The 72,089-nt window shown below is 37.1% G+C and overlaps 3 protein-coding genes across 9 annotated transcripts; 1 reads left to right on the top strand and 2 right to left on the bottom strand.

Moving 5' to 3' along the window:
• Window positions 1–41,412: 41,412 nt before the first annotated feature.
• LOC143625404 (uncharacterized) lies at window positions 41,413–42,252 on the bottom strand. Its single transcript, XM_077095741.1, has one exon. It carries the CDS (start codon window positions 42,250–42,252, stop codon window positions 41,413–41,415), a length of 840 nt encoding a protein of 279 aa, XP_076951856.1.
• Window positions 42,253–45,739: 3,487 nt separating this feature from the next.
• On the top strand, window positions 45,740–47,756 carry LOC143627933 (reticulon-like protein B4). Its single transcript, XM_077097644.1, has 5 exons — window positions 45,740–46,023; window positions 46,751–46,931; window positions 47,020–47,161; window positions 47,235–47,304; window positions 47,390–47,756. The coding sequence occupies exons 1-5, from the start codon at window positions 45,783–45,785 to the stop codon at window positions 47,554–47,556; spliced, it is 801 nt and encodes a 266-aa protein (XP_076953759.1). The 5' UTR covers window positions 45,740–45,782; the 3' UTR covers window positions 47,557–47,756.
• A 1,040-nt stretch (window positions 47,757–48,796) lies between these two features.
• Window positions 48,797–56,713, bottom strand: LOC143627890 (uncharacterized). Of its 7 annotated transcripts, none has more exons than XM_077097623.1 (16): window positions 56,487–56,713; window positions 54,459–54,580; window positions 54,291–54,379; window positions 54,189–54,221; window positions 54,024–54,111; window positions 53,612–53,654; window positions 53,403–53,503; window positions 53,124–53,188; window positions 52,397–52,890; window positions 52,216–52,300; window positions 51,169–51,246; window positions 50,522–51,087; window positions 49,551–49,686; window positions 49,353–49,421; window positions 49,186–49,275; window positions 48,804–49,085 (listed from the first exon to the last, which is right to left on the bottom strand). In XM_077097623.1, exons 1-16 carry the CDS (start codon window positions 56,681–56,683, stop codon window positions 48,972–48,974), a joined length of 2,370 nt encoding a protein of 789 aa, XP_076953738.1. In that variant the 5' UTR covers window positions 56,684–56,713; the 3' UTR covers window positions 48,804–48,971. The 7 variants fall into 7 exon arrangements, 5 of the variants coding, with proteins under 5 accessions (XP_076953730.1, XP_076953723.1, XP_076953738.1 ...); XR_013152663.1 differs by having other exon boundaries at window positions 49,073–49,085; window positions 49,356–49,405; XR_013152665.1 differs by having other exon boundaries at window positions 49,073–49,085; window positions 49,356–49,402.
• Between the last annotated feature and the right edge of the window lie 15,376 nt (window positions 56,714–72,089).

The raw sequence follows: 72,089 nt of genomic DNA, 5'->3' as shown, positions 1-72,089 counted from the left end.
TTCCAAGGTATTCCTGGCGTCCATTCCCTGCGGGTACTAAATATGTGAAGGGTTTTGCCTTGACACTGTACCCGCATCCGTCTTACGGTTACTTGGTTGCCGAGGAATTCTTGGCTTCAATTCCCTGCGGGTGCTAGGTATGTGAAGGGTTTTGCCTTTACACTGTACCCGCATCCGTCTTACGGTTACTTGTTTGCCAAGGTAAGGGGTATTTTCCCGCTTACTTTTGAATATTTTTGAATTTTGAATTTCGAAATTCGAAGAGTTGGTGGAATGATAGGAACAGTCCAAACATCTGAAACGTCGTGCGACGGTTTCTTCTGACTGTGTCAGGACGTGCAGGAAGTTATGGTGACGTGACAGTACATGGTCATTCCAGACGCTTTTTCAGGCGCGTGGGCGCGATTTTTCGGGCGCGTGGCCGCGAAATTAATGGTATGCGTCCTGTCAACAGCTGTTGCCAGCTTGCTTTTTGCCACGTGTCACAGTTTCATTGCACCTTCGTTTTCTCTCTCCTCCGCATTAATTTCACCGCATTAATTGCGATTAGTATATAAAGGGGAAGAGGGTTCTTTGTAATCCACACTTTCAATCTTCTCTTCATCTTTTAAGCGATTTCCGGCGAATACTCATCCTTTTCAGGCAAGCATTCTCCCGAAATCGTTTTCTTCTTTTCTTCACAAGATGTCGTCTTGAGAAGTTGAATCTACAGCCGATGATAAGAGTACTGCTGGCGAGTGCCAGTGTGCTCTGCCTGGCGATCTGTACCGGTATGTCGTCAGGAAGTTCATGCTCGAGTCTCTCGAGCCTGAGTTTCCTGAACCCCATCATACCGTGTACGATGCCCCCAGAGGCAAGATCGGGGTTTATGCAGCATTCTTTGTTTATGGGAATCTTAGGTTCCCATTGACAAAGTTTGTTTACCGTGTCCTTGAGAGGCACGGTGTTCATTTGACCGAGTTGCACCCCATGGCGATCGCCAAGATTCGCCACTTCGAGTGGGTATGCCGGATACTGGGCGTTGAGCCCTATGTTGACCGCCTGATGACCTTCTATACTTGGAGGTGCATCCAGGGGTGGTACACGTTGTCAACCCGGATTAAGGGTTTAAAGATCTGTGCGACCGAGCGCAGTCTTCGCGCGTGGAAGAGGGAGTTTTTCTTCATATCCGCTCGCGCCATCCCCATTGCCATGAAATTCAAAAACGGGCAAGCACTTCCCAGCTTTCACGCCCCCAACTACCTGGAGGCGGAATGGTTTGCGAAGATATCTCGGGTCCAATCTCCGGTTTACCGGTTTGCGGAGTCCGGGATGGTGATGCTGGGGATGAGCCGCGTGTGGAAGGAGGCTGATGGGCGCAAGATTCCGATCGTCCTCGAATACGGTTCGAACTCTGTTCCTTACGGTATGCCTTTTTCCCTTTTGTTGATTTTGAATTTCTTCTAACTTCTTTCCTGTTTATTTCAGAGGGGAACGACCTGCAGTCGCTCCTAAACCCGCGGGAGGCTGACGGTCCCGCACGGATGGGTACTCGCACTCTAGATGAGAACGAGTTGCCCATCCTCGAACAAACGGCGGATCGGTTCGTGGAGGTCTATCCGCTAGGCCATGAGATCCTTAGCGCCCGTCGGCCAGGTAAAGCGCTCTTCGACCCTCGACCCCTCAATGTTGAAACCTCTGCTGGAATTCCTCTAATCGTATGTTCTGATGAGGAATCCGCAGATGGTCCTCCGTTGGTGCGGAAGAAGAAGGCTGCCGGCGGGAAGGGGAAGGAGAAGGCCTCCACTGCCGATCCAGCGCCTCGGTCTGATTCGGAGACCGAGAGCGAAGAGGTGGCGGGGAATCCCGGTGGTGATAAGACCACTGCTCCGGAGGCTGTGACTGTCACCTCCGGAGAGCCCAAGAAGATGACGGTAACCGGCGCAAAGAGGCCGGCTCCATCGGGTTCGTCCCCGCCTCTCCGTACCTTCAGGCTCAAGAAAACCCGTAAGTACAATTTTCTTTTGCTTTTATCTCCATAGCTTAATATCGTTAACACTTATCTTCTTTACGCAGGCGTGGATGTTGACGCATTCCAGGGTGGAGCGCAGAGTGGTACCTCCACGCCAATGACGGTAGGTCCGGTCAGCCTACCTGAGGCGACGACCCAGGCGGCTGCGCCTGCGCCCGCTGGTTCAGTTGCTCACTCCTTTGAGCCGACTGTTCCAGCCGAGATGACGTCACCGCCGGCCGTGAGTGCGATTTTTACAGCATCTTTTACTGAGCCGGCGGTTACGATTGCTGCGGATTCTGCGGCAGCCACCGCGTCGGCTGCTACGATGCCCCCGCCATCGGCAACGACGGCCTATCCATCAGGTACGCATGGGGGTTCTCGCATCTCTCCGCCACCTTCCCATCTGCCTGACCTCTTGGATGGATTTCCGTTGGGTTCAGGTGATGGGTTCGGCGGCTATCGGCCTGTAATTGACCCTACAGGTGCGTAGGGTTCTTTTGGCCCATTTTTTTTTTTTTTTTTTTTTTTACATATATTTTTTATCTTTTCCTAACTGCTTTTTGTTTTTTGCAGTGTCGGATTCCAATGAAGTGTATGTTCCACGATGGAACATTCGCCGAGGAACAACCCTTCGCACCCCTGTGGAGTGCGTGGAATGGGCTCGTCACGCTGCTCCTAGTGGTGCGTTGGGGGAAGCCATGGCTAGCTACCAGGAGGGTAGGCTAACCAATGAGCTTCGGGTTCTCCTTGCTCGGATGCAGCCGCGCGTCGAGCTGCTTTGTCGTGAAAACGACAAGTTAAAAGCAGCTCGCCTTAAAGAAGTTGCTCAGGCGCGGGCCATCCGGGAGGAGAACCAAAGGCTTTCCGCTATAGCTGCGGAAAAGGAGAAGGCCTTCAAGGCCCTTGAGGTTGAAGTTCAGGCACGACTCGAGGCCCGTTCCAAGGCTGCCCAAGTTGTTAATGAACAGCTTCGGCTGGCTAAGGAAACTGCGAGGAACGCAACCGAGAGGGCCACAAAGGCTGAAGCTGTTGCTGAGCCTCTGCGCGTGGAGAATGAAGAACTTAAAGCCAAATTAGAGGCTCTCCAGCAGGCTCATGATGCCTTGGCGATGGAGGATGCTAAGAAGCTTCAAGAAATCTTGGACCAGAGGGGGGTGCTTGACCATACCGAGCGTAAGCTAAAGGGCGTCGAAGAGGCTGCGGCTAAAGAAGTGTTGCTTGCCAACCTCAACAAGAATGAAGCCGAACGCGCCCGTAACGAAGCTCAAGCTGCCCTCCAAGAGGCTCTGGTTGCCAAGGAATGGCTTCTTCGAGAAGCGTTGTCTCAGGTAAGTTTTCATGTCTTTACGCTTTTCTTTGTAAATAGAAAGGTTCTGACACTTGTATTTTTTCTTTGTAGGTTGTGCATCGTGTCTTCTCAGAGACATCTTACGACGATGCTATGAGCGCAGCCCTCAACGCTTCTCACGAGGATGGGGAAAAGGCCGGCTTCCTGCTTGGTCTAGGGTTCGTTGAGAAAGGCATCCCGCCTTCCAACTTCCCTTTATTCGATGTAGATACTGAAGCCATATATGACCAAGCAGTAAATCAATACGCCGCCTTCCCGCATCCGGTGGTGGAGAAGGTAAACGAAGTTGCTGCTGCTGATGATGGGCTAGCTATCCTCAAAGCTTTCCTTGAACTGCCACGCTCTACTGATGGGGCTGGTCCAAGTGGAAGTGGCCCTGAAGCCTGATCCTGAAGATCCCTTCCCGCTGCTAGGATAGATTTAGCTTGTATAGTTTTATTTTCTTGTAGGCGGGTAGTTACCCGGCCATTCTTGTAACGAGTATTTATGAAATATAAATCTTTGTGCGGCTATTACCGCTTTTTTCATTGGATTCCTTGCTTTATAAACGTTATATGACTTGCATACTTTAGTTTAAATTAACAATTTTCCAAGTGTTTCAGAATAAGTTGAACCTTTGAACATGGTAGATAATAGGTGTGAAGTTTTGCTTCCTCTTTCGTGATTGTGCGGGTATGACCGTCACTTGCACTTAGTAGGATGGCTAAACTTTACCCATATCTGACCTGCGTGTAGGTTTTCCTCATCCTTTTTTAGGATAACCTTTGAACGTGGTAGATGATAGGTTGAAGTTTTGCTTCCTTGTTCGTGATTGTGCGGGTAAGACCGTCACTTGCACTTACAAGGATGGCTAAACTTTACTTACATCTGACCTGCGTGTTGTAACACCCCGACCAAAGGCGGATTATACATCGGGGCGCCACATATTGTTTCATTACTCGTGACACTATTGGGTGTCAATATTTAATAAATACATTCATTCGCGCATACGCAACGTAAACAAGAGAACTTGAAACAACATAAATTAATATATTATAAATCATAATATTCGAACAGCGAAAACTTGTCTTGATACATTTTAATCTAGGTCCAAAATAAAGAACTTCCTACGTGTCCTTAAGCTCCCAAAACAGCTACTGCAAACCTGAACATGTGTTAAAATAAACGTCAAACACTTGCGTGTTGGTGAGAAATCAAGTTTAATAGATAATCATAGATAATCACAGTAAATCTGCGCGCAACACGTGTATGTCTAGAGTTTAACAAGGGTGTAATCAGATTGTGATCAAGCCTAAGATAGTTCATAGATCATAGTTCAATCCATGCTCCCAATTGAGCATAAAAACGAGAAAACATCTGTGCAAGTGTAAACAAAGAAAACCGTAAACGATAGGTCTCCCGTGTTCAACTAATGGTACCAACGGAACTGCGGAATAGGCCGAACAAAGCGGTTAATGATACACACATACAAATAAACAGCCAAGTAAACGTCCTCAACACATGGGATACTGCGCGACTAAAGTTCATAAACAAGTTTAAGACTCAAGTTTTGTATGAACACATGAACATCCCAAAGCATTTAAAATAAAAAGGGATTAGATACGAGATAACTCACATGATAAACGATGCGGTGATAGATAAAGCAAGAACCAACTTTAAACAAGCACAAGTTAACCTATAAATAAGATTATTGTTTTAATGATTTGTTTTAAGTCTTGATTATAAGTTAGCATAATTAATAAGTAAACTATTATATATAATATATATTACCGGAAAAGCAGGAAGAACAAGGAGGAAGACGGAGGCAGAGAGGAAGACGGCAGAGAGAGCAAGGAGCAAGAGAACAGGAGAGATTAAGTGTTTTGTGTGTGATGTGTTAGGAAAAATAATACTATTATTTATAGAGAAACCCTAGGGAACACAATCCTAGAAAAGGGGAAAAGGTCTCAAAAAGCAAAAGATATCAAAAAGCATAAGAATCCAAAAGCAAAAGATATCAAAAGATATGGCAGCTGCAGGGGGCAAGATAAAGCTGACAGGGAACAGTAACAGGCATGGGCAGGTCAGATAAAGGTACTGGTCAAGCATGGCAAAAGCAGATCTCAAAAGATAATGTCAGTCACTTTTTCTACCAACCAATGGGGGTTGGTACGCATGCTGCGCCGAAAGTAACTATTCAGACATTAGATAGGTTAGGTCAACAGCACAGAAGATAAGACAACACAAAAGCAAACGGCTAGATTTAAACAGAAGATACAAGGGTTAAGCGCGGGAAGGCTGAGTGCGCGAGCGCGAAGGCTGGCACAACAATCCTTAGCGCACTGCGGGAAGAATCACAAATCCTTAGCGTGCTGCGTGAAGAACAAGAATTCTAAGCGCATCGCGGGAAGAACATGCATTCTTAGCGCGCTGCGAGAAGAGTTCTCTTCACGCATCGCAGGAACAAGATGTCTTCACGCAGGCTTCCATGAGTCTGGCGCGTGGAGCTGCAGACATCCTTAGGCGGAAAGAACCAAAGGACAAGAGGGAAGAGAAGGCGGAAAGAGAGAAGGAAGAGGGAGGGGACGGCGGAAAGAAAGAGGGAGAGAGGCGGGCAGGAAATATATATTATTATTAAAAATAAAATACAAGTATAAATATTAAATAATAAAAGAGAGATCGGGTCAGAGAAACGGGTACCTGGGTCGGGTCGGATCGGGGCAGATGTCACAGTCTCCCCTACTTTAAGAAATTTCGTCCCGAAATTTATCTCGAAGTAGGTTGCGCAGAGAACAGGTGCGGGTACTTGATCTTCATTTGATCTTCCCTTTCCCATGTAAACTCGGCTCCGCGCGTGGACTCCCAGCGAACTTTCACGATAGGGATACGACTGCGCTTGGTTTGCTTAACCTCGCGATCCATAATCTCAACAGGCTTCTCAATGAAATGCATGGATTCATCAACTTGAACTTCATCAAGTGGAATGTGAAGGTTCTCGTCAGCTAAACACTTCTTGAGATTGGAAACATGGAACGTTGGATGCACATTACTGAGCGCGGGCGGCAGGTCAAGTCTGTAGGCAACTTTTCCCACACGCGCGAGAATCTTGAATGGACCAACATAACGAGGAGCAAGCTTACCCTTCTTCCCAAAGCGGACAACACCTTTCCAAGGCGACACTTTGAGGAGAACAAGATCACCAACTTGAAATTCGAGAGGCTTTCGTCTACGATCTGCGTAACTCTTCTGTCGGCTTCTGGCAGTCAGCAAATGATCACGGATCTTGGCGATTTTATCGGTTGTCTCTTGAACAAGTTCGGGTCCTGTGATTTGAGTTTCACCCACTTCGCTCCAACAAATCGGGGAGCGGCACTTACGACCGTAAAGTGCTTCAAATGGGGCCATACCGATACTGGAATGATAGCTGTTATTATAAGAAAACTCGATCAAAGGCAGGTGTGAATCCCAATTACCTCCAAAATCAAGAACACAAGATCGGAGCATATCCTCAAGAGTTTGAATAGTTCGCTCAGACTGACCGTCAGTCTGAGGATGATATGCCGTACTCATGTCCAAGCGAGTTCCTAGCGCAGATTGGAGAGATTTCCAAAAGCGAGATATAAAACGGCCATCGCGATCGGATATGATGCTCAAAGGAGTACCATGGCGGCAGACGATTTCCTTGACATAAAGCTGCGCGAGATGCTCAACACGGTAGTTTTCACGAATGGGCAGAAAGTGAGCAGATTTAGTCAATCGATCCACTATTACCCAAATGCTATCATGTTTGCTTGCTGTCAAAGGTAACTTGGTAATAAAGTCCATCGCTATACCTTCCCATTTCCACGTAGGAATTTCTGGTTGTTCGAGCAAACCAGATGGGCGTTGGTGTTCAGCTTTAACTTTAGAACAAGTCAGGCACTTAGCTACGAACACAGCAATATCCTTTTTCATGCCAGGCCACCAATAAGTAATGCGCAAATCCTTGTACATCTTATCAGCGCCAGGATGAATAGAATACCGAGATTTGTGCGCTTCACTCAGGATATCAGCGCGAAGATCCTCATCACAAGGGATCCAGATGCGATTAAGATAGCAGAGAATTCCACTCAGATTAGGGACAAAGAGTGCTTCCGCGCCACACGCTAACTCGGCGCGAAGGTTACCGTTACTGATGGATGCGCGCTGCGCGTCACGAATACGCGATTCAAGGTTGCTTTGAATCGGCGCAAAGTGAAGATGCGTGCGCGGCAAGATACAGTTAAGTTGGCAGGGTTTTCGGCTGAGCGCATCGGCTACCACATTAGCCTTACCAGGATGATACCGGATCTCACAATCGTAATCGCTGATGAGTTCGTTCCATCGGCGTTGCCTCATGTTAAGTTCCTTTTGATCAAAGATATGCTGAAGGCTTTTATGGTCAGTGTAGAGGATACACTTAGTACCATAAAGGTAGTGTCTCCAGATCTTCAAGGCAAAAACAACTGCACCAAGCTCGAGGTCGTGAGTTGTATAATTCTTTTCGTGAATCTTAAGTTGCCTCGATGCATAAGCGATAACCTTGCCTCGTTGCATAAGAACACAACCGAGACCTTGGTTGGATGCGTCGCAATACACGACAAAATCATCATTACCCTCAGGTAGTGCAAGAACAGGAGCTTCACACAACAAACGCTTGAGCGTTAGAAAGGCTTCTTCTTGCTTCGAGCCCCAAATATACGGTTTACCTTTGTGCGTCAGAGCTGTTAAAGGCAAAGCGATCTTTGAGAAGTTCGAAATGAAACGCCGGTAATAACCAGCTAAGCCCAGAAAGGAACGGATCTCAGAAGGAGAGGATGGCGTAATCCAGTTCTTGATTGCTTCAATCTTGGATGGGTCGACATGAATACCCATCTTGTTTACAACATGACCAAGAAACTGTACTTCATCAGACCAAAATTCACACTTGGAAAGCTTAGCATAGAGTTGCTCGGCTCTAAGCTTTTGCAATACCAATCGGAGATGTTGCTCATGCTCGGTCTTGGTCTTAGAATACACCAGAACATCATCGATAAACACGATCACGAATTTATCCAAGAAAGGCCTACACACCCGATTCATTAGATCCATGAAAACGGCGGGTGCGTTGGTTAGACCGAAGGACATGACCAAGAATTCAAAATGGCCATAACGAGTACGAAAAGCAGTCTTCGGAACATCTTCATCGCGGATACGCAACTGATGATAACCAGAACGGAGATCGATCTTCGAGAAACAGGAGGCACCTTGGAGTTGATCAAAGAGGTCGTCAATACGCGGTAAGGGATACCGGTTTTTAATGGTGAGTTTGTTCAACTCGCGGTAATCAATACACATGCGAAACGATCCATCTTTCTTTTTAACGAACAACACCGGAGCACCCCAGGGCGAAGAGCTAGGGCGAATGAATCCTTTAGCAGTCAACTCTTGAAGTTGGCTTGCCAATTCTTGCATCTCAGCGGGTGCAAGACGATAAGGAGATTTAGCCACGGGGGAAGCACCAGGGACAAGATCAATACGGAACTCGACTTCACGAGCGGGAGGGATACCAGGAAGATCATCAGGAAAAACTTCAGGGAAATCACGCACAACAGGGATATCGCGAAGCTTCTTCTCTTCAACAGGCTTAACCACATGGGCTAGGAATGCAATATACTTCTTCCGCATGAGCCTTTGGGCTTCGGCGCAAGACATAAGTTTAAGACCACTGGAGGGTTTTTCGCCGTAAATGTAAAGATCACCATTTTCTCGAGGTAGGCGAACCAATTTCTTGGCGCAAATAACTTCGGCGCGATTATGCGAGAGCCAGTCCATACCAATGATAACATCAAAGCTTCCAAGAGGCATAGGGATGAGGTCGATCAGAAAATCGTTTTCGTTAAGGTTAAGCGTACAATCTTTAATCACTGAGTTAATTAAAATAATTTCACCATTAGCCAATTCAACTGAAAAATCTTCTTTTAAATCGTTGCGCGGTCGCGCAAGCTTCTGCTCGAAGGCGCGAGAGATAAAGCTTCGATCGGCGCCAGTATCAAAAAGTACAGAAGCATAAAATCCGTTAAGTAAAAATGTACCATTAACTACGTCATTATTCGCTTGCGCTTGGTGCGCGGTTATGTTAAAAGCTCGTCCACGCGTCACTTGGTTCGAAATCTGGTTCACCGGATTCGCTTGTGTGATTTGCACTTGTAGTCTCGGGCACGCGTTCCGGAAATGACTGGGATCACCGCAGTTATAGCACGACCTGGGTCGTGGGTTTTGGTAGGTTGGTTGTGGGTTCTGCGGGTAGACTGGTGGTGTTGGCGCAATTGGATTGGCGGGAAGGACTCTACAGTTTTCAGCAGTGTGACCAGTACGGCCACATCGGGTACAAAGTCGACACGGGGTTTGGGTTGGGTGGTGAAATCTACAGGTTGGGCAAAAGGGATGGTTTCCTGTGTAAGGTTTCTTAGGAGGCGGGGCAGGGAGTGCGGGATTGGTTATGGCATAGTTGTGGCCTATAGGAGGTGTTGGGTAGGCTGACAGAGGTTGAGGGGCGTATGCTAGAGGCTGGTAAGCGGGTTGCTGGACTACGGGCGGGTTGGTAAGCGCGTAAGCTTGTCTGCGCCTACGTTTCTGGTTATGGTTTGAGGGTTCAGGTTTGGTTTCTGCGGGTTCAGGGGCAGTTTTGGTGGGTTTGGTCTTCTCAGATCCCCGCAGGAACAGGGTTCCTGCTCTGACATGGTTGTCGCTGAGCACAGCGGCCAACTCGATGGCGTCAGAGAGGGTAACTGGGTTTCTGGCCCATACAGAATCTTGAATTTCCATGGGGAGACCCCCAAGGAATTTCTCTATGGCTCGGCGTGAAGGGGTAACAAGGTGAGGGACCAGTAAGCTTAGCTCGTGGAAGCGCGTCGCGTACTCGCGCGCTTCACCACTGTATTGCTTCAAGTTCCAGAATTCTTCCTCCAGGCGCTTAATTTCGTTGGGAGGGCAGAATTCTCGCGTAAGAATTTCCTTGAATTCCTCCCATGTCATGCTAGAAGCAGCCTCTGCGCCACGCGCATGAGCTACTCCATTCCACCATGTAAGCGCTCTGGATTCCAGGACACTGGAAGCATATAGGGTTCGTCTTTCTGAGGGGCATTGGGTATGGAGGAAAGTGTTTTCTATTTTCTCAAGCCACTGGAGCATCACGGTGGCTCCTTCAAGACCTGTGAACTTTGGAGGGTTACCCGCGTTAAAGGACTTAATGTTATAACTGGAGGTATTGGTATTGTTTTGGCTCAAAGCTTGGGCTATTGCGGCGGCCATTTCCTGGGAACGTTGCTGTCTACGCATGCGCGAGGCTTCTCTTCTCTGAAATCGGCGAGATAGCGGAGGCATTCTATAAAAGTTTTAATTTTTGTTAATATCTTGGTTTTATCGCAAAGTATAACTTTATAAAGCTTGGTTTCACGGAGTTAGATGCTATCAGAAGTTAAAGTAAAATAAATGACCCTAAATGCAGACTTAATAAAGGTAACAAATTCGAATCAGAAATCGACAATTCATGTATCACCATGACTTTCCGAATTCCCAATTTAAAATATACGAGTAAACGAGTATTGGAGATTGACGATTCATGTATCACCATGACTTTCCAATCTTCAATATAAAATATACAAGAAAATGAGTATTGGAGGTGGACAATTCATGTATCACCATGACTTTTCAAGTCTCCAACCTCAGAACATAATCGTAAATGGAAATTGAAAATCAACTATTCATGTATCACCATGACTTTTCGGATTTTCAATCCCAACAAACGAATATGTAAGTAAAATCAATAAAAATCGAAATTCACAAAAATCGAAATATCGCGGAATAAAACATAAAACCATATACTGCGCAAGCGCGAGCATATTCATAAATAACGAGTAATTAACAATAAGCGCGCAAACATGAGATTTCTCTCATGCGCGAGAAGGGACTCTTAGGTATTCTAGGCCGTTACGTCTAACCACCTATCCTAAAGTCAACGAGCTCTGATACCAATCTGTAACACCCCGACCAAAGGCGGATTATACATCGGGGCGCCACATATTGTTTCATTACTCGTGACACTATTGGGTGTCAATATTTAATAAATACATTCATTCGCGCATACGCAACGTAAACAAGAGAACTTGAAACAACATAAATTAATATATTATAAATCATAATATTCGAACAGCGAAAACTTGTCTTGATACATTTTAATCTAGGTCCAAAATAAAGAACTTCCTACGTGTCCTTAAGCTCCCAAAACAGCTACTGCAAACCTGAACATGTGTTAAAATAAACGTCAAACACTTGCGTGTTGGTGAGAAATCAAGTTTAATAGATAATCATAGATAATCACAGTAAATCTGCGCGCAACACGTGTATGTCTAGAGTTTAACAAGGGTGTAATCAGATTGTGATCAAGCCTAAGATAGTTCATAGATCATAGTTCAATCCATGCTCCCAATTGAGCATAAAAACGAGAAAACATCTGTGCAAGTGTAAACAAAGAAAAACGTAAACGATAGGTCTCCCGTGTTCAACTAATGGTACCAACGGAACTGCGGAATAGGCCGAACAAAGCGGTTAATGATACACACATACAAATAAACAGCCAAGTAAACGTCCTCAACACATGGGATACTGCGCGACTAAAGTTCATAAACAAGTTTAAGACTCAAGTTTTGTATGAACACATGAACATCCCAAAGCATTTAAAATAAAAAGGGATTAGATACGAGATAACTCACATGATAAACGATGCGGTGATAGATAAAGCAAGAACCAACTTTAAACAAGCACAAGTTAACCTATAAATAAGATTATTGTTTTAATGATTTGTTTTAAGTCTTGATTATAAGTTAGCATAATTAATAAGTAAACTATTATATATAATATATATTACCGGAAAAGCAGGAAGAACAAGGAGGAAGACGGAGGCAGAGAGGAAGACGGCAGAGAGAGCAAGGAGCAAGAGAACAGGAGAGATTAAGTGTTTTGTGTGTGATGTGTTAGGAAAAATAATACTATTATTTATAGAGAAACCCTAGGGAACACAATCCTAGAAAAGGGGAAAAGGTCTCAAAAAGCAAAAGATATCAAAAAGCATAAGAATCCAAAAGCAAAAGATATCAAAAGATATGGCAGCTGCAGGGGGCAAGATAAAGCTGACAGGGAACAGTAACAGGCATGGGCAGGTCAGATAAAGGTACTGGTCAAGCATGGCAAAAGCAGATCTCAAAAGATAATGTCAGTCACTTTTTCTACCAACCAATGGGGGTTGGTACGCATGCTGCGCCGAAAGTAACTATTCAGACATTAGATAGGTTAGGTCAACAGCACAGAAGATAAGACAACACAAAAGCAAACGGCTAGATTTAAACAGAAGATACAAGGGTTAAGCGCGGGAAGGCTGAGTGCGCGAGCGCGAAGGCTGGCACAACAATCCTTAGCGCACTGCGGGAAGAATCACAAATCCTTAGCGTGCTGCGTGAAGAACAAGAATTCTAAGCGCATCGCGGGAAGAACATGCATTCTTAGCGCGCTGCGAGAAGAGTTCTCTTCACGCATCGCAGGAACAAGATGTCTTCACGCAGGCTTCCATGAGTCTGGCGCGTGGAGCTGCAGACATCCTTAGGCGGAAAGAACCAAAGGACAAGAGGGAAGAGAAGGCGGAAAGAGAGAAGGAAGAGGGAGGGGACGGCGGAAAGAAAGAGGGAGAGAGGCGGGCAGGAAATATATATTATTATTAAAAATAAAATACAAGTATAAATATTAAATAATAAAAGAGAGATCGGGTCAGAGAAACGGGTACCTGGGTCGGGTCGGATCGGGGCAGATGTCACACGTGTAGGTTTTCCTTATTTTTAGCGTTGTGTTTATGCGGGTTTTGCCGCCTTCCACACGTAACGACTTACTTCTTCCCCATTTATGCGGTGAATACCGGCACCAGTGTGGGAAGTTCATAAGTATAAAGGTAAAGTTATCAACACATTATGAAAGGAGAATCATTTCCATTAGAAGTGGCTCTAGGCCTTTTCTTTACAAGTTTGGAATTGATCTACATATAACATTTGCGTAATTGAGCTCCATTCCATGTTCTTGGGATGGGAGTGCCATCGAGCCTTTTGAGCCGGTATGCGCCCTTTCCCAGGACTTCTTTGATAATGTATGGCCCTTCCCAGACCGGGGCCAGCTTTCCCGGGCGTTCTTGGTTTGAAGCCTCGTTGTTACGCAGTATGTAGTCTCCTGTGTTGAAGTTGCAGAGTTTTACCCGCGTGTTGTAATACTTTTGCATTTGTCGCTTGTAGTTCTCTTCACGCACTGCGGCTAAGTCTCTGCGTTCCTCGGTTAGCATAAGATCCAACCGTCTTTCCGCATCATTGTCTTCTGGCTGAATCAAGACCCTTGGTGAGGGTAAACCAATTTCAACCGGGACCATGGCTTCAGTGCCATAAGTGAGGCTGAACGGGGTTTCTCCCGTACTGGCCTTCTTCAGCGTTCTGTTTGCCCAAAGGACGTGCGGAAGCTCGTCCACCCGGTCGGATCTGTGTTCCAATAGTCTTTTCTTTATGCCTTCGACGATGCTCTTATTTGCCCTTTCCACCTCACCGTTACCTTGCGGGTGTGCCACTGAGGTAAAGGTGTGGGTGATTTGAAGCTCTTTCAGCCACTGTTGTAGCTTCTTGTCAGCAAAGTTGGTGCCGTTATCGCTCACCAAATTCTGTGGAAGTCCAAAACGACAAATAATAAATTCCCAAATAAATTTTTTGATATGTTTCGCGGTTGTTTGGGCTAAAGGTTTTGCTTCTATCCACTTGGTGAAGTAGTCGATGGCTACCACTAGGAACTGAACATTTCCTGCTGCTGTAGGAAATGGGCCTGTCACATCGATGGCCCACTTCTGAAATGGCCATGAAGAAGTGACTGGAACAAGTTCATTTTTCGGGCGGTGCGTGTTGGGTGCGTAAAGCTGGCAAGACCTGCATTTTCTGATGTATGCCAGTGCATCCGTATGCATCCCCGGCCAAAAGTATCCCGCGTTGTTTAGCTTGGCTACAACAGCGCGGGGACCTGCGTGTACTCCACAGATGCCTTCGTGTACCTCCCTTAGGAGGTAGTCAGCATCTTGGTTGTCCACGCATCTTAAGAGTGGGCCAAGAAAGTTACGTCTGTAAAGGATGTCATCGATGAGTTGATAATTTAGTGCTTTACAGCGTAGTTTCCTTGCATGTGTTTTGGACTCCGGTAGTGTACCTGTCGCAAGGTATTTTATTATTGGTGTCATCCACGTTTCCGTGCCTGTTTGGATGACACAAATTTCCTTGTGCGAGACCGATGGTGTCTCGAGGAGTTCAATGCGGATATCCTTTCCTAAGTGGGTGAAGGCTAATGATGCAAGCTTGCTTAACGCATCCGCAGATTTGTTTTCACTTCGCTTGACGTGTATGACTTTGCAGTCATTGAAATCGCGCATAAGGGATTTTGCTTGTGCGAGGTACAGGGCCATTGTGTCGTTCACGGCCGTGTACGTCCCGTTGATTTGATTGGCTACTAACATGGAATCCACGTGGGCTTCCAAGTTTTTCACTCCCATCTTACGCGCAATTCTCAGCCCAGCCAGGAATGCTTCATATTCGGCTTCGTTATTCGTACTTGGAAAATCCAGTCGAATAGCGTAAGTGTATTCTTGGCCTGCTGGGTTGGTTAGCTTTAGCCCTGCGCCTGAACCCTCGTTACTGGCTGCTCCATCAGTGTAGAGTCGCCAGACATCATTGATGTCTTGTGCTGGAGAGGGTTGAGCCTCTTCCTGGCACTCTTTTTCCCGCGATGCAGGCACTTCTGCAATAAAGTCGGCCAGAACCTGGCCTTTTATGGCTGGTCTTGGCTTATACTTTATCGCGTATTCCCCCAACTCAATTACCCATTTGGCTAGGCGTCTCGATAACTCGGGTTTGCCTAGAACGTTTGCAAGTTTGAAGTTTGAGAGAATGGTGATTGGGTGACCCTGGAAATATCGTCTTAGCCTGCGTGAAGCGTGTATTAGTGCAAAGACTAATTTTTCTAGGGTAGAGTACCGGGTTTCTACGTCTGTTAGGACACGGCTAACATAGTATATTGGCATCTGGATGCCTTTTCGTTCTACTAGCAGGACTGCCCCGGTTGCTCTATTAGTTACGGAAAGGTATAGGATTAACTCCTCTCCCGCTGTTGGTGCTGTAAGCGTTGGGAGTTCGATCAAGCGTGACCGAATCTCCTGAAAAGCTGCTTCCGCTTCTGGTGTCCAGCGGAAGTGCGTTTTCTTTAAACAGTTTCTCAATGTTGACACGAATGGAAACGACTTATCCGCGTGGTTTGCCAAAAAGCGATTAAGTGCCACTAGTCGTCCATTCAGTGTCTGAGCCTGTTTGATGGTAGTAGGTGATTCCATTTTGATAATGGCTTCGACCTTTTCAGGGTTCGCTCTGAAGCCATCTTTAGTGATGATGACCCCCAAGAACTTCCCTTCTTCCATTCCAAAGGCACACTTGCTCGGGTTGAGCTTCATGTTTATCTTCCTGAGCGTGTTGAAAGTTTCTTCGATGTCTTTCAACATCGCTTCTGGGTCAGGGCTTTTGATGACCAAGTCATCCATGTAGACTTCCAAGTTCCTCCCAATTTGGGAATGAAACTCGTTGTCCATCAGGCGTTGGTATGTGGACCCGGCATTCTTAAGTCCGAATGGCATCATTTGATAACAAAATGTGCCATCGGGCGTCCGAAAAGCGGTTTTGTCCTGATCATCAACGGCCATGTGGATTTGATGGTACCCCTTATACGCGTCCAGGAAGCATTTAAGGCGTAATGGTGCCAACGAATCCACCTTAAGATCAATTTCAGGTAACGGATAACAATCTTTGGGGCATGCTTTGTTCAAATCCTTGAAATCTATGCACATGCGCCATTGTTTGTCATTCTTCGGTACCATAACGAGATTTGCAACCCCAAGTTTGATATCTACTAACGCGTACGATGCCTGCGTCAAGGAGTTCCTTGACTTGGGTTCTACACGCGTTAGTTTGTTCTGGCCCCATTACTCTGCGCTTTTGTACGATCGGCGTGACGGCCGGATCGCATTTGAGCTTATGCTCTGCCTTACTCCGGGGTACACCAGTCATGTCAGCTGGTGTCCACGCGAAGATGTCAGCGTTCCTTTGTAATAAGCGCTTAAGTAAGGTGCGTGTGGGACCAACAATTGTTGGGCCAATGGTGACGGCCTGGTCCGGGTACTTGCCGTTGAAGGCCCATCTTTCTGGTTCGGTGATGGTTGGTTTAGCCATCTTTGGTTTGGGTTTAGATGAGACAGATGCAATGCATACCTGGGGAATGCCGGTGATCATCGCTACACCCTCAGCTGTTGGCCATCCCATCATGCCGTGGACTGAGGATACCACGGCGTTGAATCTTGCCATCCCGTCTCTCCCGAAGAGAATGTCGTACGTGTGGTGTGGCTTCCTCATCACGACAAAGTCCACATCTTCTGTGCGGGAGTGTTTCCCATCCGTAAGAGTGACGGGGAAAGATAGGATACCCAGGGGGGTGTTTGTGCTGCCATCAAACCCTTCCATCGAGGCGCAGATCGTTTCCAGGCGCTCCTTGTCTTCGTCATCTAGCTTGTCGAAGAACTGCCTGTACATCACCGTTGACGAGGCGCCGTTGTCAGCAAGAGTGCGGGAGGTGATGTAGTGCCCCAACTGGCTCTTGATGATGATAGGGCCTTCTTTGCTGGGTCCTCCTGGCACTCGCGGGAAGCGCACCTCAGCTTCCTTCCACGCACATGGTTCTATCTTTCGCCTTTTTCTTCCTCTCACGTTACCGTGAACCATGTTGATGCTGATGTCAACGGGCTTCCTTCCGTTTCCTCGGTACCGGTTGTCGTTCCGTCCTCCCTTCTTGATTGATGCCACCAGGTGTGCCAGTCTTCCATCCTTGACGAATGCTTCAACGATATCCTTCAAGGATGTACACTCTTCCGTATCATGACCTTTTGTCCCGTGGAAGTCACAGGATTTGCTCTGATCCGCATTAGGTCGCTGCCGGATCATTGGAGCTTTTGGCCACGGTAGCTTTTCAGTGGCAAATATCTCCGTGACGCTTTTGGTGAGTGGCGTCCACCGGTGCTTTTGGCTTGGAGGGTGCGTGTGATTTCTTCTGCCAACAAGAGGTTGAGAGCTGGATGAGGTGTCAAAGTTTACCCTTGACTGCTAGATACCTAGCTTCCTCTTTTTGTTCTGCCGGGCGATCCGGACATTGTTCTCTCTTGTCCTCTGCGTGTAGAGGTGTGTACTCTGGGGAAGATCCCTTCCCAGTTGCTTTTCTGTCTCGGCGAAGCGCTTTGCCGCCGTCATGATGGCATCCCATGTTGATGGCATGCCATCCTTACCCGTCAATGTGCGGATAAGCTCTGGGTATTCGGCGCCTTGGATGAAAGCGGCCCGAACCAGATCTTCACTTATGTTGCCGAGACTTAGCTTTTTGGAGTTGAAGCGGGTGATGAAGTCTAGTAAAGATTCATCCTCCTCTCTAACGCAGTTGAGGATCGTCCACTGTTCTTCAGTGTATTTCCTCTGTTGGCTGAAGTGTTGGCTGAACTTGTTCTGAAAGTCCGCCCAGTCATATATGTGGTGGACCGGTAAACGATCGAACCATGCCCTGGCCGCTCCGACCAGAGTCATCTGGAACATGTAACACCACGTGGGTTCCGTCCAGTTGCTGACGATAACCCCCGCAATGAACCTGTTCAAATGGTCATCTGGGTCGAATAGACCATCATAAGTGCCAATGTTTGACATTTGTTTGGCACTTCTCGGGGCGATTGCTTCCGCAATGTCCCTTGCGAATTTTGACTTTCCCGCGTTTGTAGCAGTTGGTCTAAAGGTTTTGGAGAAGTCACGCGGGTTTCTCTCCGCATTTGTTGGTTTAAAAGCTTCCCCAAAATTCCTTTTTGGTTGGAAGTCCGTTTCCTTACGCTTCCCTTTTGCCTTATGGCGAGGGTTTGCGTCGGTATCGGATTCTTCCCTCTCGTCGTCTGAGTACTCGCACTCACTGTTCATATTTAGGTGTTGGCGAGTACTGCCGAATTCGTCAGCCTGTTGAACTGAACGCAAGCGTTCATCCAATTCAGCTTGGAACTCTCTTTGACGTGCTTCGGCCCACGCCTTCACTTGATCTAGTGTTTGGCGAGGGACCCTTGATCGTTCTTCCAACTGGGCATCAGTGAACCCCAGTGGAATGTTTACTGCACTTGCCTCGGCTTGGGTAGCCGAGGTAGTGTTCGTAAGATTTGTATAACCGCCGGTGTTCCCAGTTACTGGGGTTGTAGTCACCGGGGTTTCTTGGTCACTTACTGGTCTTGGGACCGGAGTAACGTTAACCATTTCTTCAGAAACTTTGAAAAGACTAAGAATTAGTTCTAGCTTTTTATGCACGGATGGCGCCAATGAAGAAACACTAAGTGAACCCTGGACAGATTATAGATAATCTGGGGGTTAAGTAATGTTTCCCACGGGATGAGGTTCAGCAGAGAAGGTTGTTCTTCTGGAAACCTGCAAAACAGACACCGTAAGCTCGTCACTGAGAAGGGGGGGGGGTTCCTCCTTGTGACCACCCTCCGGCGTGAGAATCAGACTAGATTGCTCTGAATATAAGTGTATATTAAGAGATTGCTAGATAAGATTGAGATATCAGATAATGTCCTTACCATTCCAAGGTGTTGGAGTATTTATAGCCGAAGGTAGGTTTCCAAGCAGGTACAGCCGGCTGAATAGTATTCCTGTTCTACCAACAGTGGATTATGCACAGGCCATGCTGGTTGGTGGATAGGTTACGGCCAACAGTAATAAGGTCGGCTGTATACTGTTCCTTTACTGCCGGCTACGCACTGTTCCACCAACTGTAGGCTGCGCACGTCCCATCGTAAGGGTTGGTGAGTAGGCAGCGGCTAATAGTGACAAACAGTACTAGAGGGTGCTCCTCCTCGTATTGTTGTCGGTGAGCTGTCACCCTGTGATTAGTTCATGGGCTGCTCTGGTCAAACTGTCTGTTCCGCCCATACCTTAGTAGGTATAGTACGAAAGACCTTCCAGAAGCATACGGACTGGCTCATTTAGGCGGGAGTGTTCCCGCGTTGCTCATTCCTTCATGTGACTACTGAACGAATGCCTTGTGCGTGTAGCCTTGCTGTTAGTGCGGGTAGCCTTCCCTGATGGCTTGTATCCGCAGCTGCGGGAACAGGCGGGGTACTTCACCATTGGGAGGCTTTCCCTGCGTTTACAGGTGGCGTACTGCGCGTAAGGTTCTTTGAGCATGGTGGGTCCTGCTGGAGCAGTTGGTCATTGCGCAGACGTCCCTGTTCAAGGTGAGTCTTGCGGGTCCAACTGGGCTCTGCTGGGACCTACCTCTTCACTTGGCTACACCATACCGTTGCCAGTTTGGTCTAGAAATGATATTCTTATTACATATATGGGTTAGCAATAACAAAACATTAACCGAAACCGAACTAAAAACTGACGACACTGAACCACAATTAACTAAAAGTCAGTTATCGTTTTCTTTGTACCCTCGGTTAACTAAAGTTAGCCCCAACCAAACCGAACCATTCATGTTTTTACATATTTGTAGTTTTTATTAGGGATGGTCAAGGTCCGGTTTGTAACCATGAACCCGTTCAACGGTTGACTTTTCCAACTCTAGGTCAGTCGGTTTCAAAAATTCCAAACTGTAGTGAACGGTTTGGTTACGGTTAATATCGGAAACCGATCGTATAAAACCGGGCCTAACCGTAAGATTTTTCAAAACATTTATATATATATATATATATATATATATATATATATATATATATATATAAACTGGTATATAGTGTACTAAGTTATTAGCATGCTAGATTTTTCTGCTACAGTCTTTAAAAAGGTTTTTTTTTTCATTAGTAATTTATACTTTGTGGAGCTTAAGGGTTAAAAAGTAAGTCAACATCAGTAGATATTAATTATGTTATGGATAGATTGAATCCATAGATTGTGCCTCCCCATATCAATTTCATTATATGTGTAATCAATTTATAACCTATGTAGTGCAAACAACTTTATAGAAATTGTAGCCCAAGTTTGATTTTGGTAATTAACCGAACCGAACCAAATATCGATAAATTAACCAAATTACCAAAAACCTATTGGTTGATTCAGTTGAGGTTCGAACCAAATCATGCACATCCACAATTACATATAGTACATATAAAATAAATTTATTACCTGTTTTGTAGAAAACTAAATGGCCAAATATGTTCCTTTGCAAATTTGCAAGCTCGTTTGACAGCAAACACATCCAGACCATCAACCTAAACAATATCATTAAGAAATTATCAACGAACAATTAATAAACTCTAACTTCCATCAAGATATACAATGACCAAACGAACCCAATCCTGGATCATAAGTTACCAAGTTTGTAATAAACAGAACTCTTCTTCATGTATTTGGCCAATTTTGGGGGATATCGTTGTGACGAAGTTGAAACAGGAAAACTTATCATGTCAAGACATGTGGCTTTTGATGAGTTTCATTTCCCTTTTGCATCTACCATGTTTTCACCTTGACCATCATTGTGTTCACCTGCATGAGAATTATGAATGAACAAATTGATGAAAATATGAAGACAACACCAAAAACCAAAACCAAATTACATAGCAGTAACATAAAACATCTAGTCAAAAACAATAACTTATGTAGATAGTATTAAACGTACACACTTAGCCATTGAATTTGAAAATTTCAAAAGGATGAGGCAAACCTGCATACATAAATATTATGAGTTGCTCAAAAGTGATGCCTTAATTTTACTCAATTTCAAGCCAAAATTATGCGATCGTTTATAGATACAATGCTATATTCAAATAAAAATCAAGAATTTAACAAAAAAAAAAAAAAGAAAGATTAATTTACCAAATCGGCTTGACCGTCCATTGGCCCAATCAATTAGGGTTCCTCGACCTCAGGAGTCGAGGCGTTAGCAGCCACCACTAGAAATATGCCGCCTAGGGTTACGAAATGTAACCCGGTGACAGTAGCCAGAGCTGCAGATGCCGCACCATTCAACCACTGCCACCACCTCACCAACGATGGTAGAAGGTGAAGTGGAAACGATTTATTGTGTCAAGGAGAGGAAGATGGCGGTGGTGTGTGAATTGTGATGGTTGATTATGGAGATGAGTAGATAATAGCAAAGTACAATAGTGGATGAACGATGTACAATGAATGATGCACATAACACCTTTTATGCATGAGTTACAACTTTTAATGCACATGTTTAGATGAAATTGTATGTTTATAAATTTCTAGGTATGTAATAGCACATTATACGTTGCCATCGCTTGGAAGATAGATAACAAACAACTATCATACTAATCAACGTCTCTTACATAGTCCTCTACCATTCGGCTTCGTTTCTGACAAGTAAAGATCTTAAAATGTAATGCAAGAGACAGAGAGTATATGTGTGTATAGAGTGTGCATGTATATTTGTTTCATGAAGTCATATAAGTTACGCTACACTACTTTATATAAGCTAGCATGAGGCATTTACACAAGTAGTTATTAGACTCATAACTACTTACACATAGGGCTGTGCAACGGTTCAGAACCGTGAGATTTGAACCGGAACCGGAACCGAAAATGACAGAAAATTAGAACCGGACCGGAACCTCTTATAGTAAACCGGTTCGGTTCCAGAACCGTTAAAGTCGGTTCTTGCTAATCAGTTCTAGCCGGAACCGGTTCCGGTGTATATTTATCAAATGGGTTGTACAAATTTTGCAAATTACAAAACAAGTTTATATAATTGTATGTCTTATTTCACAGTTAAATTATTTTAGTTTACAACATGAACCTTTGTTATTTTTTCATTAAAACCTAATTGTTGAACTTAAACAAATCATTAGCAACGAGAGATTAAAGGAAGATTATATCATTTTACATTTAATTACCTTGATAGCTTAAATTAATCAAAACTGATCATGGTTGCTAGGTCTTTAACTTAAGGAAAGAAAATTTGAATTCAATAATGATTGAATGGATGCTGGTTAATAATTAACTCTATAAAAAAATGGACTTGGTAAATTTAGTTAAAACGTTTTTAATATTCCGGTTCTTCGGTTCCAAGTCTAGAACCACGAGTTTTATCAAGAACCGAATCGCGAACCGTTTAATGGAAATTCTGAGAACCGTATGGTAACATAGGTTAACGGTTCTGAGGCATCGGTTTGGTTCTGGCGGTTCCGAACCATTTTTTCTCACCCCTACCTACACAAGTAGTTATAGAGTCAATAGAAAAGTCAACTTGATAAAACAACATAACTCTAAATAATATACCTCTTTCAAGCTAAACGAGGGTACTAACATGAAGCTTAGCTTAAAAGGCGTCAAATCGCATAAAGGGGAACCCTTTGGTTACAAATCAATATGGTGGTCTGAAATAGACACACATTGAATGTCGAGACTCTAACATAGTCAAGTTTCACATGAAACACATGACTGATTTCTAAATATGTAGCTCGAATGTGGTCACACCACAAGATGGAGAATTTGTACGCTCGTAACCAATGTGAGCTAGTGCATTGCTCTACATCTTTTTATTTGAACTTTAAACAATAAGATTGGGTCCAAAAATACACAGTGCCATGTGGTTGAACGTTGATCATTTAGAACACATGCTCGATCATCATATAAATAGCTTAATAGTAAACACTATGTTGATTTTGTTCAACTTAGCTTATAATGAAACTTAAATTAGATAGTAGATAATGTCATTCTATGGATGAAGCATAGAAACGAAAGATCATCTTTAGATCGAGTGGTAGAAGTTGTACAAATTTAATTTTGTTAATTTTTCATTATAATGTGCTTAATTCTGTGTAAATTTGCTTGTATTTTTATCTTTTTTTCCTTGTAAGTTTGAGCTTCTTTCTACTTGAGTTGTCCCCTTTTTAGTTCCTAATATTATTGGCCTCTCAGAAGAAAACAAATAGATATTGACACTAAATATAAACATTAAAGATTATATTTTTTATATAACACTACTACAAAAAAAGGAATTTGCTACGGTTGATTTCGTAGCAAATCCGTAGCAAACACCCATTTTGCTACGAAATTGCTATGGATTTGGTTCGTAGTTAGAAGTCCCGTAGCTAACTTATTTGCTACGTATTTTAGCTATGAAATTATATTTTGCAACGCTTTTAGCTACAAAAAAGTGACGTCGCTACTTTAGTTATATTAGCTACGGATTTTGCTACCGAATTGTTTGCTACGGATTTTTAGCTACGGAAAATTGCTACGTTTTTTAGCTACCAAAACTTGCAATGGTTTTTTTGCTATGAATTTTAGCTACATATTTTGTATAATTTTTGCTACGAATGTTGCTACATATTTTGGCTTGATTTTGCTACGGATATTACAAAGTTTTTGCTACGAATTTAGCTAATTTTCATCCATAATTTAACAATACGATTTTATAAATTCTTTATTTTTGGCTATAAACATTGAATTCAAATTTTATAAATATTACATCAAAGATAAATATATAAACCAAATAAAATAAAATATTCAACTTATCAAAATGTAATACATAAGGATTTGAATCATCTCAAAGCAATACAATAATATACAATAATACAAATTTTAATGTTTAATCAATATAAACTCATATCTTAACTTGATACGAGTTTGATGAAGCCTCTCATTCATTTCATGGTATAATCTTGCATTTCTTCCATTTTCACCATCACAACATGCATCTCTATTTTATCTCGTTCCAGCATCTCTATTTTATCTCGTTCCAACTCAACAATTTTTTCCTTCAACCGTTACACCTATAATTAATAAATTCACACCATGCTTAAGAACACATCAACACTAAATACATAGAACCTGTAATTATTTTTACCAAAACTACAAGCAAATATAACTCAACTACCTATTTAAGAAAACCCTTCTAGGAAATCACATATTCATTATTAAGAACTATCAACAAATTTGCACATCAAAACAAAAATGTTAATAATCACACCTTTACCTTTGTGACTTGTGAGTGTGGCTATGCCACTCATCCTTGCAACAACTTTCCTCTCAGTTGGTACGGTAGCCACAATTAACATTCCCTACATTCATAAATCCGAATATTAGTAAACGGTAAAATAGCTTATTTAACAATATTTTTGCAAACATTGTATTTTGGACTTCAGTTGAAGGAAAAAAAAAATAAACCGTTATCTCCAGCATCCTCAAAAAGATCCAGCTTAGTGGCATCCTTTAAATCGTTGATTCAGAAAGGCTACTTACCAACAGTTTTATCATTTGATGTTCAATAGTTCACATTTGTTGATGTCATTTAACAACCAGTCTCTAGAGCAACACCTATATCATCCAAAAGAACACTAGTTTCATACACATAAATATTTATGTTATATCTATAATCTACAAATTAAATGATTAAATGACATAAATCAAACCTTGAGATTCAAAGAAGTTGTAAGTGTACTACCAGGTGCAACTGATTGCCAAAAAAACATCTATTGTATTCATCATTTGTCTATATTTCCCTGCAAGTAGAAGAGTCAAGTGGATTGCAGATCTCCCTAAAAACATCAAAAACTCAATTTCATATATCGAGCCTATCAAGTACACGGTACAAAAGGAAAACATAAGTCATTTCCATAATGGTAATAAAAAGTAACTAGAACACAATGTCACAATAAGATAGTAAATACCTCACCATTTTCAGTTTGTTTGAAGCATTTCATCGAGCACTTGGTATGCATCTTCAAACCTAACACATCTAAACATGATATAACAGCCTAAAACATATCCATAAATACACACAACCAATATATACATATAATTGATCCTAATACGCATACATACAACCATACACATCACCTTAATATAAACAAAAAAAGCACGAACAAACACGAAAAAAAAAGCCAAAACCTAATACAATTTGTGGGAGAAAGTTCGATGGTACCTTAATGGCAATCGCACCATACCAGGGGCTAAAGCAGCGTAAAGAGACCCGGTTGAGGCGCATAGTGATGCGGCGGTTGTTCATCGGCGGTAGCGGTTTCCCCGGAAACGGATACAACGAGAACGAGAGATGGAATCAGAGGGAAAATGGAAATTACCAGGCGGTAAATAGCGGCGGGAATTTCTATTTTCAAGTCAATGAATTCTTCAAATATAAACGTAAGTTATATAATAAAGAGTTGTATAAAAATATAATTTGCTTGTTAATTCTAACAAAAATTATAAATAATAAAAACTTAGTTATAAGAAGTAGGATCCGGTACAAATAAAATTAACATGTTAAACATACAAATAACTAAAGTAATAACCGTTTTAAAGTAAAACAATTATGTTATCTATATCTATATTATATATAAAGGAAGAGTGATGGACAATAGAGGTAATTTCATAATTATATGACAAGGGCAAAAGAGACATTTCATAATTTGGCATAAAAAGTAATTTGCCAACACTTGGATTCATTCATAAAGCGTATGGTGCAACTTGATAAAGCTCCATCCACTTACGAAATTACTCCTACGTCCTTTGCTTAATGAAGTTGGAGGAAGCTCAAAGGTTTACCATTAGTGGGGTTCAAGTAATTATGATAATTATTATAAGTTATTATCCACAATATTAGCATCTTAAAGTCTCATAATGTTAGCATTAGTTACTTATGTAGCATCATGATATATATATATATATACTTTTGAGGAATTCTTATCAATGTTATATGCATTTCATGGTAATTGGTTTATGTTCCTATGATGAATGGTAATTGCATTTGTTTCCCAATATATTGACGTTTTCATTCTATGAAATTAGCAGCATGAACGCCAATAATTTGTATCTCTTTGAATGTTGTTCATTTGATTTGGTATATTTTCACGCATTATAATGCATCTCCTTAGTTATACTTGTAAAATATTCTTTAGTTGTAGGAGGTATGATTTGGGAGACATTTCAATAGCGGATTTTTCATAAACATACTGGTAACCCAGATGATGATGTTATTCGTGCTCAAAATCAGGTACTTTGTTAATCTTATTTTAAATCTTATAAATGTGTCGGGTGACATGTGTAATTGTGACCTTAAAAGTTCTTTTTATTGTTGTCACAAATGGTAAATGTAGTTTGAATGCCTTTACGTATGATATGAAATTTGGAATGGCTAGAAAATACACACTTAGCTGTGATTACATGAACCTCAAGGTTTGTGATATTTTTCTTTTTGATCATGTTATGATGATCCGATTTTCATTTATTGCACTTTTGAACAAAAAGAAACAAAATAATTAAAAAAAATATATAACTTAGTGGGGTTCAAGTAATTATGATAATTATTATAAGTTATTATCCACAATACTAGCATCTTAAAGTCTCATAATGTTAGAATTAGTTTGAGGAAGCTCAAAGGTATAGCATTTAGTGGAATTCAAGTAGTTATGATAATTATTATTATCCACAATACTAGCATTTTAAAGTCTAATAATGTTAGCATTAGTTACTTATGTAGAATCATTTTATATATATATATATATGTGTGTGTGTGTGTGTGTGTGTGTGTGTGTATTTAAGGAATTTATATATATATGTTATATGCATTGCACAGTGATTGGTTTATGTTCCAAGGATGAATGGGAATTGCATTTGTTCCCAATATACTGATGTTTTCATTCTGTGAAATTAGCAGCATGAACACCTATAATTTGTATCTCTTTGAATGTTGTTCATTTGATTTGGTATATTTTCGTATATTATAATGCCTCTCTGTATTTATACTTGTAGAATATTTTAGTTGTAAGAGGTATGATTTAGGAGACATTTCAAGAGGGGATTTTTCATAAACATACTGGTAACCCAGATGATGATGTTATTCGTGCTCAAAATCAGGTACTTTGTTATTATTTTTTTTAAATCTTATAAATGTGTCAGATGACATGTGTAATTGTGACCTTAAAAGTTTTTTTATTATTGTCACAAATAGTAAATGTAATTTGGATGTTTGACAAAGCAGGTATTATCACTTAAATAATAGCCTCTACATATAATATAAAATTTGGAAGGGCTAGAAGATACACACTTAGTCGTGATTGCATGAACCTCAAGGTTTGTGATATTTTTATTTTTGGTCATGTTATGATGATCCGTTTTTCATGTATTGCACTTTTGAACAAAAAGAAGGAAAATAAAAAAAAAACTTGACCAACAGGTTTTATTTGACTCTAGATATTTAACCAACAACCAAAATACTCTAATTTTGAATAACTACATTTAAAATTTTAACATCAATTTTTGTTAAATTATCTAAAGAATCTGTTGCAGCTAAAGGGGTTTTTTACTAAGTTGATGTTGAGGAATAGACAACTGTGATATCTATGACCATAAATGTATTCCTTGATGTGAGGAGTTGTTTGAACTTTTTCATACCGGTCTTTTATATAGATTTACACGCTTCACTTATACATTTTTGTTTGAAAATTCATATTTACATGTCTTGATGCTATTACCAATTAGCCATTGAGAATTAAGCATGTGTCTCCCCGTTTAAAGTGGGTGTGCTAATTTAGAAGCTTATAGTGATTCGGGGAGTTTTATGCCTTAAAATCAAATTCAGGTGACTCTCAACCTTTTTTTAACTGTTTCGACAATTTAGAGATGATACTTAACCCAGATTGACCTATTAGGTTAAAACTGTCACCTATATTATCCAACATGGACTTTGAAATTATAATACCATCTTTGTTATTTAGTCATGGTGGTAACTGATAAGTCACATTTTTTTTGTTAATGTCTCGCCCTTGAAAAGCTCTTCATAATCATAAATTTATATTGTAATATATTGTAAATATATTTGATTTAATGTTCATTGTTACACATTTCTATGTTAAAAGTAGATAGTCCATGCAAATTAGTTTGTTTGATGTTCCTTTTATTAAATAAGAAAAGCAAATTGCATGTATTGTTCTTGATTGTATTTTTATTATAATTTAAACAAACTATTCTGATTAATGAAATGGGTATGATTAGTTTTTTTCATGTTTTTGGTAAATTATATGAATTCAGGTGTCAACTCAATAAGCCGATATTGTTCTTTATGTACATTTTTTTATCATAATTTAAACAAATTATTATGATTAATGTGACTTGAATTGGTTATGATTAGTTTTTGTGTTTTTGGTTAATTATATGATTATTCAGGTGTCAAGACATTAGTTTTTTATAACAAGAATGATTTATTTGCCCAAAACCCACGCCTAAAAGTGTTTATTTAAGAAAGTGGCAATTTCATATATACCTCTCGAATTTGCAGAACATCGTTTTTGGTCGATCAAAAAAGTTAATATCAAATATACCTGTTAAATATAATTAGAATTTTATACTTACCTTCTTTCTGTACATTTTTTTATCATAATTTAAACAAATTTTCATGATTAATGCGATTTGAAATGGTTATGATTAGTTTTTTTTATGTTTTTGGTTAATTATATGATTATTCAGGTGTCAAGTCATTAGTTTGGATAACAAGAACGATTTATTTGCCTAAAACTCACGCCTAAAAGTGTTTATTCAATAAGGTGGCAATTTCATATATACTTCTAAAAAATGCAGAACGTCATATTTGGCCAATTAAAAGAGTTAATATCAAACATTCCATCTGCCAGTCTTCTAACAACAAGTATATGTATTGGTAATCCCAATCAAGATAATATATACAACATTTTCAGGATGTTAGAAACAAAAGCGTCTTTCCTGCACTTCACGAAGAAAACAGGTACACATACCATTATTCGGGTCATGCTCTTCGATAATTTTTGACATTGTATGTGAATACCGAGTATGGTGGGTAAAATCTTAGTTTTATGCAACAATACATGGTAGTTAATGTAATCATTCTCTATACACCAATTATTGAATTTGGTTGTAACCATAACATCGATCATCACACAAATGTAACACGCTCTTAAATTACTACATGCTTTTATGTGTCACGTTACTAAAACTACATCACAACATTTCAGGAAAAAGGATATCACCGACCCAAGTCCAGGGAACAGATGAACAAACCATGCTCTCAAAAAATTAATAGCAAGCACAAAGCTTCAGTAGACACATTCATCATAAATATGTACATACACCATTTTAATTCACACATTTAACAAGGTACCAATGCCAAGAATGCCCTACGACAAAAACAAAATTCATACACCAGCAAGCAACATAAACATGAGTTCTGCTCCAATAAAGGATTCAACATCAAAACATCCAAAGGACCAGACCCTGATACACCCACAATATATTTCACTACTCATATGATTTAACTAAATTTATTTTGTTTTTTATTAACAAAAATAACATTGTTGGTTTTCAGCAATACCGACACCCACTACAAACACATCTATACTACGGTTAACGATCGGATGTCCTATCATGTTGCTAAGAAACATTGACCCATCAAACGACCTAGGCAAGGGAACAAGGCTAATATGCAAAGCGTTCAAGCGTATTGTGATTAACGCTGAGATAGCTATCGGGGAACACCAAGGAAAAAGAGTGTTTCTAACAAGGATCGCACTCACCGAATCTAAAGACGACATGTCAGGTGTAGCGTTGCTTTTAAAATAATACCGTCCATTGAGGTTATAATAATAATTGTCATGTCTTTCTATCTTACTAACTACATGTATTGTTTCACTTCTATTTTATGTTTGTTACTGGTATTTTTAATATTTACCTTATCAACCAAAACATTGGGTGCAACTTTCATAGAGTTTATATGTTAACAAGCAGTTCACATATGCTTTAAGAAAAAATTTTGATACACCATGTATTTATAATAAATTTTCAAAAATTCAAATCAGGTACACAAATTTGATGAGTAGCCGCTAATGGTGAATCACCTTTTTTTCATTTCTTTTTGCTTATAAGCCGATGTGTTATGTGTATTTATTATTCACACATTGATTATGAAAAACTTAGTTAATTTATATTGCAAGTTATTGTCAATTGCTACATTAGCTTAGCAGATACATTAAACTTAAGGTGTTTGATTGCTCGTGCATTACGCATGCACCTTTGATTATCTATGTATGACAACATGACCTGATTCGAACCCATGGTTTGTTGAATAAAAGTGATAATAATGACAACTGGCAGCACTATGATGTTTAATATTAAAAACCTGCCACCCTTTTTATTCTTTCTAACTATCAAATTATCTTACAATGTAATGATTTAAACTATTCCATGCGTCATGCAACCTTATTGTTCTTGAAAGGTTTGTACAATGCAAATAATTTACACCACATTGTAAACCCTGGGATTATGAACAACCCATTTGCCACAATTAATTTCTCAGTTACTGGTTTAGCAGTTTACCCTACCAAACTACCTTCTTCGCTCGCATAATCCATTTGTCCTGAACGGTCTTCACACTTCTGCTATCATAAGCACACGTTTCGATCCAATTCGTAGTTAATGCATCTTTCATCTTACTTCAAGTTACAATATGTTCTTCACTACAAAATAATTTCGTCTTTATCGGGATTTATATGTTTGCTATGGGTAACATCACAACCAAAGTTCCATTCTAGGTTCATTTCTCTTTATTTTTTGTTTCATAAATTGGATTTAATTTTATATGAGGTTGTTTAAATTCGCCTTCATTCATGGCTTTACCTAATTGATAAGTATCAATCATATGGTTTTTTTTTAATATTTTTAATTATTTTATGTTGAACTTAGCCAATCAGTAATTGATATATTATTTTCAGGGATTCTCAAGCCGATTTAAATATTAGTTAATATGAGTTTAATAACAGTTAATTTGTTAAAAGGATGGTAAAACTGTGTTTATATATTTGGTAACCGATTTGAGTGTAGGGTTGAATGTGTGTTAATTTGTGAGTTGATGGAATTGTCTTGCATAACTAGTCCGGTTTTATGACTATGTTAACGCCGTATCGTTTTCTTAATTCCCATCACATTTCTACTTGTTAGTTTGTAATGCCCCAAATCATAAACTTTTTTTTGTTTCTGCAAGTTAAATACAAGTTACTTTATAAAATCAACGATCCAATGTGTGTGCATATGCTTGTATGCATATACATAACCAATTCACGTATGCACACCCCTTTACCACCATATGTTATCCGTCATCTTATTAGCTTTAATTTGAGCATTTATTTCATCTCCTGTGTAAATTTCAACTCTAACCACTCACCAATTAACACACATTCAATCATTTATGTTGATTAAAATTCACGAAACCCAAATATCTATTTTATTAACAAATATTTCACAAAACACGATGTATATATCCAATATATATGCATCTCTCAATATTTTAGTACCACCCCCTCCTCCTTTTAAAAAAAACACCCAACAAACCTAATGCACATGTGGAACGCGTGCTCGCACTGCTAACCTATTACACACCACGCTAAACACTATAAACCAATACAAGGAGATAATCTGAACGAACCCGCAGCAACGCGCGGGCACTTTTGCTAGTAAACAATAATGTAGTGTAATAATAATTACCCTAGTTCAAAAGTTATATAGTAATAATAATTAATTACTCTGATGTTAATATAATTACACTAGTTATTTATACATTTCTCACGATTAAATAATATTATATTAATATGTGTGATATATATATATATATAGGATCAGGATCATGAGAGAACCTTTTTGAAATTGAGAACTATGAAAACCATTTTGGACCACAAAAAACCCAAAAATAAAAAAAATCATAAAATAAAAAAAAACACAAAAATCAAAAAAGTGTAAAAACCAAAATTCTTATTTTATCATCTGGTTTCATAAAAAAACTCGGTTTAGCTAAATTATATACACATATGTATATATGTATATTTACATGTTTTTTTTGTACACATGTGTATAATTTAAGATAAATGATACTGTACATATGTGTATATTACGTAACTAAAGATTATATAAAATTATACATATGTGTATAATACGACGTTTTTTTATTTTTTTTTGTATTTTTTTATTGAAACCGGAATGAAATATAAGAATTTTGGTTTTTTTACTTTTTTAAAATTTTTATTATTTTTTGTTTTATGATTTTTTAAATATTTTTTAAGGTGTTTTTAGTGATCTAAAATGGTTCTCAAAGTTCTCAATTTCAAAAAGGGTTCTCTTAGGATCCTTACCATATATATATACATATATATATATATATATATATATATATATATATATATATTGGGCTACAATATTATTACACCCATAAAACAAAAACCACACATTTGTTGACTGGGCGTCACATGCCATAAATCGCCTCATTTTGTAACCTCTCCACTACACATAGCCTTAGTGACAAGGCATAATGATAGTTAATATGTCGTATATACAAGTTTTGATGAGTCACGTTAGGTCTTAATGAACTTGTAATGTATCGTGATAGGTATTAATGTGTTATATATCATATTGCACCTAAAATAGTGATATCAATTTCTAGTGAGTCATCGCATATCATAACAAACAATAATAGACTATACATGTTTTAACGGATCATATTGGGACTTAATAGTAATGATAATTCTTACTAAACCAAAATATGCTTTATTAAGCTTAAAGGGATAATTTCGTTTATAATGAATGATATTAGTGGCATTTAGCTCCCATTAACTGATAATATTGACTTAAGTTGTATAAAAAATAATTATTTTAGTGTCAACTAAGAGGCTAAATTTGTTTTTGTTAACCAAATAGTGTGTTTGATCGACCGATTAGTAGTTTTGATCATCGACTTCGCTTCAACCAATTTGACGAACTACGTATATAATTGAACATAAGTGACTAAGTTTAACTTTGACTAATTAATTGTTTTTTTGTATAGACCAAATTTAACATTGTTTCAAACTTTATTAAACTATTTTCAAAATTTTATTTTTTTGATTTTTCTATATATTTTATTAACTAATTTAGTTATTTTTATACTATTTTAACGTTATTTACATAATGAATTAATTTTTAAATCATAATTTTGAAATTTTCTTTAGAATATCGTTACCCACTTTATTAAATTATTTTTTGAATTTTTTTTCACTTGATTTGCTACGTCGTTTGATGGGGAATATATTAAGTTAGTTTATATATACCTTTCACGATATTGCTACAAATTTCGCTACGGATTTATTTATATAGTTTTTCAAATAACGGCTTTCACGATTTTGCTAGAGATTTTGCTACAAATTTATGAAATTACTATTTAAATATTTATTTTCATAATTTTGCTATGAATTTTGCTACCAAGTTTTTGAAGGTATTTTTTATTATATCTTTTTACTCAATTTTGCCACGGATTTCACTACGGTTTTTTTGGCGACGGAATATTCGTAGCTAAAGCGTAGAAAAATATGTTCGTAGCTAATCCATAGCTAATTCGTAGCAAAATTTGCTACCGATTTTGTCGGTAGCAAAAATTCCGTAACCAATACTTGTTTGTGTAGTAGTAATAACAAACCTATATTCTATACCAAGTAAAAAATAAACACTAAATAAAATATAGATCACAAATTTATATTTACAACGTTACCCCAACAAACCTTTTACCTCATATAATTATTTTCGGATAACACAATAATTTTGCCTATGTGCCGACTACCGAATGCCCAATCTAATAACTACAAGGTTGTTTGTTGGATCCCTGACATGTTGGAACATGTTTTTGATCAGTCTTTATATAAAATATATGTGGTACATAATAGTTTTGTGATTAATGATTGACATGTTGGCAAATGCTCTTATGTCAACCTTACTAATTGCTCAATTACAATATTATTAATAAAATACAAAGGTAGTAAAATACAATGTATTATAAGTTGATGACTCCTATAAAGTAAAGTAATGTAATACACGGAGATGAAGTGACAAGAAACATGAAGACATTGAGAATTGAGATGGAGGACACAAGTAGGAAACATAATCTTATGATGCTTCTACCAAAATATTTTGTTTTTGTTTTATGTATGTATGCATGTGGTACGTGCATGCATAGTCATTGTTAACTACTTCCTCACCTTGGTAACTATGTTTCAGTTACTATTATTTTATTATTTTGTATATGTCGGTGCTTTTTCTTACTTTAGTGTACGACACATCAATAAATAATCAAAGGTAGAAGCACAATTTATGCTATTGATCGTATGGAATCGGATGACGATTAAGGCTCTAAATTTTTAAAATGCTTAGGTTTGAAACCTGACTTAAGCCCTTTTAACCGTGATAGGTTTCCTCATTGATAGTGTTTTTGGGTAAGTTACATGTGCAGTGTCAAAATCAGGATGAACGATTGACTTCTTGTCTCAGGAGGGTTTGCCCATGTATTAGAGGTGGTTTCAAACGCTATTACTATTAATAAAAGAAAAAAAAACATAATTAATAATCGATATTTTTAACAGCCATTTGGATCACTGACGGACCACTGACCCACCCGATCATCTATATTCATCCCTTAAGAGGAAACCCATCATAGGTGAGAAAACCCCCTAACCCAACTTGAAACCCTCTATTCTTTTTTGTCATAAGAGAGAGTTGAACCCAAAACCTCCCCTTCTATAAACTAAGTCTTTTGGTTCTCACCTCAACCACTTTAAGTTTGAATTTTTCTTAATAAACACTTTAACGACGGGTTTTGTTGGGTAACCTATCAAGATGCTAGATGCAAAAACAGAGATACAAACACTAACATAACACGGCATATATAAAAGTCATGGAAAGGTCCGAAGTGGTAACCATAGAACATGTTTTCTCGATACAATTACAAGCTAATGTGCCGTCGTATATAAATAAGATGGTTTCAGTCTTTTAGATGAACCGGATTAATCGATAAGAGTTCGAGTAACACATCCGTTCATGCTATCCGACCAACTTATGGTAAGATCTCTAGTGGGGAAAAGGACGTATATATGAACTATGGAATGTGGAGAAAAAGCAAACTAAAGTCAAAAGTTAATAAGGAGGGAGGAATGAAGAAAGGTTGAAGACATTACGACAGGATCCAGCAAGAATCAAGGGCTATGGTTTCCTTGATACCATATGCCTTCATTCAATGTATTATTTTTTTTTCACTAGCTATCTCCTCACTTCTTTATCGACGGTAGGTAATTGATACAATATATTTATATTAATTATGTTTAATATATTAATTAAGTATATCTATTATTTAGTTTCCTTATCATATTATAACTAGGTTTCTTTATTGTTTATCTTTTCTTATTTTATATGTTTTTTTTCCTATAAATTGTAATCGATTTAAGAAGAAAAATAATAAGAAAATTTGTCTCAAGTTTGGTTTCTCTTCTTCTCTTTTGTTCTTGGAGCCTAACCCACTCTACGGGTCTATTGGGAGATTGACCATCTCGAATCGGTCTCTATCAGTAATAATAAGAACTTAGTGATCAAATGCAATGATTACCCAAATAAATATACTAATATGTATGATTACACAATTCCTGTACAAATGGTAAATATGCTGCAAAGCATAGGAAATTAGGAACTAGGAACCCACTAAAATGTCGCAAATGTATTTCAGTTATGGGAATTGGGATATAAATGTCTATAAATGGAACTACGTAACATGTTAGATAATCATGTAAAATATATTTGTAATTGCGTATCACATGTATACCACAATTTATAGGCGTAAACGGCCATATATTAATTAGTTATTTACGAGGTTATATAATCACGTATTAGGTTATATAGTTACGTAACACTTAACTGATATAAAAGGTAAAAAATTTGGAGAACTTGACTATATTCAACAAAAAGTCAATTACAATGGTGTGTGTTTTTTCAAAATAAGAAGTTTGATTTTATAAGAAAGGTAGGAATAAGGGTATTTTGGTCTATTAGACCATGTGTAGTCATAAAGACCCACACCCAGGCGTTATGCGACACGTGGCGCCCAGTCAGAGTTATGGTTTTATACAAAAATAGAGTGTAGTCATAAAGCCTTCATAAAGCCATAACTTTATTATTTTATTATTTTTCTTTTGCCTTCCATGCGCGTTATGTACAAAACGCAAGGAAAAAAAAAAGCCAAAACGCCCGGGGGGGGGGGGAGTGTGCCCCCGGCGTTATAACCCAAAACGCTCATATAACTCAACGACTACGCTTGGTCTTACCTTAATATTTAAAACATATTTAATTTAATTTCAAAAACCCACTTAATTAATCTTAAAAACCCATTTAAATTTTTACTCATCTCCTACAACCACACCGCCCACCGCCACCACCTTGCCGGAAATTTCGCCGGAAAGTTTTGCCGGAAAATTCGTCGGAAAGTCACCGGTAAACAATCCCCGGAAAATTTCACCGGAAAAATCGCCGAAAAATTTACCGAAAATTCGCCGAAAAATTTTTCCGGAAATGATCAACCGAAAATGGTCACCGGAAAAAACACAATGGAAAACACTATGGAAAAACACAATGGCAAAAACACTATGAAAATAAAAACACAGTCACAAAAACACAATGAAAAACATAATAAAATAACACAATGTAAAAAACAAAATGTAAAAAACACTATGAAAAATAAAACACAATTGTATAACATAATTTTGTAAAGGGAATATATCATAGAATAATAATCAACTCTCAAAAGTGTTCCAATTATGTCACTCTTGCATATTTTTCTCAAATCGGGTCACTAAATCTTCAAATCGAGCCTCATCGATTTTTTTTGTGCGTTAATAAAGAAATGGAGGATAAGATGTGGGGGTGGAAATTTGCAATATATGTAGTTATATTTTAAAAAAAATTAAAAAACGTTAATTATATTAAAATTCAAAAATAAGAAACAAAATTCACGTCGCCACTCAACGTCAACATTAAAAAAAGATAAAAGCATTTCCCATGTGAAACAAAAAAAGACAAACGCTAAAAAATATGTTAAAACCTTTAATTTTATAAATTATGAAAGTTAAGTGATCTAATTGGAACACTTTTAAAGTTGAATGACCTAATTGAAACACTTTTGACACTTGGTTATTATTCTATGAAATTGCCCCTTTTGTAAAACACAATTTTGGTAAAACATAATTTGTAAAAAAACCTACGAATTTTATATATATATATATCAATATGGTACTCACATAAAAAATAAAAAACACTCGTTATTAAGGTGAAATTGTTTTTTTATAAAAGATGTCGTATAAAAAAATTATTGACATTTTAAAATAATGAGGGAATTTGAAATATGCTTTACATGTGGAGAGAGAAAGTCAATAAATGTGTTATCCCTATCATGCTCTTACCCTTATTTTACACTTGATTTTCTCTTTAATCTAATATCAACCGTTCAAGTCTAAATTGAATGGATAAGATTATTTATTATCCTTATTACAAAAACTAATCTTCTTATAACTTAACCCTTACTACTATTATTATCATTATCATTATCATTATCATTATCACTATCACTATCACTATCACTATCATTATCATTATCATTATGAGTTTCATCCAACCTTCTTTTACGTCTCACCGCTTAATCTAAACCATTTTACTTTTATCAAATTGTTCAAAATCATTCTTACACTTACACAAATAAGAAAACCTTTGTATGTATCCCTTCTTTTAACACGTCAAATACTAACACTTAGACTAAGAGGTATGAACACCGCAATGCACCTAAGGAACACTGCCCCTCCCCACTTTTGTCGCCATGCATCTCAAAACCTGGTTTTGATAATATTTTCTTTATCTTAAAATACAAAATATACCGTTATATGACCGTTCAATATTTAAATAAAAATAATTTAACAAACTTTATAGTTACATATGCACATATTCTGTTTTTTCACACCAAAAGAAACGTCTCCATTTAACAAAAAGAAAAAAAATATATTTCCGCTCAATCATAGACTTCTCATCTTCTACCAGTGTCGTCTGTTGTGCGCACGATTGTGTCCACTGCAACCATTGCTCTAACCAAATAAAGCCAACATTCTACACCCATGTCAATAATAGTTGTCATCAACAAAAATAGTGAAGACGGTGACAAACGTCTACTTGAAGATTACTTTGTCAAGAGGCTCATATATGATGAAAAATGTTCAAGAGACGATTTGGAGAGTGATCAAATGTTATTCATACAAATAGTTAATGATTTGGCAGCCGATGTCCAAGTGGCTCGAGCTAGACAACCCATCGCAAGTCACACGAATGACGTACCCGGCCCTCATCCAAACCTTGACGATCATGTTCCTCGGTTACCTGCCCTTCACTCGCTCCTTACTTTCTTAGACCATGTGTAGTGGAAGGATCCCTCGTGTGGGCATTGTGCGAGATGTGACGTCACGTCAACATAGGGGTTTTTTGGTTAAAATAGGTGTAGTGGATGGAGCTCATTTAAATCATTACTCTATTATTATTTTATTATCAAAATAAACAAAAAAGCAAACCCACCAATCACATTCCACAATTTCCCCCCACTTAGGCTGTGTAGGAAGTGTCCCCCCTCTCAAACACCCCGGGGGGAGGGGGGGTTCCGGCGCTTTGGGGGCTTATGGGTGGAAAACGTCTCACTACACATGGTCTTATATTTATATGTTTAGAAGAGATTATTAAAGATGAATTCTTGTCATTATGGTGACTTACCGTATAGAGCAAACACGTGTTACCACATATATGAACATTTTAAACGACCATTTAAATCACTGATTGGCTAAAAATTAGTGATAAATCGGGAAAACACACACCTATCGTCAACTACCCTTACCGAAAAATCGGTAATCCATAATCAAGAATTACCGACCATTTTTTTAATTAGCCATTTTTCTTTTAATTTCGGTTGGTGATTATCGACGCGCCATCTCAAGGTGAAAAGTCACTTGTGATAATCTTTTTCTTGTAACTACACGAAAATCTTTTATTGTGTTAAATCTTCTCAAAATTACGTTGAGATATTGCACCACAATTGTTAATCTCAATGTTTCCCATTCAAATGAAGAGTTATCAATCCAGATTTAGAAATCAAGTAACCAACCACAATCAAAACATGACCAGGAACCCTAAAACAACATGAACATTAGGGCTGACAATTCGTATCTTAACATGTTTAACAGGTTAGAAGCGACGCGCTTAACAAAAGTATCAAACATGAATACGACTCGTTTAACTACTTTATATGACATGACTTTTAGACAATTTTAAGTTTCATATACAAATAAAGGAACATACACCATAACTTATATTGATGGTAACATATAAGTAGCCACATATTATTAGTAGAAAATGATGGTTGGGTCACAACAGCACTCATCAAGAAGACAACAGCAACACAGAGCCGCCAGACTGCATCAAGATCATATTCATCGCTTAATATAGTGTTTGGATCAGATAAAAAAAACAGTTCTACCATGCCAAACTGCTAAGATAAAATAGCTGTAACAAATGTTATCATGAGACATTACCAGCCTTCAAGGAAACCAGGTTCTCTTCTAGGAGGAGGTGCGGCGTATTGCGGAGGAGCCATCACTGGCGGCCGTTGATAATATCCTCCGCCTGTTTAATACAATTATTATATATCTGTTGAAACTTGCAAGTTAAACAAATAAATAAACAATCAAAAATAGTAAAAACTAGTTGTACCTTGAGCGGGATAAGGATAGGCATATTTAGGCTCATTCATGACGCTTAGCAAACTGTGATGGGTTGAATGATTTATTGTTATGTTGTGTGGTGTGAATATATATAGAGGTAAAGGTTGATTTGATGAAAAATTGGTGGCACCGAATATTATGATTGGTAAAGTTTAATTAGAGAATAAAGTAACTTCAAAGGTGTTTCTCGATCAATCGATATTATTCTTCATATTAATATGAATATATTACTTAGTTGTTTATTCTTTTGATACTGCAGTTAATGGTCATTTGTTAATTATTGATCATTTTGATACAATAATTTTGATGTACGTTTGTGGTTATTCTTTCAACATTTCATGTCAAGCTGCGTCTTTTCAAGACTTTTTTGTGTGGAATAAATTCCATCAAAGCTAAAAGGAAAGCTAGAAGATGCGTTTAAAAAAAACAGTATGTTTCGACTACTTTTTTGTAAAAGACCATGTTATATAAAAAATAAAACTGTTTTTTATAAATAAAAATAAAAGAGCCGTTGAATAATAGGTAGTGGGGAAATCAAGACCAAAAAAACAAGTTCACCAGCGCACTGTGAGGAGCCCCCCCCCCATGGGCCTCCATAGCGCCCCACCACAAAAGGTCTTAGCCTGAGGGTAGTGGGGCGTGGATGGTTGGGCGCGGACGACGTGGTAGCCACGCACACCACTACCCCTATTGCGTGGACGCAGAAGGCAGGGCCGGACCGGTTCGCGGGGCTCTAAAGAGCCGTTGGGCATTGGGTGGATCAAAAAGAGCCGTTGGAGCTAGGGCTGGCAATTGGGTACCTGTTAAATACACGATAAGACCTGTTAAGCAAAAAAGTGCAGTATGTAAATTTTTTATTTTCTTAAATAATTGAAATTACTAGATTAGACTCCCTCATTATCTCTTATTGGTATACAAAACTTAAAACTGTCTTATAGTCATGACATATAAAGTAGTTAAACGAGTAGTATTCAAGTTTGATATTTGTGTTACGCGCGTCGCCTCTTACCTGTTAAACCTGTAAAGACACGAATTGTCAGCCATAGTTGGAGCTTATGAGATAGAGAGAAATTAACATGGATGCTGTTATATATGGTGGCGGTGCGGTGTTTGGTGGTCGTCAGTTCCGAGCTACTAGCCGGAACTTGTGTTAGTTAATGTTAGGAATATGGCCGGTGAGAAGTGTGTGTGTGTGAGAGAGAGAGAGAGAGAGAGTTCCGAGCTACGAGCTACTACCATTGCGCGTATTTCACATGGACTACTACTACAAACTGAGATCTAATCATCATTCTAATTACACAAATTAGTTAAGACAACTTCCCGCCAAATTCTGTTTCAAAAGTCATCTTCATCTTCTCCTCTAACAGAATTCCGTTGCAGTTCGTTAGACGGAGCACTTCCAGATCTAGATAACGAGTTGTTATTGTTATAAGATCTCTTACAATGAAGAATCGCCCCTCGGATTCCATCCTGCAGCAACTCAGAATCATCACTTTTTCTCGCCGGAGTTTGCAATATCGCCGACACCGACCGGCTCTTGCCTAAATGCTTACGTACCTCTCGAAACACCGCCCCGCCTCCGCCGCCGCGTTTCGGTGAGAAAACCGACGACGCCGGAGACGAAGACGGAGTAATAGACTTCTCCGATAATCTCGACTTCTCAACACGCTTCTTCGAAAGCATCGAAGCCTTGCCGTACGACGACGGCTTCATCCGGTTCAAGTACTTGCTAATAACGTCCTTTGAGAACCGCTTCGACGGCGTTAAATCTGCTTCCATTAGCTTCTCGTTTGCTAACTTGCATCTTAAACTGTTGTCACGTGTCAACAACGCTCCTATTTTAACAACTTGTTCTGTTGCATCATCTTCTGCTTCCGGTTTTTGATTATTATTATTATTATGATGAACCGGTAGGAGTGGGTAGCGAGGCGATTTGGTGTTAGGTGAGTCAAAAGAGAAAATGTTTCTCTTGTTGTTTAAATACACCTCATCTGGTGATGAGAACCGGAAGCTCAACCTTGAGTCGTTAAAATTTGGGCACTCGCAGTCGTCCTCGTTGCGAGAGTTAGTGAAAACTAAGTCGAAGAACGACTCTTCGTCGTCGTCGATGGTGGAATCGAAGTCACTTCGGCTGCCGGTGGATCTCCAGAATTTGAGTAAGCTGAAAAAGTCCATTGTGAGGAAAGCCAGAGTGAAAGGAGAATTGGTTTTTATTTAAGTGGTTTTTGGTAAGAAGAGTGTGAAGTGATTTGAGTGGTGGTGGGTGTATATAAATGGGTGGATTTGGAGGTAATGGATGACGAGCATGTGATTCCTCCCTACGGCTACATGCTATGTACGAACATTTAACACTTTCTCCCAGTTTTGGTTTCGGATTTCGAATAACTAGTTTTTAATAAAATATGTGTGTAATGTTTGTAACCTGTATTGTGACGACACGTATCTCTTTTTAAATACAAAAATAATTTAAATTTGGTTATTGTTTACATATTATTAAATTCGTACGTTAGTTTATATTAATCACTTATCATATTTTGGTTTTTATCGGTTTTAACTAACGAATTGATGATACCATTTTTAACGTGTTTGTTTTTAACAGTCCATGACTAACAGAATCCTAGCGCCAAGTATTTTGTGGGGAAACTCAACATGAACACCATTTTAACACCGCCACAACCACCAACTGACTCATCACCAACTAACTTGAGCACCACCAACGTATTTCGACCATGGTTTTAAGGTTTCGGCAACCTTAGTAATTGGGGCTTTTACTAAAAAAATGTTTCTAAATGTCTGATCCAATGCTATAAAGATGTTTGGGATGAAAATGTTAAGTGGTTTGAAACACCGTGAGTTTTACGACCAAAGACGTTTTTCCTGCGATCTTTTATTTACGGACCATTAAGAACAAATATGATGAAAATATGAAATGTGGTATCGTTATCAGTCAATTTATCAATTGAAACTGGCATCAACCCTTTATTATATTAAGATTGGTTATTCTTTAGTGTATTTTCTTTGCTTTAAAAGTAACAATATTGAATTTTAATAATATTAACTTTGACACATTCGTTAACGCTACACACAATTTAATAAATTAACAATGACTTTCTATATAATTTTCTCTAACAGAGTTTTTTCAAACCGAGCTTTCTCAAACAAAGCGTGAGGGGTACCTACTTTAAAAGAACAGGGTACCTACTTTAAAAGAACAGACAACTGTGTATCCTAACTCTTTCTGAAAAAAATTCGTCTCACTATTTACATCAGTTACGAGTTTCAAAAAAAGAAAAGGCTAATAGAATAGTAAACAAAATCAGAACATTATATACACTTCTGTCTCTATATGTTGGATTAGAAGTAATGATTTGTACTTTGGTCAGCTGAGTTATTTTAGGTCAAAAGTAATAAACGTGGGGTTTAAAAAACATTTTTTTTATCTAGGAAAAGAAAAAACTTTACCACTGATCTCGGGCCAAAGTCCCTTCAGGAAAGAATAACACAATAAGAAGCAATAATGAAAAAATTAAACTCCTTTTAATCAAGAATAATTATAATAGAAACTAATTCAGATGATCAATACTCTCATCCGGCTATAATGGAGTGTCATAAAAATTAATTAAATTGCTCGGCAAAAAGTTTGTTTACATTCGTTTAATAAATAAAGTAAACAAACATGAATAAAATCATGCTAATTTAATTAAATGAACGTATATAACCACATGACGCGTATCATGTTCAAAGACATTCATTTATGTGTGTTTCGTTTATTTTTTCATACATTACATAACTTTGTACACAAATTTATTATTTATTAGCAATACTAATTGTCTCACCATGCATCAACTCACCACCTGATTCAAATTTTAAAACTAAACCGACCATCAACTTGGACGAACGAACAAGTACATGTTCATTTTCTTTACGAACAAACATGAACAAGAGAACATGTTTGTTAACAATCTTTCTCTGTATGCCTTTTTAGTTAAGGTTAAATGAATGAATTCGAACACGACTCATTCAAGAACTATCAGTATCAATATAGTAAAAGAAATAAAAAAATAAATAAAAGTGAATGGAGGGGCAGAAGTAAAGTGCCTGCAAAGTGAAAGAGAGAAGGGGGGGGGGGGGGTATATGTTTGTGTCACACCTCAACCTACGGCGGAAATGCCGGGGCGCGAACTGATTATCACAGCTCTCAAGGTTACTATCATGCAATATTTAAATGACAGTATCTATTAATTGAATTCAATTATCAAATAAATAAAAATACAAACAAGTACATAATTTATACAATAATATAAATTTTATACTTCTTGATTAAAATATTCTTCTAACTAAAGTCTTCACTAAGTCTTCACCAACCTGCTTCTCCTCGGTTTACAAAAAAGGTCTTAAAATTTTGACTTGGTCAGACTTTAATGTCACCGCAATTGGCATTACAAGTTTATACTATTATGTTTGTATCTTGGCATTCTAGCTCAATATGTTATGGCTCAATATGTTGTATCTTGTGAACTATCGAGTTTTTAAATGCAAGTTACATAAGAAGTTTTATGATAGTGGGCCTATTTATGGATATGTGTGTGTTTATATATCATAGTGGGCCTATTTATGGGCCAATTTATAAATCTGGTTCAAAAGTATATTATTTCTGATTACAAAGGATATACCAAAGCATAAAGGGATATGTGTGTTTGTTCGTCAAGGTTGACATACCAACCACCTTAGTTTCGTTTTCTTTCCCAAAGAAATATAGTTGATGGTGGTTTTATCATCCATGGCATACACCCCTCCTCTGTTTGATCTCACATAAAAACACGCGGTCAAAATATATGTAAATCTGACAACTTGTATCGACTAATATTGTCCGTTTTTAGTTATGAAGGAGCTCAAAGTTTTGTTTTTGTTTTCCCGACAATAAACTTCACTAGAGGTCACCAATTGTGGACCACTCCTACTCAAACATGTTTAACTGTGAAGTTCTCTCATCAACAATCAATGCATCCAATATGAGCTTGCTGATATTTGTGGTAATCCACTCCTTATAAATGAATATCTATCATGTGGACAGAAGGATAAAGAAAACAATGTAAGGTTTGAATTTGAATAAGTTGTTTGATTATATATGATGATTTGTTGATGCAAGACTCCTACTTTCATTTAGGTCATAATGAAAAACTCATACCTTTGTGTTCATTTTTTTTTACCTAAAGTGCCACACTTATCTTTATATGATGGTACAATTAATTCTCTTTATCATCTATACATATATGTGAATACGTATGCAAAATCTCATGTCGTTTTTTATGTTAAGCATGCTATATGACTATGATATTATGATAGAATTGGACAAGTCAAATGTGTGGTGAGTTTTGAATTGTCTATGGATCTTGGATTAATTGTCCGGTATCATAGTCAATTTTCGAGCTTTAAAGCCTATTACAAAACATAACCATGACGGCCCATCAACAACCCTAACGTCGTCAATTCAAACGGACTTCCCGCTCCTCCTTTTGTCTCTCATCGATTCCCGTGTAAAGCAACCTCAGCTTCGGCAAACCCGAACCTAAGCTTCGTCCCCAAACCTAAAGATTTTATACACACACACACACACTCCTTCACACAAACACAAACCGAATTTTATTCAAACAGTTTAGTACTATTTTTTATCTCGATTTCCGGCGCCGATTCCGATCTAAACAATGGCCGATAACGTCGCCGGAGAACACGAGCATAAGCATGAGAACGAGCACGAGTCAACGTTCGTTGAGTCTGTGAAGGAGAAGATCGCCGAGACGTTTCACAAGGATGATTCGGATTCTGATAATCAAGTGAAGAAGGAGAAGAAGAGTAGTAGTTCGCCGGTGGAAGAAGTTAAGGAGAAGATTTATCGGATGTTTGGAAGAGAGAGGCCTGTGCATAAGGTGTTAGGTGGCGGTAAAGGTATAATATTAATAATATTAATAATAATAATAGTAATAGTAATTACATGTTTTGATTTGTGTGGAAGTTGTAGATTGGTTGATTAATGAGATCTGTAGTGTTTGATCTATACCGATAGTCTAGGTTTACTGTGATGTAGATCTGAAATAGTTGTAGTTTGATTATGCATTTGGACTGGTAGTGTGTGCTAACTGTGTATTGATCTGTTGATTCAAATGTGTTCATAGAAGTTTATTGATTTAGTTTTTAAAGGTGTAGACTTGATTTATTGTCAGTTTGTAACATAATGTTTTCAGGGTGTGCATTTTGAATTTTTGCTGTTTGTCAGTTTGTAACATAATGTTTATTTCTATAATGCGTATATGTTTATACAATGTTCTCAGATGTGCTAGGTTTTTGAATTTGAATTTGAGCTGTTTTTCTATTTTATTCAAACATGTTAGATTGTTTTTAATTTTATAAAGTGATAAAAGATATGGTTTGTTTTTGTGATAAGTTTGAATGTAAAGTTTCAAGCTCTAAAACTTTGTTAAACATTTAAACTGTAAGCTGTCAAAATTGAACTATTAAGTCAGCTGAACATACTGATTTACTTAGGTGTGGTAGTTCAACTTCAGCTTGTTTTAATAGTTTATGAAAGTTAGATTAAACTTTTTTGATGTGTCATAGATGAGAAGCTTTTATGTTGTTATGTTATATCTTATATATTTATAATGTTTTATGACAGCTGCTGATATTTTTCTATGGAAGAACAAGAAGGTATCTGCTGGTGTTCTTGGATTTGCCACTTTAATTTGGGTTTTTTTTGAGCTGGTTGAGTATCATTTGCTTACGCTAGTATGCCATACTCTAATACTCGTTCTGGCGGGTCTTTTCTTGTGGTCTAATGCAGCCAGCTTTATCAACAAGTAAGCTACCACAGAGTACAGTTTCTGTTAATCTTATTGTATTAATAAACATGTTTCTGTTTTTATGTGACCTCCATCTTATTATTAGGTCCGCTCCTCGATTTCCCGAAGTTGCTCTCCCAGAAGATATTGTTCTCGCTGTGGCTTCTGCTTTCAGGACTGAAATCAACCAAGCTTTAGCGATTCTTAGAAATGTTGCTTCGGGCAAAGATTTGAAGAAGTTTCTTGCTGTATGCCTATTTTTTTTGTTTATGTTATATTATGATATGTTTTTGCCTTTGATAAATTGGCTACTTCTGTTAGGTGATTGCTGGTTTATGGGCTCTATCTATTCTAGGAAGCTGCTGGAATTTCTTGACCTTGATATACACAAGTAAGAATCTTTATTTATTTTCCTTTTGTAAACATTTGCATTTATATATTATTGTTGTTATGAACCATGTGTATTTTTCTTTCAGTCTTTGTGTTGCTGCACACGGTTCCTTATCTATATGATAGATATGAAGACAAAGTTGATGCCTTTGCTGAGAAAGCGGAGGCTGAGATCAAGAAGCAGTATGCGGTTTTTAATGTTAAGGTTTTGAGCAAGATTCCTGTCGGGGCATTGAAACATAAGTTTGCTTGAAGATGATCAACTACTAGGCTACTAGGGGCAGGTGATTGTGACAGGTTGCTGTTTTCGACTTGTTTTTTATGTTTTATAAACTAATAGCTGTTTATTTCATTGGTTTGCTGATATGTTTTGGTGAATCAGTGTTAATTTAAACGTGTTTGGTAGTCATGTGATGATGTTTTAGACATTTGAATCCCCTTTTATACTGGTTATTAATGAAGGGATATAATTTTGTTTTGTTTAAGGGAGTTTTGTTCGTATATTGCTATTTGTGATCTTTTTAAAACAAGTGGCCAAATCAAGGTATAAAACCTGCGTACGGCTGTTCTAAAAGTTCGTAGCTTGAAGCATGCTTGAAACTTGAAAAATGCTTTTAAAAAAGTTGCTCAAAATCGCCTTGTTTACAGTGAGCCGGCTTTGCTTGGCTTGAATCTTTTCTTTGTATAATTGTTTTGAGTGTTGGATACATTTGGCTAGTCTATTAGTCACTTTATAAAAACAATAAATTAATATTATAATTTATAATCCAATAACTGATTTTAATTAATGCTTGCTTGTCAATGTTAAGTGTACATATGTTTAAATAAGTAATGGCTTGCAACTTGCTTAAAAACACTCTTAATTTCAGCTCATTTACGAATAAGGCTACTTAAATTGGTCGTTTACAACCTAAGCCGAGCTTGGTTCGGCTAATCTATGAGCATGAGCGTACCTTAACTACTAGACTAGTGTGATGAATAAAACTAATTGCATAAAAAAAAGAGTAGCAGCCATAGATGTACCCAAATAGCATGTCCTTTGCCTTAGCCTTGGTAGGTCCTAAAAGAACCGATTCTGGGAAGGGTTCTGCGTGTTAAGCAAAAAAAAGAAAATTCTAGTTGAAAAATGGCACGATGATATACGATTGTGTTTAATTCGTTGCAAAATGTGCCAATTTAGGTGTTAGAATATGGGGCTTATTCAAGGATGTTATAATTATACAAGAATACAACTGCTTTTAGACTTATCTGAGTTTACTAAGATTATACAACACGTTACAAAATTTGATAGCTTAAAAATGGGTGAGCACCACCCCTCTGCTGTTGCGTCACTTACTAGCCGCTTCCCAGCCACCACCACGACACCAATCTCAAACCGCCTTACCACAACATTGCTGCCACTGTTCGCCTATGTAGTATAACGAATCTACCCATTAGGTTTACATTTCACCTATGGTTATTTTAAGTTCAGCACCCATAATTATGTTAAGTTCGGCTTTTAAAAATCAAACCATATAATTACAATAAATCATGATTTAACAAGTTCCAATCCCCAATTCACTGTCTAGATGTATTACATAACAAAACCAAACCAGTAGACATAACATAATTATGTTACATTTCACATTTCAACCCCGACAATAACAAACCAGTAGGCATTACAACCACTTATAGGAAGTAAGTCAACTGTTCTTTCTTTCTTGAACCTCCTTCACCATATAACTCATTCCACTGTTTCAGCTCACCCATTACACATCCCTCTCCCGCAAAACTCGCTGCCACCTGTCACCATTTTCCAAATAAACTCGTCACATATCATATCATATCATATTTGACTAATTAAAGTCGAACCGAAAGTCAAACATTTTGAAATAAAGTTTACCTGATTCTTTGCCTGCCTCATATCTTCCATGTTTAAAGGTCTCAGTTTAATAACGCTTTCGCTCTCTTCTTCATCGCTTCCTTTCTTTTTCTGAAACGGAAATACATTTATTAAGAACATAAAATTTGGAAAAAAATGATTGTATATATAAAAAAAGAACAACTTACAACATCTTTTTGCTTCTCTTGCTGCATTAGCTCTCTCACCGGTCGATAAGCTGCTGTTACACACAAATTCTGTTTCGGTAGTTAATGCCAATACTTCTTGCCAGTTTTATATATACAGAGAACCACATAATAATCACTTTTACATGGTGTTTATGTGGTTCTCATGGTTCTATATATAGAATATGAACTAAAACACACCTTAAGATCGCTTCCACTATATCCTTCTGTCATTACTGCAAGCTCCTTGAAGTCCAAGTCTTCTACCTTTTCTTTCGCAAGGAGCGTTTTCAAGATCGTTTCTCTGCTTTCCACAGAAGGTAGACCCACCATGATTCTGTACATCAAATGCACAACAATACGATATAAACGGATTCGGGTCATAAACGAATCGACATATTAATCACAAGGTTAAAAATGTGTTTAAATGGGTTTAACCCACCTAACCTATATGTAGGGGTATGCACGTTTTAAAATGACAAGGTTAAAAGTTAGTTTTTTATACTCAAACTGAACCAAAAACCAAAATTTCGGTATGTGAAAAGCTTTGTGTTTCGGTTTGGTTCTGTTTTGGTGTTTCATGATTTGCCATTTCGGCTTGAAAATTTTTGGCCTGGAGAAAAAATCGGGCCAGCATAATAAATTTGGGCCTAAGTCTTTTTGTTAATTAATATTTAATTGATTATTGTACATTCGGCATAAAATATCAGGTTAAACTGTTAATAAATTATTATAAATTACTTATAAATTCAAAATAAAAATTGAAAATCCAAAAATTCGGTTCAGCTTGGTTTTTTCGGTTTTAATTACATGCAAAACCCAAAGTTCAGTTTTAACAAAAAATCATAAAACAAAACCGTCGGTTGTTGTCAGTAATTGTGTTAAAAGTCAACATGACACATTAAAGACACGTTTACTAACAACTTAGTATTATAACTTTCTAAATAGTCAAAATATTACATATTGATTTTTAAGATTTCACAAATTGTAATTATCTATAACCTTTTATTAATCATGTTTATTAATCTCTTATTATTCATTAACTTTGTTACTAATTGTGTTAAAATACCACGTCTGTTGTACTATTGAACTGTTTATATTTAATCGTGTTAAACGTGTTATGTACTCATGTAATGGTAATGTCACTAATGCCCATATTTTTATGAACATACCTGCGTTCAAACCGTCTAATGATGGCTTCATCAAGATCAAATGGCCGATTCGTAGCAGCAAGAACCAGAATCCGTTCACCAGGCTTCGTCAACAACCCATCCCAATGCGACATAAACTCATTCTTTATCTTCCTCATCGCCTCATGTTCTCCAACTCTAGTTCTTTGACCCAGCATACTATCAACCTCATCCACAAATATTATAGTTGGAGACACTTTCGCAGCCAGTGAGAACAAAGCCCTCACATTCTTCTCATCTTCTCCAAACCATTTAGACGTGATAGTTGACATCGATACGTTTATAAAACTTGCTCCAGCGTCGTTTGCTATTGCTTTTGCCAGCATGGTTTTACCGGTGCCTGGAGGGCCGAATAATAATATTCCACGGCAGGGTTTTAGAAGACCGTCGTTGAAAAGGTCTGGTCTTTTGAGAGGGAGCATTACTAGTTCTTGGAGGGATTCTTTTATTTCGTCTAGTGCTCCGATGTCAGAGAATGTTACACCAATCTCGCTGGCAGGAATAACTTCTGGTCGTATGCGTTTTTCAAATTCGTTATCCGGGACCTCCTGTTTCAAGTGGTTAACAATTTTTGTTTTGGAATTAGTTGGGAGAAATTGATTAAAAGAAAGTAACACAAAAGGATATACCGTCTTTGTAGGAGCTGGTTTTACTGTCTCGTTTTTGTTATCGGATTTTGATGCGGCATTTTCATCCCCATCTGATCCCTACACGAGTCAAAATGTGTTGATGAACACCAGAGAATTACTAAATGTATAATCGGAATCAAATGATTATTATTATTGAATTATGATTGAAACGAAGTTACATAAGAGTAAAATTGGAAACAAATTACAAGAACTATTAATGCGAATTGAACTCGACGACTATCTAAACCCTAAACGCCCAAATTGATGAGGCCAACGAACTATTAACAACCTCAGTTCCAATTTGTCACAAATAGCCCCCCAGATTTAGGAACATCTTCAATCTCTACTTAAAACACCATAACTTTGCAGAATGACTGAATGGCCCCTGCACTCTTAACTAACTAATGATTTTGACTTATTAACACGTTGACCATGTTGAATTTGGTTAATTGATGACTTTATACTAACAAAATGGGTCAAAATCGGAAGTGTAATTCTAATACAGTATAACCTTCTACATTGATTTATCGGAAAACTTCTATTATTATGGTTTATAAAAGTATATTTTTTTGTCACAACCAATGCATTGGTTGTTAATTATTAATAGAAAATAATGAAAATTATGGGTCAACCCAACTAGACGCGTCACTGCAGACTAAAAAATTAGTCGTTTGTAACATATTGACCCATTATCTAACACGTTCATTTTACCACACAGGTGCATAAAAAACCGGCTAGGACACCAAACCCGAATTTGAAACTGGTTTGAAGTTTGAACCCCAAACGAACCGTAGGGTTGAAATCGGTTTGCAACCCTATACTTTGAGACTGATTAAGCCTGAACCGACCTGGTTAAGACACAGTTTCAAACCGGTTACAACCGATCCTCTTTCCACACACCAAAAGAGAAAAAAAAAGGATGAAAGAAAGAAAAAACGGGTTGGAGCCCAAACTGGTTTCACCAAAAACTGGGGTTGACTTTCTTTGACCCAACCCGGGACTAGGCCCAATTTAACCATATGCAACAAAACACTAACTGCAACCAACCTTTGATGAGTCAGCATTTGTTTCCAGCTTTAGAGTATCTTTTCCACCATATCCCTCTTGGAAGATGTTCAATCCATGTGACAAACTGAAAAACAGCAAGGATCAGTAATCAAACATCATTGATCATATAACAAATATGTTAAGAATCCTAATACAAAAATATTGTCTGATTTGTATGTACCTGGTAGATGAAATAACGAGCTTTCCATTTCGGTATTCTGGATTTTTGTCACTCATCAAGTGATGGGAAAGGGCAGAAACCACTATTTCCTCTATATAATTACTGATAAACATCGTGTCCGCGTGGCAAATTGAACCCAAATCGTCACACTCGAGGTCGTTAGCTGCTAACACTTCAGCAATATGATTTTTGTTATCTTGAAATTGGATGTCTTTCATTTGCTCTTCTAATTGTGCTTTCCAGTTTATAAGATGACACTCATCTTCAGGAGGTTTTATATCAATATTGTAAGGAAATAAAGAAGCAATTTTGTCGTTGACTTTAGTCAATTCATCATCTGAGTCCAACATCCGGGAACCAAGAACTAATGTTGACCCAGATAGTTTTTTCAACATTTTTTCAAATAATTGATATGTTCGTGGGGATTGAAGAAACCGCTCTACATCTTTTATGTAGAGAATGATGCCACTTGTTTCAGAAAAAGAGACCAAAACCTGCGAGTGTATAGATACATTTATAGGGATGTGATTAATTTAAGGTTAGTGACAGAAAAATGTAATGTTGTACGTAAAGAAAAGCAGCATTTTTCTAACTTAAAATAACGGAAAATGACTTTTTTTCTTACATACAATGAAGGAAAGGTGAAAATAAGTTACATTTTGGTGTAATAAATCCTTCACTTAAACGTTATTATTGTGGGAATTTTCTAGATATTATTGGAACTTACCTTGTATAATGCCTGCAAAAAATCTCGCTCATCGAAAGGGCAGCTGCTCACGCGCTTGAGAGAAGCTAATAAGAGTAAACATAATTCAACAGATGAACAACATATAAATTAATGAACATATTGTTCGGTTATACGTGTTAGCTTGATATGTATGTCAAGGTTTCATGCATAAATGACTTTCAGTCGACTTGCATAATGACCTTATCTTTCATGGTATCAATAACTATAACAACAACAGCCATTTTTGTTATTGACATAATGGAAGCTGAGAATAGAAACCTGAATTTGAAGAAGGGCAGAGGGAACTGATGGAACCTGCATCAGAAGAAACAGAGGCATTCTTATGATGCTTTAGAGGATGATTAATGGCTTCTGTGTTCCTGCAAGATTTATAATGAAATTCATGTTTAACCACTATGGCCAAAAGAATGTTTTATGATCCAGATATTCAGATGATGTTGATGTTGATGTTGATGTGCGAACCATACCTGGATTTGGAAGCTGTGTCACTGCTTTGCTTACTTGAAGCTCCTGAAAGTGTCGACAATCATATCATACGAAGTTGAAAACCAGAATAAGTAAAAGATTATTGATTAATATTTTTCAGAATAGTTGATATGAGCATCACTAGAACCTTTTGGACAAAATTATAATTAATTTAACTAAAAAGCATTTGTACATAGCCATTCAATGAGTATCAACAAATAGGGCCAACCACTTATTTGGAAACTATGCATGCTTAACATGATGAAGAATTGAAGTACACAATTCTACTAAAGTAAGTTTGGTGAGTGTCACCATGATGAACATGCATGTTCTACAACATACAAACAAATATCAATCAATCATTCTTTTATTTTTAATATTTGATAAATATCTTTCAATACATTATGTACATACCTCCACCATCTTCCTTTGCCATAGTGAACGATCCAAGTAAACTCGACACTCGCTCCAATGCCATGTCAGAGATGGACCTTTTAACAGACTATATATACATAAAACTTTATAACATATTCATGTTCAGTAAAAATCACTAAATAGCAATGACCATATTTCACTTACAGAGTCTTTCTTAGTACCATACTTGCTTTGCATCTGTGGGTAAATGTCAAAACATTAGTACATCAGCTTGAAAAAAGTAGTCTGCATCTGTGGGTAAAGTACCTTTATGGAAAAGCTTCCAATGTCTAAGATTAGCAGCTTTGCTTCAAAGTCATGTGACAGAGCCTTTGCAAGCTTTTGATGATAAAATTCTTCACAAGATGAACACAATAAGTTTAACCAAACAATAATTGAGTTATAACATTCAAATACTGTGAAAATGTGACTTACCAGCAGGTCCTGAGAGTAATATAGCCCTGCTTGCAGGTGAAAGATTTCTGGTATACTTAGAAACATCCAAGTGTTTCAAATGAACATAGGCAGCACTCGTTAATAACCACCGTGTTCGTTCACTGGCATACATTTAACAACCAAAAAGGAAGGTTGAATTGTTAGTTTGGTACAAGAAATACATCAAACTTTAAAGGTTGAATTCTAAACTACTTTAAAAAGTGATTATATGAAATACAATCCATGAATAACTAATAACTACCAATTGCTTGCTTTTGTTTTCAAATTTACAACTTGTGCCACTCTCAGAACCTTCTAATCTCAAATTTCAAATGGTGACAGCTTACCAAGAGGAGCTTATTTCTCAATTATGAGATTAATCCAAAAGAAAATTTGAATTAACGTTTAGAGAAAGTACACCACAGCACATGGCTTGTAGTACACTCAGTTGTCAGTGTCACTTTAAACTTATTGACTTCATATATTATACAATCACACTAGATATTTATCAGAATTACAGTGAAATTCGAGAAAATGATGATAAAGTACTATTTTATCAGATACTGAATACAAACTGTAAAAATGTCACGACCAGAAGGGACAGTTATAAATTGTAAGATGGTAAAATACTATATTGATACATTCCGTTCAATAAATGATTACAATATATAGAGATACTAGGAAGCCTTAGAAACCTAAATTGGCCCGTGGGCTCATATTAATAAACTATAAAGAATAATATATTCCAATACACCCTGCAGTCGGAGCGGAAGGAAACATGAAACTTAGACCGAAAAGAAAAACATAAAAAGACAAAAGAAACATAAAAGTAAGAACAATAACTCTAAAAAAAATTTAGTCTCGATCTCAGTCCTTGACTTGTAGTCCAAAATTCTGCCAAAAATCTACGATGTTCATGATTTTGCCAAAACCAATAAAATCAAACGAGATTCTCTATCTTTCAGAAACAAATATATCACATTCGTAATTGAAATCGAATTAAATCATACATTTATCAAACGATCCAAACAACGAATTATTTGCAGTAACAATTCTCTTTCATTCACAGACAAATTGCATGTTACCAACAGACGCTTATTTGCTGATTATGATATTTAACGTTTATGAGAAAGCATACAGCACATGGCTTGTAGTACACTCAACTGTCACTTCAAACTTATTGTCCTAGTATATTACATACATAATCACATGAGATATTCATCACAATTACAGTCAAGTTCATGAAGACGTCACAACTAGATGAAACAGTTACCAAATTCCGTTACAAATCCGGTCTAATCGATAATAATCATAATATTAAACGTGATTCTCTCTCACACACAAATTGCACATCCGTAACTAAAATCTAACAAAATAAGGAAGAATCACCAATCTAACCACTTACCAAGCATTTTAACAAAAATGAATATATAGAGAGCATGTTTGTGATTGAGTTTGTGTTTGGAAATCACAATTTTTTTTTATTTTAACTTTTTGAAAGTGTTAAAAAGCAGTTTTACAAAAGCCCCAAATCCGCTTTTTTAAATGGCTTTAGGAAAACCAATAAACATTTTTCAAACTCAATCCCAAACATTCTCGACTCCATCATTTTACAAGTTTATTTCACCAATAGCATATTGCCAAATGTCCAATTCTCGATGACATGGAGGGGAAAAAAACTAAAATTCTCACCCAAAAATAAAATAATAATAATAATAATATTTAATTTCATTCTCGCCAAGTCAACGAGATAACAAGGCAAATTCTCGCCCTAGAGAGAAATTTTGTGCCATGTCAGAAAAATATTATGGACTATTCTCGCCCAAGAGAAAATTAAAAACAAAGAAAAGTAAATGTTCATTTTCATGAAAATAGGTGAAAAAAAAAGTAATCCAATCATTCAAAGGATTCTAACAAATTATAAGCAGCTTAATCGTATATATTTGAAATCTGAAGATATAATAATAATAATAATAATAATAATAATAATAATAATAAAAACCAGCCGATTAACATAACGTATTATACCTGAGATAATACGGAAACTCCTTGAGCGTATCCTTCTCATCTTTACCGTCAACAACAATCCGTAACAGCTCGTGTTCAATTTGCGCCGCCGTAACAGCGTCGTCAAGGCCGCCGGTACTCCACTTATTAACTCCGATTCCAACACCTACACCTACTCCAACGCTCAATGCCGACAGCAAAATGTGCTTCTGCTCCATTTGTTCTCAAATCTCACCGATCTCTATTCAATTTATCAGTTTACGTTAACCTTCAATTAAACCTAACAGATTGGAATAGTTGTGAATGAGACGTTGAGTTGAGTTTGTTTTTCGTGAACAGAATTTAAGAGAGAGAAGATTTGGAGGAAGTGGATGTATGTATAGATTATAGATATAGATATAAATGTGTGTGTGTATGTATATATAGAGAGAGAAGGTGAGTTGTGATTGGTGGAACACTCAGCAATTGCACTGTTGACTTTTTCTGACTTAAAACAGACTTGACTTTAATTTGTTGGTGGGAGTAGGAGTCTGTTTTATTTCTGTTAGCTTTGGACTTTGGATCCCGTAAATATTCGAGATTCCGATTTAACCAATTGAGATGACTGCTTGGTTTGGTAGCAAATAACTTGTGTTTACTTATGTAATTGTTTCCATGTGTTTAGTTATGCAAATTAATATTTTTTAAACAATTTTATTAAGGAAAATGAGTTTTAGTAGTCCCATCTTTCTACGGTCTTTTCATAGTTGACTGATAATAATTTGATTTGAAAATATTCTTCTTATTAGTCCTACTTTTTACGTTATTGTTTTCTCAGGGGATTTGCAATTTGCGTTTGTATGGTGTGAGGGCGGGACCACATTAAGTCCCTCCAAAGAAAAATGAGCTGGTTGAGTCCATGTAGTTTTCTTGCATGACAAAATGTGTCCCTCTTATTAATAGTGTTTTGCTTGAGAGGTAATAAAGGCTTTTTTTGCTTTTATATCAAACCTTTCCGATCACTTTGCATCCATCCCTCACCATTCACCACTCACTTTGCCTCCCTCACCTTTCTTCGTCACCACTCACCGTCGTTGTCGCCTCCTACCGATCGTCGTCCCTCTCATAGTCGTCGCCTACCAACCCTGGTCACCTATGTCGTCACCACTCCACTCCACTCCAACATTCAAATCCCATTTGTGGGTGTTAGTAAAAATTGAAACTCTGGGGAAATCAAATGTCCGGTCAAACTAATTGGAGTCCAATTTTGCATTTTAGGGCTTTAACATCGAAATTGGCATATCATATAAGATTTCCTTTTAGAGTTTAATGTTAAGTTATTATGCTAATTGTGATTGGTGGGTTTATATATATTAAATGATATCGTTTCACATGATAAATATTCAAGAACACATACCCATAGATTATAAAGATTCTACTTTTTGTTTTGTGATCTTTATGATAGAAGTTCGCATTACCCATTATACAATGCATCTCAGTGCCCCGTTGTTGAAAATAGTTTTAACTATTTAGGTAATTTTATGTCGGTTGATTAGAATTTTGTAAATCGGTAACAATTATGTTAATTTTGGACGATCAATCGTGGTTTGTTTTACATCTATAATCGAATTGCAGCTCATGTTGTTTACGTTGTTGATCGGTTGAAGATTAATCGACTTTGATCGAGCTAATCGTCGACGGGAGAGGAAGAAGGTGGTGGTGTCAGAGCAAAGTTTGTATTCAATGGCGGGGGACACAAACATAATGCTCCAAAACAACAGGGACTCATTCAAACGCAATAAAAAGAGCATAAACGTCATTTCAGTTTTTTTTTCTTGGGGGGGTGGGTGGGGGCTCATTATCACTGAGCAATACCTAAGGGTCAGGGTAGTGACCTCGCACCTCTACATATGTCATATCACCGAGCATCATTTAATGTGCCTTTTTTATCTGTCTTCATCATCTAGCAGCACCTTTACCCTTTAAAGAGGCCTTCTTGCTCGGGGCTATAGTTGCATGTTGGACCCCTGCAAATTTGTGACAAGGGTATAACACATGACCTAATGTTTAAGTTTTTTTTTTTTTAAATAATTAGATTTGGGATTTTCGTAATAGATGTTTTATTACTAGTCAATCAAAGAAAGTGTTGTATTTACTATGAGTTAAAGTATAACTGTTGTATGTCTTAATTTATTTTCTTTCTTATAATTTCATAAGTAATATTATGTTTAAAAAGTTGTATTATTAAGATATATAAATAATCTATTTTTTCACAACAAAATGTTACGACGCCTTAAGCAAATTAGAATCATTAGAAACAAAATCAATTTTAAGTACATAAATATTATTATTATTTTTATATCATACTATGGTTATGTAAATCGTCTATGTTAATCTCTCCTCCCATCTATAATTATCTTTCATTCATGCAACATTTATAGATGTATTTTATTGAGTGCAAAATTTTCTAAACATATCTCTATTTCCCTCCCTCTCTGTGTGTGCGCGCGCGTCTCTCTTACTAAGCCGAACACCCATAACATCTCATATAACTTAAAGTTGAAATTTATCCGATACACCAGTTTGCCATGATATGTTGCTTTGGTTACCATTTTGACTGTTGTTCTGTTAACAATGAAAGTCGAAATTAAAGTTATAGTCGGTACAGATGTTTGATGTTGATTAGGCTAGTCTGGTGTGGAAGGAAAGCCAAAGTCAAATTTTAAGTCCAGGTTAGTATGGATGTTATCGGGCCTGATCAGGCCAAAATCAATTACTGCAAGCCTGCAACTATAAAATTTGAAGTCAAAGGTAAAGTCAAACTTGAATCAAAGTTAGTATAGATGTTATCAGGTATAATCCGGTCAAATATGAACTCAAAGTAAAGTCAAATTTGTAGTCAACGTTAAAGTCAAACATCGAGTAAGACTTTATTTGAATGTGGAGGGAAAGCAAGCAATGCAATCATAGGGACAACAAGGTATATCTGGGGTACAAAGGCATTATCATTGTTTCAACATTTTGCCACAAGAATTAATGTCTATTTGACGACTGACCTCAAAATGTATAAGACATGTAAGAAAAGGGATTTAAGAGGTCAAATTTTAATAATATGGTTACATGTTGATTCCGTCCTTCTACCATAGGGACGCAGATTGTGCTTTACCATTATTGATAAATATACAACCTTTTAATGATCAGCCCACATTTTTTTAGTTTTATAACTTTACTGAACAAAAGTAATTTCCTAAAATCGATATAAAGTTAGATCTATACTTTGATTCAACTTCGGATGCAAAATCTTCCTTGGTACGTAAAGGGGTCACAAACTTTACTAATTAATATAGTAAAAAAGTTATATATATGATTGGGTGCGGGACGTTCTTTGGGACATCTTAAGGCGAGCTGAGATATCAGCTAAAAAGGAAGCCCCCATAAACTTCTTTACAGACCCCACGGAAGGGAGATCCACTATACGACCGGCAGATTTGCTCGTCTTTGGTTGGGCCGGGGGAAATCACGTTTGTGTTGACCTCACAGGGGTATCTCCCTTAGCTGGTTTGAGGGATAATGGGTTTTTAGCTGGGCAAACAATGAAAAGGGCTGAAACGAAGAAGGTGGAGATACATGTTAAAGCATGCGAAGAGAACCAACATGTTTTTGTCCCTCTGGCTTTTGATACATTTGGCTCCTTGGCACCGGAAGTTATCCGTTTCCTAACCAGGGTCCAACGGGTTGTGCATAGCAATGTGTCGACTCCAAAGGGGCAGGGGTATGTCTTTAGCAGGTTAGAGTTTGCAATTCAGAAAGGGGTGGCGGCGCAGCTTGTTGCCCACCTACCTGCTATGTTGATGTAATATCTATGTTTCTATATAATGAAAGATCGTTATTGGTAAAAAAAATATATATGATTATGACTGATTTTTGGTACAATATATTTATACGATACACACATCTTTGAATGTTTTTTTCATAATAAAAATACGAGAATTTCTATATGTATAGACATTAATGACCATATGTTCATATATACCTTGTATAAAAACTTTATAAAAAAAACAATAAGAAAAATATTTAATGCCTATAAATATAAAATATAAAGCCAATGAGCTTGTGGTGGAGTGGTAAAAGAGAGACTTGGTATTCCATGTGATTCAAGTTCGATTCTTACCTCCACCATTTAGTTATGACGACAATGGGTGATTATGGGAGACTAGGCGAGTAGCTGACGTTCACTAGTTGGATCATTGAATTGAACGAGTTTTATCTCACCGCACTATCGTGACTTCAGGTGATTGTTCACGAGCGTTGGTCTTAGATGAGGGTTTTCCTCGGATCAAAAAACGGTGTATCCTGATTCGTTGGCCGTTAAAAAAATAGCAATAAATAAATAAATAAATAAAACATGAAAATAAGTTAGCAAAAATATAGTTTAATTTAGACAAAAAAGGAAAAAGAAACATGAAAATAATGTAACTATGATAATAAACGTGTTAGTGCAAAAGTATTAAACTGTTAAAGTAGGTTTGCAAGGATCTGATCTTTCAAGATATGAGAAGAAAACAAGTAAACACAAAACAACACATTTATATATTATTTACCTAACAACAATTATTAACAAAAATATTTTCTTGTGAATATATAAATTTATTATTGAAAATAAAAACCAAAAAAATGAGTATTAATACCGAACTAAATCAAGCCATTATCAAAAATTTGCTTTCGGTTTAGTTTGACGAGTTGTTTCTAAAAATTTCAACTCTATTGTTATGTTCTATGGAACAAAAAGATAGATTTGTATTCAATACGATTCTCTTAAATGGACTAAGAAATACAATACCTTTTTTATCTTTATGGTTATTAGATGCAAACGTACCACTATTATTAACCTTCTGAATGAAATTACTAGAAATCATGTTTGATGTTTCTGATTATACACATTAAAAGGTTTGCAAATTGTAAGAAAGTCTTTTGAATAGTTAAAAAAAATATATCAATAGATGACAATATATAAATCAAAATAAAGTAGTAAATTACAATGTAATTTTGCAAGCAAAAAAGAAAATATAAGAAAATAAAGAACAAAAACAATTTGGTTTTGGATTCGTATTCAATACGGTTCCCTTAATTTTTTTTTGTCTTTAAACAAATTATGTGTCTTGATTGTCTTCTAAGAGAACTCATTTGTTTGTTAGGGTACAACATTCAAGGCAGTGTGTACTGCTATACGAAACTTTAGCATTTGAGAGAACACCTTGAACAAGAACAATAGGATAATCGAAGTTTTATATAATTTACTATAAAACGATTACAATAAAGTGGCAGGCAAACGGGCAACAAGCTGCGCCGCAACCCCCTTTTGAACAGCAAAGCCAATCCTGCTAAAAACGAAACTTTGGGACCTAGAAGCTGAAGAGGTTCCGTGTACGACGCGCTGAACTCTACTAAAAAATTTCACAGCCTCTGGAGCCAGAAAACCAAATGTATCAAAGGCAAATGGTAGAAAGACATGTTGATTATCTAAACAAGCTTTCTCGATTTTGTTGCTCTCAATCACAATGGAACACCTTAGTATGTATTGATGTAGTTTCTGAGACATTCAAATGGCTTATGACACTTTAGTTAATATAAAATTGAACTATAGGTTATAAAAACAATATTCTTTTATATAAACTTAAACAAACACTACTAAAAAATAAACCCTACCATTCTACTTATACAAAACGAAAAGAGATAAACATGGAAACAAAATAAAATAACATAATAAAAGATAAAGTAACAAAATCAAAAGATAATGTTGATTCTCCTACATCATGTATAGTGTAAAAAATGTTGCAACGACCCTTTAAACATTAAAACAAATATAAATGTCACTAAACATTTTCAAAGCATTTTATTATGTTTAATTTCTTCATATCAAGATTGCTCTCTTTCTGTTCAGCTTACGAGGTCGGTTGCGACCATGAAACTTTGCATCAACTTGTTAGGTCAGCAGCAAATGTGGAGTTCACTACCTACCGATTAAGTTGGTAGTAACCTCTCTGGAAGAGACCGACGAAGAGGCTGACCGCTGACATTACTATTAATCACATCATCAACAGCTAAATAATTGTGCGTATACGTATAGTATATATACAAAACTTATATACTTATACCAAATTAAGATCAATCATTTTACTTTTTCTTTAAACCTAATTTTAATGAGGAAATCAAGTTTATTTATAGCATGCTACTTTACCAAACCAATATGGTTTTTATGGCTTGAAAACGTTAATATGGATGTCTTATGTTAATATATTATTATGTTTTATACTGCTTGACATTTGTCATTTTTAATTGGTACCTCTTATTTATTTTATAAGTGTCATGTAATGTTATTAAAACATTTATCGACGCTTTACCTAAAAAGATGATGTAGAAAATTATACAATGACTAAAAAGTAAAGAAAAAGGTGAGCATTAAAAGCACTTATCAAATAAAACAAAACGAATAATACAATTACTAATTAAATAAACAAGTTTTTTTTTTCTTTTTACTTTCTATGTTAACAAACTATATTCATTAAAGTTATATCAGAAAGATTTCACCTTAAGTTAGATGCTTTTTTTTCGTCTACAATAGAAAGATAAATCATTAATCTTTTCTTTGACAACATAGACCCAATTATTCGGATCACTTTGATAACTGGATCATCCTTTTGTTCGAAGAACAGAATGTGATAACCCGACCAACCAACGCAAGAGAAAAGACATGCGAAATTCTCCTGGTTCAACTCATAAACAAATTGTTTCAGGCGGGACTCGTACCCACGACTTGTGGGTAAAAATGGGTTGAAAAATGTTTAACCAGATGCTAAACACTAGTACACACGTAATGTGTAACCTATCGCCGGTACCTGTGTAATGCAACAACATGTAGCCCATAGCTTGTACGCTTATAATAATACATAGTTAACTACTATTTAAAAAAAAGGGAAAAAACTTCACTAAATTCATCATTTATAATTCATACATATTCTGATCCAACAATCAACTAAACCCAACTCATTCATTGTTACTTCTACTAGAAAGTGTAAATAAAAGTGTTTCAGTTCACGTGACACAACTCTTTTATCTCATTTTTCTTTTCGTTAGTGGGTAATAACATAATCATAAATGACAGGGAGACAAATAGATGAATAATTGAAACATACACGTTCATTATTGACATTTTTTTTATAATATAAATTGTAGAGGTAGGGTCCCAAACCCCCCGGTACGACCATTTACTTATTACATTTATAATTGTTATGTTATTATTTGGTTACTAACTAAGGCCCAGTGGGCTAGGGGGTTGTGGAGGTAACCCCTAACCGGGCTTGGCCCAATAAGGTTAGGATTCATGATGGTTGCCATGAGTCTTCTATATGAAGGATCTTCATATCTCATTTGAAAGGATCCTCTTTGAACTTTCATGGCCACCACCAATATTTTTGTGTCTGTAAAAAAGAGTTTACTCTTAGCAGTCACCTCCACTCCCCCCGGTCTTTCCATGGCAGGTCTCAAGCAATCGGAGAAGAAGATCGAGATGAGGCTTCGTTAGTTCCAAAACCAAAGAGCAACATCCATCTTACCCAGGAGGGGTGAGATGTCATGTTCCTTCAATAACCCTTCGTGGGGAATACTTAACCATAACCCTCAGACTAACGTGTCAGACCTTGAGGGGTGGTTCAGTGTTTCTTCATAAATATAGTATTACTATGAATTTGATGGGTTGAGAACAAACAAGCGTACATTATGTTACCTTAATTTAATAATGTGTATATTATTTGCATAACACTTATAACAAATGACATATTTAAAAAACCAGCGACGTTCAGTGCGCATTTTATATGCATAATTGTTTTTATTTATGTGCATATGTTATACAGTAATTTATATACATTGCATAATAACTTATATACGTTGCATAATTATTTATGTTGATTAATATTGTGCGCAAATTACGTATAGTTATGGTGTACATCTACATTGACATATAAACCTTTTGTCCCAAGACACGCGTTATATCTTGGTGGCTTCCATATTTTATAGATTATATTTATATAATAATTCTTGTAAACCAAAACAAAAACTATCCGGTTAGAGTAAACTGTGATTTTGGTCCATGTGGTTTATTCAAATCTGCGGTTTTAGTCAAATAGTTTTAAATTTGCGATTTTCGTTCATGTGGTTTCATTTTATTTGCAACTAAACCCGAATTCACTAACCCCGTTAAGTCTGGTCGTTAAACCCATCAGCGTGCCCCTCACGTGAGGGGCAGTTTTGTCCTTTTTCTCTCAAAATACAACTCAGCCCCTCACGTGAGGGGGCTTGCGAAATAGGACTACAGTTTATTTTGGGATAAAAAGGACAAAACTGTTTCTCACTTGAGGGGCGCGCTGATGGGTTTAACGACTAGATTTAACGGATTTAGTGAATTTGGGTTTGATTGCAAGTAAAATGAAACCACAGGGACGGAAATCGCAAATTTAAAACTGTTGGACTAAAACCGCAGATTGGACAAACCACAAGGACCAAATTCGCAGTTTACTCATCTAGTTATGATTATCATTCATAAAGTTTTGTGTTGCCTTAAAAGTTGTAACTTATGTGATCAAAACTTGCGAGACTGGTTATTCACATCATCACATGCTATGTTGAGGGTTAAGAATTAGGAGTACGACGTCTCAGGTGGTGTAACATGTGAGAGTCCTTTCCACATGTTACAATATTATATATGTTTGATGGTGTTTCGTGTAAGGGTTTGCTTAATGTTGTTGGTACGATTGTATATAACATTTCGGTTAATTTGGCACTGTACTTTGATTTTCTAGCTTAGTAGGCGGTCACACATGATTCAATTGGCTATGGACTGATATTAATCTTGCACATTTTCAATTAAATGCATATACTTTATATGATCATGCAAAAATCTGGCAACTCATGAAATAAGAAGAAAATGTTTTCGAGTTTTACTAAGACATTCAGTACATATCATTTGTGGATTTTCTGATATTCCTTCACAAAGTAAGAAGATATAATGTTACATGCATTGCTCAATGCTCAATCTAAAGAAGTGCACGCGTAACAAATGGCATCCAAAAATATCTCATCAAAGTTACTTTTACGTGTGATCCTTATATTAATGATACCTTATGGCTCAAAAGTTTTGTTTAAGTGAAGATTCCAAGCTGAGTTACACCAATTTCTTTTTTTGAACGGTAAAGATTTATAAAACTCATGGGACTAGTTAGGAAAAACTAACAAAGCAACAAAAAAAATAAAATTACATGAAATTATACGCAGTATGGATTCACTTGGTCCAACCTTTTTAGAATGACGACTTTCTTGTATTTAGATTACCACACTCTTTAATTTGGAGAGTCTCGATTCCCCACTCTGGCCAGACTACGTTGACTTCAAAGTTTGGCTTGGTGTTCCCCCGGGAAACCATACCGCCGGCTGCCACTTGATAGTCGTTGTTGCGCCCCAATAGCAGATGATGGGACGAAAACCCGTGTGGGCTCGAAATCCTAACTGACAATCGTTGTACACGGCCTATCTCAGATCATTAATTGTCGATATTCACTCAAAGTGATACAAATGAGAATCGATCTTTGGGATCCAACTTATTTGTGCCTTTTTGCTCATGGTTACAATCCAAAGGAAAAAAAGAAAGTAAAATAGACTCAATTATTTAATGCAAACATCAACTTGAATAGCTCAATTAATGCAAACATCAAGGATACTCGTTGCACCACTTTTCCATTTGCCATAGCTAATTTCACTTTGAATGACTTTTAATGAGACAATATCGCATGCAGTATAAAGAACAAGTACTTGTTTTCTATAACTAGGGTTTTTAACTCGAAACATTCTTAGTTAACAGGAAATGTTAGAGATCCCTTGGAATTAGAGGGACCCGCTCTTCGGTCCCTAAACTATGGAGGGTTGCCATTAGAAATCTTGAACTTAAGACCATGACTTTAGGACCACAATAGTAAGATATTACTCTTACTCTTAGGACCACAATGGTGTACCCTCTAGTTCTACATCAACTATACATGCATATCACTTTACATTCTCAAAGTGTCTTCTCAAAATATCTCAATAAACTATGATCAAATCAAGTGAATACCATGTGAGGCTAAAAGAGTATCACATGACGCTACCTTTATAAATATGGACCTCCATATTGAATACTATGACATGATTTATATATAAAAAAAAACAAGGAACCATATAGTTTGGTATAAAAAAAAGACTGGGGATATGGAGCACTTTGTGCCAAATTTCATTATGTTTGAAAAATATATATATATAATTACACTTTTATTAATATACACATGTTATATTAAAAACATCATAAAAATTACATTTGTAAAATGAAATATGATCCGTGAAATCTGACTTCAAATTTGATAAACTTTTGCGTAAGTAATACTGTTTAGTTGTTTGTTGTGCACCATCAACTTCTTATTATGAAACAGTTTCAACGCATGTACTAATCACATTGTCTTTTATCTTATAATTTCGTATTGTGTAACATGATTTAAACATACATCATTGTTTCATCGATGATAGTCGAAAATGATTTAACAAACACAGCCGCCGGGGATAAATGCTATCAACAAGATAATATCCGTATTAGTAATCTATTTCCCCTACTTAAAATGAAGAATCTAGTGCAACTCTAGTAATAACGTGTTGAATATAGGTGACTTCTCAAGAATGCTTGTTATATGAAACCGTGGCAAAAAAAAATGTGTATCATATCCATAGATCGTGTGAGGCGACTGCTTTTAAAGTCATTGTTGCCTGTTGGATGAGGATTATGAGTTCTCACGTATCGACCTCTTCGTGCAGTTCGACAATTAAACCACTCCCAAATCCCAATGCATACAATTCAAGCTAATAAGCGTTTTCACCTTCTTTCGCAATTTCTACTAATAACAACTCATCTTGAAGTTGGTACGGACCGTTGGCATTCTTCGATTATAGCAATTGCTACAGCCGACACAATCGTGCAAACAACAAACATAACTCTAAAAGAATCATCATCGGATGAAAAGCTATGATCTAGTGAAAATGTGTGTGTGTTTGTGTTTTTTTAGAATGCAATGTGTATTTTCTTCAAGGTGAGAAAAATAATAAAAGTTACTAGTATTCATAAACCTTTTTAAAAAGGATTTCATTTAATATTAACGATCACATGGCAGTTACATCCAATAAAAAATGAAATTATTTTTTTAACTTGTATATGGAGCTACTTGGTATTACTTGCGGCATGAAGCTAGCGGAAAAATTGGCAAGGGACACTTTCAGAATCGAATCGAAGATCACAAAGATCCATGTTTTCTTCATTGAGCCGCATATGCCCTCCCCAAGGCGTTGTATGTGAACAGTGGGGAGCGAATATGGGTCTTCATTAAGAATCAAATTTCCTATCACTATGGAATATTGAAAGTGATTTTCAATTTTTTTTTACTATGTTACACATTACAAAATGATAGTGGATTAGCCGACAACCCAATAGTAAGGGACGGATGCATTGAAAAGTTTTGATGGGTCATGTTATTATGTTGAATGATGAATATGCAAGAAATATTTTTATTTAACGACACAAGAAATATATTATAACATAATTGTCACACTTTTTGGGCCTTGGCAGATCTGTCTGTGTGTGAAAAGTTGTCCGTGGTGCCATGTCAGCTTGACATTTATAACATGTAACATGTGGATTACACGTAAGCCACTTTTGCTTTTCACATCTTTCTATGTGTCACACTCCTCACCAAAAATTTTCCTAAATTTAACACCGTTCATTGTTTTCTGGATTTGACACTTTTTTTGTTTTTTTTTCTTCATAAAATATAGATTTATTATATAATATTAAAAATGTGGTCAGATTAACAGTAATCCTTTTTATTTGTTTTTCTTTATTAACTTAGTTGAGAAATAGAACAATTAAACAAATATGGGTGTCTTGACGGCACATCTGCACTTTCCTTCATCAATACCATTATACCAGCCATGGGGCGGGTTAAAGCCTAAGAGCATCTCCAATGCAAGTATTTAGTCTTTATTTAGATTTAGGTGGAGCTTATATGAATGAGAAAGGAGAGAGGAACATCCAGTTTTCTAAACATATGTGAAGATGATTAGGAAAGAGAAGAGAGAATAGGAAGAGAGAGAATCACCATTTGAATGCTGACTAGACTTTTTCAGTTTTTTAATACATTTTGGATGCTCTAAGCAACCCTAGGTAGTCATAATTCTTTACCTAGGGGCGTTTTATGACACGTGGCATCATAGTAAAAAATTAGGAACTTTGCAAAAACTCGTGTAGTGGTAAAAAACCATTGCAATCATTTCTCAGTTATTATAAATTATATTAAAATACATATAAATAACAAAAACATTTGATTGATTGAAGTTTGTGGGAAATTTGTGGTTGGAGGATTAAAAGGGGTGGTGGTTTGAAAGAAACGCTCAAGGCCAAAAAAAAGCACAAAACACCCACGAGGCGTCGTTGGGGCGCGTTGAGAGGGGGGGGGGGGGGGTCAAAGTGACCACTAAGCATGGTCTTAGTTTGGATGTTGGTGCGGGTTCCAGGCATCTGGGCAACCCACAACCTTTGGATCTATCAAGTTAATCTAGGCGGCCACAACTATTATGCCGGTGACAGGAAATATCTGTCGTAGTCCATGTTTGTTAAATTCTTCATTTGCCACAAGATGAAAACCGAAGAAAATTTAATGGGGCTCAGATGCCGCAAGAAAGGACATTGAAGATGCTTTTGTATCATAAAAATAAAGTGGCACTTAGTGGCCAACCCAACCCAAGCATGGTCGCCAAAAAAACAAATTAGACAGATAATGTTTGCAATATGCATTGAAGATGAGGGGCTTGCGATTTATGAGTACAATGAGGATGAAAACAACGTCCAACATCAACCGGTTGATGAAACACAAAGATAGTATAACATATTGACTTTGGAAAATAAAGATACACCATTGTATAACACAATTTACAAACAAGACACGGTTTTATAAGACACAATGAAGAAAAACATTATGAACCATAATACTCTTTAACAAATTTTTATCATAATGAACTCCATGCATTTAATCTTAGCTATCCATTAAGAGTATGAATGGCTATAAAACTAACTTCTTATCTTATACTAGCCCAAACAAAAGGACTATGACGTCTTATTAAATGTTTAAAAACATTCTAAATGTTTTATGTTAGTTATACAAAACTAAAACAAAAATTAATGTATCTATATTTGAAACAACTAAAGAAGAGTCAAATTAAAAAATGATTTTACATGACCTACAAACCACGATAGCCCCGAACAACTTTGATTTTAGTCATATTGTTCGTCTATATGTTACTTGAATGCCATTATTATTTGAACTTTGTTAGTTTGATTAGTTACATGATCAACCCAAATTCATTAAATTTTATCTAGAAGATGTAACAGATCATTTTTAATAATGAAATTCCTTATAGAACACTTGTAAGGATGTTGTATTTAGTCTGTTTATTTGATTAAAATTATTGATTGGTCATTAACAAAAATACATTCTATTGACATTATATTGCATGATAAAATATTAACCTAAAAGGATCTACTTTAGATGCCTTGGCGGCTACTCCTAATCCAGCCTCTAGAGTCACTATCTTCTTTGTGGTGGGGTTCCTACATGGCTTGATCGATCTATGGTGAGCATTAAACGTTAGTTGCTTTTAGTTTTGGTAGGTGATTCCTATGATTTGCATCTTCAGGTCGAGTATTGTTTGGCATCTCGTAGTCGTGTGTCCCAAAACAGTATCTCTCAATCTTTCGTCTATGAAAACGGCCTCACCATGAAGGCTTGATGCTCTCGTTGTGATCGAAGACTTACAAAGCTCTCTAGAGTCTAGAGTATACCCACCCATATAGTGCGATTTATAAACGAAAGGGTAAATTACATTTTTACTAGTTAAATTAACGCGCCCACGTATTTATACGGGATATTAAGAAAATAAGCTTTTTGACAAAACATTTAGGGTCTTTTTGGTATGAAGTAATGGAATGGACGATGGAATGGAGTGAACGTGGTAATGTAATGGACAAAGGAGTGGAATAGGTTATTACCATTCTAATGAAATGTTTGGTTACCACATGGTAAATGAAATGATTACTTTGCATAGTTTGATATGTAAGGAAAAAACAAAAAAACAAAATTAAAACGGTAGTGAGTGGCGGTGGTGGTGGGAGGTAGGTGGCGGTAATGGCATTGGTGGGCGGTGATGGGGATGGTGGTGGTGGGGTGGGTGGTGAGTGATGAGAGATAATGGTGGTTGGTGGTGGTGTTGGGGTGGGTGGTGGCGGTAGCGGTGGTGGGAATGGGCAGTGAGTGGTGGTGGTGAGGGCAGGGTGACGGTCGATGGCGGCGGCGAGCGGGTGGCGGTTGGCACTAATGGCGATGGTTGGTGGCGGTGGGTGGTGGTGGCGGTAACGGTGGCGATGGCGGTGAACGGCTGTGGTGGTGGTTGATGGCAGTGGCGGTGGTGGTGATGAGTGGTTAATGTTGATGGTGATGGGTGGTTAATGTTGATGATGGTGGGTGTTGGTGGTAGGAGGATGGTGGAGGTGATGTAGGGTGAAAGAGGGAAGGAATGAAAAAAAACATGGGGGTATGGATGGAATGAAATTGTGGTTATTTTAGAGGGAATGGAATGGATTAGGTAATGGGTCATTCCATTCATTTGATTAACCAAACACACTTTTCTTCATTCCCTCACAATGGATCATTTCATTCCACCCACCATTCATGCATACCAAACGCTACCTTAATAAAAAAAAAGGCATATTCAAAACAAACCAACAAAATAGTCATAAGCACGATTAGCTAATAAGACTGAAAATTACTTGACACAAAAATATGTTAATATCAAGGCCCATAAAATGAACTAACAATAGCATAACAAGTGTAAAACACATGTTGAATGTAAACGACTAAAAAAGTTAGCCTACAGTTTTAGCTATCGACTAAGATTCAGCCTGCGTTTTACACGATTATGTTATTATTGGTTTATTTTGTGGTATCGTTGTATTTTCAAGGATTTTTTTGTCGGATGAATTCGAATCTTTCTAGTTGGCCGTACTTATTTAGGTTTATTTCATCCGTTGATTTTGAATACACTTATTTTAATATTGCTAAAAATCATTAATTTTTTATTTTTGAAACTCTTAATCCTTTTCCAATATTTTATAATTAATAATATTAAATTAGAATTATTGCCATTATTTGAACGGATGGTATTGATTCAAATTATTATTTATATGATTAATATTATGTTGAACAATTTAAGCATTCATGGTGAACATATAAAGACAATTGAAAAAGATGAACTTGTTTTGGGGGTCATACAAATTATAATAATTGGTTTATAGTTTATACATTTAATAAAAAAATGTAAACCATAAATAATTGTCTTAATTATTTATAAAGTCATAGATATCTTCCAAACGAGTGGTCGTATTGCTAGTTACAACTTACCATGATGACATTATGCGACATAACAGACAAATCTGATGCAAGTTGTCTCATTTATTGATCGAAAAAACAA

The sequence above is a fragment of the Bidens hawaiensis genome, unplaced genomic scaffold, assembly GCF_021521415.1.
Source record: "Bidens hawaiensis isolate Kalapana, Puna unplaced genomic scaffold, B.hawaiensis_p1.1 tig00000458_1, whole genome shotgun sequence".
Taxonomy (NCBI): domain Eukaryota; kingdom Viridiplantae; phylum Streptophyta; class Magnoliopsida; order Asterales; family Asteraceae; genus Bidens; species Bidens hawaiensis.
The sequence above is the reverse complement of the archived record's forward strand: the minus strand, read 5'-3'. Positions and strand labels throughout refer to the sequence as shown.

What these genes read in the sequence shown, in the direction of transcription:
- LOC143625404 (XM_077095741.1), bottom strand. Translation starts at nt 42,252, where the DNA reads ATGGACTTTTTCAGCTTACTCAAATTCTGGAGATCCACCGGCAGCCGA.
- LOC143627933 (XM_077097644.1), top strand. Translation starts at nt 45,783, where the DNA reads ATGGCCGATAACGTCGCCGGAGAACACGAGCATAAGCATGAGAACGAG. An exon ending in GGTGTTAGGTGGCGGTAAAG is followed by an intron (nt 46,024 to 46,750) that starts GTATAATATTAA and finishes GTTTTATGACAG; the next exon opens with CTGCTGATATTTTTCTATGG. An exon ending in ATTTGAAGAAGTTTCTTGCT is followed by an intron (nt 47,162 to 47,234) that starts GTATGCCTATTT and finishes TACTTCTGTTAG; the next exon opens with GTGATTGCTGGTTTATGGGC.
- LOC143627890 (XM_077097608.1), bottom strand. Translation starts at nt 56,683, where the DNA reads ATGGAGCAGAAGCACATTTTGCTGTCGGCATTGAGCGTTGGAGTAGGT. An exon ending in ATTAGACGGTTTGAACGCAG is followed by an intron (nt 49,687 to 50,521) that starts GTATGTTCATAA and finishes TTTGATGTACAG; the next exon opens with AATCATGGTGGGTCTACCTT. An exon ending in AAGAGAAGCAAAAAGATGTT is followed by an intron (nt 49,276 to 49,352) that starts GTAAGTTGTTCT and finishes TTTCCGTTTCAG; the next exon opens with AAAAAGAAAGGAAGCGATGA.